This window comes from Zosterops lateralis (assembly GCF_965231275.1).
Source record: "Zosterops lateralis genome assembly, chromosome: 4".
Classification (NCBI taxonomy): Eukaryota; Metazoa; Chordata; class Aves; order Passeriformes; family Zosteropidae; genus Zosterops; species Zosterops lateralis.
Genome location: NC_139765.1, coordinates 39,409,118 through 39,481,206, shown reverse-complemented (window position 1 = coordinate 39,481,206; position 72,089 = coordinate 39,409,118). Strand labels below are relative to the sequence as shown.

The 72,089-nt window shown below is 39.1% G+C and overlaps 1 protein-coding gene across 2 annotated transcripts; it reads left to right on the top strand.

The window, feature by feature from the left end:
- Positions 1–37,052: 37,052 nt before the first annotated feature.
- Positions 37,053–67,488, top strand: RAP1B (RAP1B, member of RAS oncogene family). 2 transcript variants are annotated; one of them, XM_083860557.1, is made up of 8 exons: positions 37,053–37,164; positions 55,371–55,455; positions 56,845–56,913; positions 59,651–59,707; positions 60,765–60,905; positions 62,830–62,973; positions 64,693–64,808; positions 66,246–67,488. In XM_083860557.1, the coding sequence occupies exons 2-7, from the start codon at positions 55,399–55,401 to the stop codon at positions 64,777–64,779; spliced, it is 555 nt and encodes a 184-aa protein (XP_083716683.1). In that variant the 5' UTR covers positions 37,053–37,164; positions 55,371–55,398; the 3' UTR covers positions 64,780–64,808; positions 66,246–67,488. The 2 variants fall into 2 exon arrangements, with proteins under 2 accessions (XP_083716683.1, XP_083716684.1); XM_083860558.1 differs by lacking the exon at positions 37,053–37,164 and adding an exon at positions 44,418–44,530.
- Positions 67,489–72,089: the final 4,601 nt, after the last annotated feature.

Below are 72,089 nucleotides of genomic sequence, written 5' to 3'. Positions count from 1 at the left end.
AGCTGTTATCTGCTAATTTTTCAAACAAATATTTACATTCATGTTTTATTTGTAGTTGATCCTATGGGAAAAAATTAAATGTGCTCTTTTTCCAATTAAATCTGAATGATCCATATTTGGGATTAAGAGTTCATGCTGTGATTTTTACTTGCTTTGCTGTATTTTATTGCTGAATTTGCTGTGTTGAAATATTGTATGTATCAGAAATAGTCAGCAGGCAACTTAATTAGGCAGGAGTATACATTTCTGAATGTCGCATGGATGGTCCAGAAGTGTGGACAGACAGTTCAGAAGAAAATCAGCATCATCAGAAAATGTTCCTCTAAACAACTGGGAACTTTAAGCACAGATAAAGGGGTTTTATATTTAAAAATAACCTCCTCGCTAATCATTCTACCCATATGTTGAAGAGCTGCTGCTTTGTCATTTCCTTATGTTTGTTTAGTTTATATGGTAGTATATTTAATGTGTAGATAGACTGTGGATTATTTTTCTAACTTCAAAACTCTAAAGTTTCACCTAGAATTTAAAAAGAGAATATTAAAGTTCCTGTAAATGGGCTATTCTACTGATTTTGCACAGTACAGTCTTTCACGCTTCTGATCCCAAGTAAGATGATTAGACCAGACACTCTTGATGTTGTGAGTTTATCAATGCTCACAGGGATCCCATGAAGGCAGAAAACCAAAGTACATAATTCATTTGTATAAAGTGACCTACAAGAAAGTGCAGTTCAGGGAACACACACAATCTAGACACCTCAACCATAGTCCTCATGCCAAAATCCTGCTGGGGCAGCAGGAAAATCCTGTGCAAAGAAGTCTAGCAGGTATGGGCCTTATCTTTGTGCCTTCCACACATCACCCCTGGTTTCCCAGATGCAGATGCTTTTGCCTCCCTGACGCTTTTGTATTGAGCTATTAATATTTGTTGGTACATTCTCTATTTGAAAGTGTAGCATTTTGTATTTTCATCTATTTATGGAATTCCCTACTCTTGCTACAAGAAATGTACTTGTAAATGGATATTCCATTGACTGTCTAAGCAATCAGAGCTTTAATTTTGCTTTCAGTGAAGTTTCAGTTTTCCACAGATACAAGAACAGATTTGTATTCATGACTGCTTTTGATAATTAAACCAAAAAGAGAATAGCTGCCATTAATGTAATGCAGTTTTCCAAATCAATATTGTGTCGTTTTCTTCCCTGATCTGCTGAAATACAATTTCAGAAGTGCAGAACACATGGCTGCTTGTGGGGAGCAAGGCACAGAGTTCCTAGTGTTCCCTCACTGTATGGAAAAAGCAAAATCTAAGTTGGTGAGCCATAAAGAAGAGAGGCTGAAGGAACTGGAGTTAGGCAGTTTTATAAAGCAAACAATATCAGCTTAAGCCATAGTAGTGCCTGTAATAGTTCCATGCAGGGGCAAGGTATTATCAACTTCGTCCTTACTTCCTCATTAGTTATTTTTGGTTGCAGACGAGTCCTTCATTCCTCTTTACCAAGAATGCTGAATTTCCATCACCATCATGAGAAGAACAGCAGCAAAACAATGTGCATTTCTGGGAGTGCTCTGAAGAATGAAGCTCAAAGACAGAAATTGTTACACTATTTTAAAGGAATAAAGCGGGTTTCCAATTTAGCAACTGAGTTTATGTCATAAAATGTTATGCTGGCAAAGATATTCCTTGCAAATACATTTTCCAAGCTTTCCCAAAGTCAGCTCATGCTACAGGTATTTCATCTTGTCACTAGGATATCTTTCAAAATTGAAGAAGTAATATGAATGTTTCTGAAACGGTGAGACCTCACATTGCAAAGTACAGTGTTAGAGAAACATACAGGGGCCTATATTCCATCAGAGCACAAAATTCTACCAAACACTGTAAAGCTGCATCAACTTCACCTCTTTGGTTGTTGGGTTTTTTTTTAAAAAGAGACAATTATGATAAAGCAAAAATTTATTAAAATATTTCAATCAAAAATTTCAGAAAATATTTTCAATGATCAGGGCATGGTTTTTTCCACAAAATGAATCTTCCGAATTCTGTGGAAATCATACCATGCATCTGCACTTTTGGACATTTTCAGCATCCTCTAGGTCAAAAATCTCATGCATAGGTGAGATTCTTCTGAACATTCATGTCTACTTTGGGGATGTTTTCATCTGAATTAGTGACCTAAGATTTCTGCATAGCCAATCCCAGTGGGAGAAGAAAAACAAAAAATTAAAAAAAAATTCTTCTAAATTTTTTTTTTAAATTTTATCCCAACCCAGACATCTAAAACAGAGACACTTCAAGCCCTTTTAAAGTGCCTGTCTTGATAGTAAAGATAGCCCAAGGTGCCTAGTTCAGACATAGAGCTTTGTATTGCAGATGACTCAAGTTGGGTGAGATGTATTCTGCCCCATATGTCTTTTTGATTCTACAGGTTGTCTTGGAAGCAGACTAGGCAGTAGACAGTAAAAATACTGAGACATTTTTGTTCTGTATACCAGAAAGTTTGGTATTCCCCCAGCAGGTCTACTCACCATATGTCTTTACATTTGTTCTGTATCACAAAATTGACTTCGTGTTGCATGGTTAAATACAACATTTTTGAGAAACTGACATATGGTGGTACCACGCCACTCTTTAGAACTGGGATTCTATGGAGAGCAATGGGGAATTCTGTTTAAAAACTGGTGTTAAAAGATGTCCTCAAAAAATCTCTGCTAAATGGGGGAAATAAGAAAGAATTTTTTTTTATCAAAAGCATCTCTTCTTAAAATATTGGTAAATTACTTAACTACTATGAGTTATTTGTATCAGAAAATGCTTATAGCAGCTGTTGAGTATGGCACTGAAGTGGATCTGATGCTGTGCATCCAAATGCTTGACAATTCTTTACACATAGACAGATGTTAAAGATGCAAATGTGTTAGAGCTGAACCTGTCAGATCTAAAAAAAATGTTGTTTGCTTGCTGTTTTCTCCCTCTTTCAAGTATCATTCATTTCATTATTATTTTTATGTTCCAGGGTAAGGAGTAAATAATGTAATGGCAACCAGCTGTCTCACTGGCAGCGCTCTCCCTGCCCCCTGAGGCTTTGGTACAGTCAGTAGGTGTCCCACACTGTGAGAGCCAGCAGAAGAGAGATCTGGGGAGGGCACATTTACACAGCTCCAGAAGGCTGAGAATATCTTATAAAAGCTTTCTGGGTGTCGCAGTTTCCCTCTGGACTAAGTAACACAGGTCAAACCATACCTTGTCCAGGGGTAAAGTGGTAAGAAATATCAACAAATTTTCTTGTTTCTGTATCATAATACTCCCTACATCCTAATGGTTCAGATAACGTCATCTTCAGGGCCCTCCACCCACAGCCTTAGCCACCCTTCCTCTGAGCTGAGGAGGTCTCAGCTGCAGGAGTCTCCATCTGCACCATCACACCAGACCTTGGGTTCAGAGTATCTGATCTCATTTCACACAAGCTCCCAAAGCTCTGCTGGCATGCCAGGATTGCTGCTGAATCACCAACGTGTCTTAGTCAGCCTGCTTAAAATGGCACAGCTCTGAATTGTCGGATTGCCTCCTCCAAGCTGCATCTGACTTTGTGCTGGCACTCCTTGCTTGTTTCTAGCTACTGGCTGGTCCTCTTCACTCATTTCTAGCTACTGGCCTCATCTCTGAATTGGCACCCCCACTTCCATCAGACATCTGTGTTCCAAAGGCCGTGCCCCTTCCTCTGGTGAGGTACCAGGGCTCTCCTGCACTTGCACTATCAGGCTACAAACCCTTCAGGGCAAGGGCTTACTATGTGTTAGGCACTGACCTCTTCCTGTACCACAACATGTACATTTACAACATTATCAATTATTTAAAGCAGCACTGCCTTCAGTTCAGCCACATGCTGAGTTAAGCTCCATAGCCTTTGGGTAGTTTGCGGCAATTTTATTTTTCCTCCTCAGCGTTCACAAACCTCTTGCTGCTCTATAGCACTTGTTACTATTTGCTAAGGGAGATTATATGGTGTATTATCACTTGAGAGAAGTGTTTTTGGGGAGATAATGTAAGCTTTCTTCAGAAAAATCCAGCTACACCTTCACAGCAATGGAAGCCAGATCTTTACCCCAGAGAGGCCTTGACTTCATTAGCACTTTCATTTAGTACAGACAAGTAATTATTAATATCAACTACCAATTCTAGCAAATCTAGCTGGATGTGCCACAAGGTGACAAGATGTAATAAACATAAAACAAGATAGACTTAGAAGAAGGGAAAATGTTCCTTTCACTTAACAAAGGAGGCAAGGCAGCAACAACAAATGGCAGTGCATGAGTAGCTGGGTTTGTTTTTTTTTTAATGTAATCTTATTCCCACACACTAAGATATTTTTTAATGCTTTTTCTCTTGAAATGTTTGGGATAATTTTAATTATTTACTCAGGTTAATTGAGAAATTTAGTTCTGCCTCCTGAAATATAAATACCAGGATGTTATATGACACAAATCTATTTTTGTTTAGCTCAGAAATAGCCAGAGATAAACACAATGCCTTTCCCCCTAAAGTCTGCCAGGAGCCAGGGCAGTCTGTTGGTGAACTATCAATTACTCCTTTCTACACATGGTAAACAATGGACTTGGCTAATCATGCCATATATCACATTCAAGGTCACCAAGAGCTTCACCCTCAGCCTGGGAAGGTGACTTCAAGTAAAGACTCACTGCCAGCCTTCAGAGTCACTGCTTCCTCACAAATTCCTCACACTTTCGTAGCTTTCTACACTACTTCCATCCATCACATCCCTGTTGGAGGCACCACAACAATGGGAGGATAGTTATTGCCAATGCTGGTCTGAGGAGCACCTAGCAGCACACACAGAGGATCCTACAGCGCTGGGTGTAGGGAGATGGAGAAAACTCTCAGTCCTACATTTTTACTAGGAACAAACCTTAAAGTCCTGGAGGAGAAATTACAAATGGAGTAAATTTTTACACCTTCATCCCAGGAATCTGACTCTGGGATGCTATGGTTAGAGCAAAAAGAAGAATTAAACCAAAAAACAGAGATTGCAAATGCTGAATGAAAAGAACATAATTCTGATTTTTTTTATTTTTCCACAAAGCATATTAAAAAGCCACAAAAGCACAGACAAAATAAGGCCTCTAAAGGCAACATTATAAATCTACCCTTTTTCTGACCCATGGCTCAGATATAAAGCTTGAGGCTAGAAGTGCATTCTGTTCTTTTCTAAGTTTTAACGAGTCATTGTGGTGCATTTGCCATTTTTCCTATGGCTGATCAAAGAGATCCAGTAACAACTGCCATATATTTAATTTTTTTTAAATTCTTTATTCATTGAAGCTGGTGTTTTACTCATGGTCCAGCAGCTCAAAAAAGGGAATCAATAGAGGAAGAGAAGTATAAACTCATGATCTAGGTAGACTGCTAGTTTTCTATGCATTCTTCAACTCTTTTTAACTTGCATAGTCTGGCTTCTTGCTGGCCTTCTAAAGGGTGTACATTTCAACAAGGGATTTGAGCAAAGGCAACAGTGACCTTAGTGACTCCTGAAGGCAATAGCTGCAATAATCTTCTCAGATGAGCAAAATATACATGCATATAACTTGATTTATATTCTAGAGGATAACATACTGCTTTCAGAATGACCTCTTACGTGATTAGCTGAGCATCCTCTAACATTCAAAGTGGTTTTTTGTTAAAAGCAGCTTTCAAGGCAAATAGCATGACCTTGTAGAGGTGACAGGCCTGCTGCTGTGGAACGCATGCAATATCAACAGTCACCTGAGCAAACCAGCCCCGTGTGGGTAAAGCTGCATGCCTAAAGCATTTGCTGGGTATAGCCCCATAGTGCAGCCATCCTGGAAGTTTTTTATAACCTGTCTTTCCAACAGAGTTTATAAGCTTTTCCATTAATAAGATATTATAAACACTTTTGCCTTTGCTATAAAAGCTGAGGTAACAAAATGATGTTTCTCAGAGGCATAATGAGAGGTTAGCTGTGCACTGGGAGTGCTTTCCTCAAGCACAAACTCATTCTCTGTCCTGATTAGGGGTCCATTAGGAAACAACTGGATTTCAGTGACTCTGAGAACGAGACAATTGCACCCCTCCTATCAAAATATTCTCTTCAGGAGGGTTTCTATGTGTCCCACTCCTCTTTAGGCAGAGTGATTTTACAACATCCAGACTAGTGTTAACATAACAGTAGTGTTAGCAAGTGAAGCAAAAGGTACAAGTGTCCCCAGGATACTTGTACTCCAGTTGCCAGCCTGTGCTGTCATATCTTTACCACTGCATGAAGTATATTAATATTAACACAGGTAGCTCAAAAGTATGCCATATCTGCCTTGAGCAAATATTTATAGTCTGTGTAGACACATCCAGTTCAAAAGCCAAGAAAAATGCGGAACAAATGTCTATAAAGGCATTCTCTTGCTACTCTTTTTTTTTATCTTTTGCATATTAGCAAACTAAGGTTCCTTTGTGGAAATTCTTATTATAGTCTTGCTTAGAATAGACTGGCAAATGATGGGCTGAGTCATACTGGGTCTGATCTCCCTTATATGGCAGCAGCCTAGGAGTCCCTCTATTGAAGTTCCCTGGCATAAAATTAGGCTAAGTGGGATCAGAATTAGGCTCACAAACTTTTGCAAGGGTGTTATAGGTGCTGCTGGTGATGCATGTATTTTGGACTTAACCCCCATCTTATTCTTCACCATCAGGGTGACAATAACAGTTCTCAGAATTGAAGAGGAGACCAAATCCACATGAAAGAGTATACAACAAAATGATCGACAGCCTGGGAAACAGGTTTTGCTTTAATATAGGATGTATGAGAGCCTCTCAAACACACAATTGATGCGTGCAAACCATAATGGCAATGAGACTAAAAGCATGAGGAAAGGTTACAAGATAATTCCTGACATAATTTTACTAATGCCTTACACTCTTTTTATTTTGACCCTCTGGGCTGTCATACAACCATTAAAAACTACTGGGGGATTCCTTGTGATTTCTCTCAGAAGCTGGTTTATGAATCTCATGATCAGACTAGCTTAGAAGGCCAGTTGTTCCCTGACATGTAAGCAACATTATAACAATATTAAATAGCAAATCATCTCATCTTTACACAATTCCTGAGCATTTATAATTGCTTAATTGCTATGAGTTTTGTTGGCAAAGGCTGTACAAACGAGTTTCCAGGGTGTATTCATTTCCAACCATTTTTATGGAGGTCCCTGCTGTTCTTCTTCATTATTTTTATCCTCTCTGGGCCAGGCACCACTTTGCTGAATCCAATGTCTTTTCTTAAAAGCCAGTTTTCCTTGCTAAGTTGTTAATTTTTTTTTCCTGCTGGCTTTGATGTCTTTCTTCAGTTTCTCAGTGCATCCTCAGAACTCCAATTCATTTCAGGCTTTTATTTCTGTTGATGACTGCTCTTTAATTTACGACTACATATGCCAGCAATTTACAACTGTCTGATTTCCTTAATTTGAATTTTTCACGCAATAATAAGTAAGACACTAAGTCGATGTAGTGCTATCAACCTGAGGTGAAAAAAAAAAAAAAGAGGGGGAAGAGGGAAGATACAAACCAACATCTTCAGTTGTTTTATGATTCTAAGTCTTTGTGCCATTTTTGGTCTTCTAATCTAAAGGTAAAGACAAAGATATGCAAATTAGAAACAACAACAAAAATAACACTAAAGAAAAGTCCAGTGTATCTGAAAATACTAATTGGTTTAGCAATAAAGCTAATATTCTCGTATTTTTTCAAAAGAGATTTTAAATTTCAACCCAAAATGCTCAAGGCCATTTGAAACTCATTTTCAAGAACTGTTTGAAGGTGAACCCCAGTCCAACCATGAAGCAGGGCAACTGTGGGAGATCACAAAATGGGGAGAAATTACAGTGAAGGGGAAGGAGGAGAAGGGGAAGGAGGAGAAAAGAGTAGAAGGTGAGGAAGAGAGGAAAAAAGACTTACAGAATTGTCCCCTGGCTTCTTAAGTGCCCCCCAGAATATAGTGTACATCCTACCTTTCCTCTTTGGCTCACTATATGGCACAAAAGCACTCTGCGCTTTGCAGTTTTCCTTCAAGAACTTGTTCCCCTGAAGTTAAACTCCTTGTCAGGCTCTGACATACAGAATTATTCTGCTCAGAGCACAAGGATCAGGCTTATACTTAATGTTGATGTAAACTATAAAAGCGGTGGTTTTAGTATGTGGTTAAAACAAAGAATGGAGAATTTAGCATGCCTAAATTCACAAAGAGAAAACCGGAACATACTTCTAAGGGAAAAAACATGTCGGACACCGTTCTCCTTGTCATGTTCAAAAACCCATCATTTCTATGTGATTCCTTTTAAGTTCAAAGCACTGAGGTTTTTTTAGTAAATGAGACAAGGGAGAAATGGTGAAAACAGTTTCCCTGAGGAGAACTATTCCCTGGCTCTTAAAAAGTTTGAACATTTCAGAACCTTAAGAGGATGAAAGCGTTTTCTATTACATTTGTGCATTTCTTCCTGGTATTTTCTATTTTTTATTATTATTACTGAATGTAATACAGCAAGAAGGAAACAAAGAGCTAATTCAGATTCATAAATGATCCCTTGAGTTGGCTGACACCAGTCTCCTCTCATAATGTTTTGAAAGGTTTCCCACCATTTTCAGTGGTGCGGCATCATACTTCTTGCTGTCCTCACATTGGGCCCCCATTCAAGTGTTTCAGGGCTTTGTAGGTGTTTTGTACCTGTTGTGTGGATTATGGAAGAAAAATCAGCTCAAAAAAGAGCTAAGAAGAGTAGTTTCAATTATGTCCCAGATTTTTTTTTTTAATATGTTTCCATCTGAAGTAGCCTGAAAATGTTTACCTATAGCAATGGGCTCACAAATAGCAAGCAGGAAAGGGAGCTTGGGAGGTCCTCTAATCCATTCTGTTTCCTACAGTAGGATAGACCATACCTATACCACTTCCCACAGACACTTCTCCAGCTTCCTCTTTGAGATCTGCTTCCTAGGACATATAATCTAATACTTCATTATCCTTACCATTAAAAACCTTCACTAATGTCCAAACTGTGCCATGCATGTGCTCTATCCCCCTTAGCACATTTTTTCTGGTCTTATCCGACATGTACACAGAGGCCAGAAAATTTCCTGTCCTCTCCCTGCCAGGCCTCAATATTTCTGAAAAAAAAAACACATTTGAAGGCTGACATCATGTCATTCCTCTTCTCTTCATTTGTCCACAGAAAATAACCTGCCTTTCCTCAGAGTCTATGCTCACATTATTTCTTGAGTACTGATCATTCTTGTCACTCATCTCAAGAAAATCTGCCATTAATTCTGCTTTTTCTGAAGTGGGACACCCCAAAATGGGATTCTGTATGGATGAGAAACAAGATCCCACCCTTGTCAAACCCTTCCTCTCCAACTCAATATGGAATATCTATACGGAAACTCTTTGGCAGCCACAGCAGAAACAAATAGTATTTAAAGATCTATTAAACTCAACTTTCAGGAAATTGCAATTTGGCCTCATTGTGCCATTTCTAAGCATTAAGAGGCATTAAGACTAGTAGCAGATACACTAGTGTAAGTGACTACCCACCCAGAGGGAAGAAAAGTTGTAGGTGCTGTTGGATCCAGATATGTTCCCCTAACTGACATGTAAGGGGCCTCCACTGTAGTGTCCCACCACTAAGGGTCATTTGCCATCCTCACACACACACACACACACAACCTCCCCCCGCCCCAGAAAAAAAAAAAAAAAAAAAAAAAAGAGAGATGGAGAAAATCTGAGATGATAGGGAAAAAGTGCTGAACTGCTGTAACTGAGTCAGTGTTGGTACAAAATGATGCTTGGATAGCAGTGTTCTATCTTCATTCTTTCCATCTTTTACAAATATCAGTTCACACAATTAGTATAAAATTTTCTGGAGACTAACTTTCAGAGTTAATCTCCAGAGAGACTGGTCAGTAGCTTTATAACAGGGCATCTTGTTCTGTGGGCTTCTCTTGTGTAGCATTTAGGATTCCATTCAAGAGCAGTTCCCCTTTGTCTGCTGCCTTCATAAATAATCAATGCATCTTGCATTAGAGATTAGCAAAGATTGTTAAACTTCCTTTTTTTGCATGTGTAAGATTTGGTAGCTTTTGAAATATTGATAAAGTTGTGCAATTTGGTGTACCTATTACTTTTTTAAGAAAGAATTAAAAAAAAATAAAAGAGGAAAATTATGGTAGATCTAAAAAGCAGATACCCTATTCTCATGAACATCGGAAAATGTGATCCTTCCATCTTTAAATCTATGGAAAAATAGTTGTATTACTAACTTTTGTAATATTCTTTTAAGAAGACTCTACAGAGATTGCTGTAGGTTTCAAAGCAATTATGGTAGGAGGTCACGAAAAGCCTTCAGGAAATGCTGCCAAGGTACTGTACCATCTAAAAGGAAGAACACAGTGCTGGAAACTTCTCAAATCTGATTGAGGGTAGATAAAGGAAGACAAATTTTTAAAGTCCTCTTTACTCAGTTCACTGATTTTATTTGTAATGTAATACTTTACAATTACATCTTTTATCTGAAAACACATGTTTAGCCTGGATATCCCTTTTAGGAAAAAATGCCCATTGATAATTCACTGCATGTTTTGGTGGGAACCATCTTTATCAAAACTGGTGACTTCTGTTTTTCATTTTGTGTGCATGCTACAGAGTTTAACTGTCTAAGCAGCAACATTGTGCTTGTTGTTGTGGTTCTCTGTATGCGACGAAGTCCTATTTCCAGCTCTCCAGCCCATCCCTTCCGCGTATTCCACAGACAGGACTTGTAAGTACAGCTTATTACAGGGATGAGTTAACCAGTAATTTCATTGTGCTCCGTGGCTAGGATCCCAAAATGCATTCTGGCTAGCCAAAAAGGGTTGACAAAAATTGAAAGGCTGCGTTAAATAGCCATAAAAGTTACAGGGTCTGATAATATATACAGTTATGGCAAAATCATTGCTTTCATGCTGTGGCCAACTTGCCAGTATCCAGAGCTGCGGGAGGGAAGAACAGGAATAAAGGCCTGAAATAACCTAGCTAATGAAAATTGCAGGCAGTATGGCACAGAGCAACTTGGTGCCAAGGCATTTGAATGGTTTGCTCTGAAGTCAGCCAGGATGGCTGGTGCCACATTAATGCTAATATGCCCTTCTGGAGCATGTTGATTCCTTCAGGACCACACAGCTGGGGCCTTTTGTCCATGTTCCACATTGCAGGGATGCTCAGAGCTGGCTGAGAAGCACAGTGCAGTTGTACTCAGGGCTCTGCAGGAGTTAGCTCAGCTCCAGCTGGACTTAGTACCTCAAACTTAGTGCCAGACTTGCTAAAATGAAGCTGGCTTTGTGCAAAACCACATTGGGCCATGGGGTGCTTGGACACCCATGTTGTCTCTGTTCAGGGCAAGCTTCATTCTGGTGGGATTTAGTAGTTCAGTGTACAGACTGTACAAAATTGGCTGAGCTTCTTCAGTGGTAAACTTACTTTAGATATGGTATAGCTATCTAACTGACCAAACTACTACTAACACTAACCCAACTACTGAGCCTGGTCAGATCCAAACTGCCTCTGTAATCATAATATGATTTATCCTGCATGTCAGTAAGTAGTCAATAGCTGCCAACTAACTCAACTGCTTTCCAAACTTTAACTCTCAGTCCAGGCTACTCTGTGAAAACAAGGCTAGAGTTTCTGTCCTTACTTTCACCAACTGAGGGAACAGCAGGGTGAGGAACTCATAACTCATGAAATAGAACTGAAAAAAATGATTGTTTAGCAGACAAAGAGCAGAAACAACAGGTCTGAGTTAACAGGGACAGAAATATTCAGCTTTCATGATCACACAGGGATACCACAAAAATGATCAAGAAAAGAAAGTTATTTGAAAGTTGGAAGGTGGGGACAGGTACTCTATTCCTAATGGATTAAGTAAAGCATGACTGACTAGAATAACATGTGCCTTTTTAAATTACCCATTTAGCAGCACTAGGGAATGTGAAGAAAGCAAGAGAGATTGACCACATTGTTTTCTTTTGACTGTAAGACAGACTGTTTGGACTGGAAGAGGATCAGAACTTGCAAAAAGATCTTCACTCTTCTAAGATTCATCAGGTTACATAAAATGTATCCAAAAGTGGCTTAGCCTCTCCCCACATCATAGATATGTTATAGAAGGAGAGTGGAGAAGTATGACAATATTTACAACTTTCTTCTCTTTCAATTTTGTGGCCTCTATTCACCTTCCTTTCTGAGTTATCATTTGATTCCTCTCTTCTTCCCACCTTTCCTGTGAAGAAATGTGAAACAATCCACAGAAACATTTCAAACCATAGAAACAGGGACCCCAATTCAAGGAACATCAGCGCAGCCCAGGTTCTAGCAGTGGGCAGCAGTAAATACCTAGAAAAGAATTAGGAACAGAGCAAGTGCATCTTGTTGTTTCCAGAATATCTACTGAGCATACAGCAATTCGTGGTTCAGAGGACTCCTGAACTAGACATGATGATTTTGCATTTAATAGCCCCCAATGGATTCATCTTTCCTTAAGCTGTCTAGTCACTCTGGAATCCATGCTTATTTTACTCATCTACAGTATTTTGTGGTGAGGAGGTTCACATCTTCAGCATTCTCTCCTCCATACTGTTACTTAAGGTTCTTGGCTTTAATATATGAAGAAGATATTTCAGGAAATATTTCAAGAATTGACAAATGAAAGTTGATCTTTGACCTTGAGGGGGAGACAGACATGATTCCCCTTCAGAAGATCAGATAAATGTACCTCTGCCTTTACAGAAACAAAAAACCCACCATAACTAAACCCAACAGTAGCATGTATTTTAACAGTGAAAGTACTTGAATCCGGTTTCAGGTGCAAACTTTTCATCATGCACAGTTGCATCCATAGGAAAAGTTGTCAAGAAGTGATCTAAACTTGGCTGCATAGTGGGTCTGTGCAGATATATTGCTTTTTGATAAGCATTGAACTGAATTTATGCTGCAGCATGGCTAGACAGACTCACTCCTATGGAGTTTCATAATCAGCATTTCCTGTTTTCCACCATTCCTTCTTTCTAAAGGACACAGTTCCCTGTGCCATTCCTCATAATGTTCAACGGAATTCACAACAGAAATGTGAATTCTGTTGCATACTGAAAAAACAAATCCTTTGTGCCTTAAGGTAATGGAGAATATCTACAATAATACAGCACTAGCTTTAAGCTCAGCAAGAAAAATTCTTTTACCACTACCTTACTGACAGAAAATGAAGCTGAAAAATTTGGCCAAGCATACTTCTGTATTTTCTTTAGGCCTGATTGTTGTGTTCAAACAAAGGCCTTCTCTTTTCTACTTAATATAAAGTAGTTCCTTGTCTAAATCCAGAGTTCATAACTTTAATTTTTTTCCTAGGGAAATTGGTCTTACTAATGCTGCTGAGAAGACCAAAAGAAAAAAAAAAAAGTTTTCTAAAGCATTTAGGATTCTGTATTACATTAATATAGACTGAAACAGGGGAAACACTAAAGCACTGAGCTGGCTTTGGACAGCCTAACTGGCAATAGCCACTGCACTCTGCTGGCATACGCAGTTTTACTTGACATCGTCCAAGAATTGCTACAGAACAAGATGCTGAGATTTGGACAGAAAGCTCTAGTAAAGGGATGGAAGTCCAGGATACTCACAGGGATATCACTCGATTTTGTGTAGGAGGATGAGATTATGTTGGGTCAAAGGCAGACAGGAAGAAGGGAATACCAGGGAGAATTTTCCTACGGAATCTGTAGAGGAGCCTGGAAGAGGGAAAGGAAGACCTTCAACAAAAAATGCTAGAAGAGGAAGTGGAAGGAGCAGAAAGAGAAATTAGTTTGATGGCAGACATTCAATATTATATGACCCAGCATGGGACTAACTGGGATCAGAAAGTGGCTGGAAACAATCCAAAATCATTTATAAATTTCAAAATGTTTTCTCTGAAGATCTGGGTCAAGAAATACAATAATAAATGAAAGGGTCAAAAACTCATACTTTTGACTTTGCACTCGTATGTACAAGTATTTTCCCCTATACAAAAGTCCATGTCTCCAGTATATTTCTTTTTGCTGCAGGAAGCAGCAATACACTGGTTAAGAGATTCTGGTTTTGCAGTCCAAGGAGGGCAAGATCTGCTTTCTGTTTCCTTCCAAGGACATGAAAACTTCAGAAGCAGTGGGACGGTGAACAGCACGGGTATAAGCAGGAGAGGGGGCAGAATGGCTCCATACATTACTAGCCCAGCAAGCAGGATTTTGCAGGGGCAGAGTGGGCGATCAGACCATAGGGCTGTTGTTCCAATGACTGACTGCTTCTCGGCAAGACAACGAGAGGTGGGAGCTGCCAGCAGGCATAGAGCCACAGCTGTCCAGAGGAAGAACCAGAACATCCCATGTGTCTATGTAGAAGAGAAAATGCCTTCAATTGCACACCCCCACATATCTCACCTGGATTCCTGCACCCTCAGGTTGAGTGGTTAAAGATTTTGCACCGAGGAACAGACATGGGTTGTTCTTCAGCCACTACGTCATGCTGTGCTGTTTGCTCTAAACTTACATTCAAAACAGAGATGGACTTTTGAACTGCAGGCCCCTGGGGAGGCAGAGCTATGCACCATTACTAAATTTAGACACTTCTGAAGTGGAAAATGGTAAAATGTTTTGCAAATAGCTTACTTTTCAGGATGTAACACATAAGAGTTGTTCCACATAGACGGGCCGTTACAAACAAATTATTGGAAAACAGGCAATTATTAATCTCTTTCTGGAAAGATATACAGATTCCTGAACTGTTCACACATTACTTCAGATATATCCAGAAAGAAAGGCTGGATTTTTTCATCCTGGCTCCAGTCGCACTGAGCATTTCACACTGGCACTTCTGCCTAGGAATTGTTGTTCCCTGAGGAGGTATTCAACCCTCTACAGAAACAGATGAGTCTATGTAAACCCTCCTGCATTTCTTTACAAAATTCTTGAAGGGGTTTCTTACACTAAATTGTGATTTTTTTTTTTCTTTTTCAAAGCTATATAGGTATAATCAAAATTGATAATCGACTATGTCAGATAATTATGTTATTTATGGCCTTTATCACCTTCCGTTCAGTTCAGAGCATTTAATTATATTTTGAATATGACTTTTCTGTACAATCTTCAAAGTCATCATTCCAACAGCCAAATATTTATTATTTCTTAATATTGGGATACCCAGGTTTAATTAGGGTATCTTACTACTTTATGTATCTTGTTGTGGCTTGTTTATAAAGATCTGTAAGAAATCTGGCTTTGGATTTCTTATGAGATTTTTTTTTTCTTTGGATTTCTGTGAGAGCTCATCCGCTGCATTGCATCACAACATCTGCTTCACGTAAACTTGTTGAAGGTCACTGGGACTCAGCATAGCAAGCAGTAACTAGGAGTTAGCTTGGCCGGTGGCAGCAAGCAAAAGTTCCTCTGCAGAACCTTTCAGACCAGGACTGCAGTCACTACAAGTGATCTGTGTATTACCATGGATATTCAAAACAGTAAATCCAAATTACTCTTGGGATCTACAAACTGGAATACATAAAGAGGAACAGCAAAAGCCCAGAGCTACGCTTCCTCCTTTAATTTTCATTCATTAACAATGGAGAAATCAGACATAATGAAATCAAATGTATGTGCCTAGCCCAGATTGCTTTACTATTTAAGTGTCAGAGTTATTTAATAACAAGAGATAAAATCCTATAAAAATTAGCATTTTGCCTCTCTGATGCAGATTGATGGTTCTGAGTAAAACTTGGATAATGCAGCTTCATGAATTATGAGACAGTATAATTTAAGATTAAATGTAACTATGTTGCAACACCATCTCTTGGTTTAAGTTGCACAGCAGGACAAGGGTTTCCTAAGCCAAATTTGATAACCACCTGAGAGGTTTTTTCTTTTTTTAGTTGCCTAGTTACAGAGTTTGTAAGTATCTATTACAAGGTTAGCCCATTTGAGAGGCATCCTAAATATGTTACATCTGAAACTACAGCCTTGGCAATGTACGAGAGACCCAAAGGTTTCTTACAGTAGTCTCCGATATGCATCAGGTTCCAACAAAACCTACAGATTAAGATAATTTTTGGCATGCAAAAAGGTCCAGGCTAGGCCCAGACAAACAAAGACACAGTGTTTCTCCATGAGTTAGTCATTAAGCTTCTTTGTGATTCAATCCCCTTGATATCTGTAATATGCAAAACAAAATTTCCCTCATTTCTATAAAGAATTTTAAAATCTACAAATAAAAGAGTTCAAAACTGTGTTCAGCAGTTAAGCACTATTATCCTAAGTAACTGAATTGCTGTACATCAAATCTATCTATCTATCTATCTTCTATGATCCTCTCTTTTTACAAGTACTTTATATTGGTTTTGTATTTTTTGAAAACATGTTCAATATTTTCTGCTGACATGCTCCAGAATTTGCAAGGATTCCCTTTTTGGGACTCTGGTTTAGAGCCTGAATTGCCCTGATACCTGCTCCTCTCCTGGTGGTCACAAAGGTAACCTTGAAGCTGATGGAATCATCAACCTGTGCAGCAATGCCTTCTGTGGCTGCAAATAGTCTGTGTTTAGCACAATGGCCTGGTCATTCTCTAGGTGACCAGAAATCCACGTGAGCACGGGGCAGAACCAGGCAGACCAAGGGCCAGACCAGTCCCAGTATGCAGCTGTTGAAGCTGCCTAAAAGTGATCTCTTTCCTTAGAAAAAACTGAAGAGAAAGAAGGTACTGAATAAACATCAGTCAAGCCAAGTCCCTGAGAAGCAGATCCTGACCAAAGGAGAGGTGTAATGTAATAAACTCTTCCTCTAATATAATCTTTGTTGAGAAAAATCAGTTACTTCCACTGTAAACTTCAACAAGAGTCAGGTGTCAATTTGCCATCACTAATTATTATCATTATTCATCCTGCTCTTGGTAATTCATAAGACAGCTCTGCACAAGTCCAGTTCAGGTCTAGAGGCAGTGTGGGCCCTTTAGGGGGAACGGTGCCCACCTGTAAGCATAATGCTAGCTCACAGTTTTCTCTTATTTTATGCCTTTAAACCATAATTTAGATGCTATATTGCACTTTCTATTTTTCCTCAAGCCAAGCATTGACCTCTGTCTTCCCTGCCTGCATTTTGCTAGATAATTAGCAACTGTATGAACCATACTGATGGGATGAAGGTGGACATGGAGAACTGGGAGCAAATATTAAAGCCCCATTCTTTCACCTTAGAAACAGTAGTTTGTTTCAGAAGAGCCTGTAAGAGTTGCCATGGAACTCAGGGATTGTTTTTGTGTGTTGGGTTCCACTGTGTGGTGACTTACATAGAGCTTCTTTTAATTTCCTGACATTTTCACTGATGGGGCTAAACTATGAATTCTTAGATCCTTGAACTTTGCTCCTATTTTGTGGTTTGAGCTCACTTTATTGACTGATAATGATTTTATACTAAGAGAATTGTTTCTCATTAGCAGTCCAGTAACTGCTGAAGGTCTGTGTCTAGCGTAGATTACTTACTCCAGCACAGCCAGGTACTTAAATCGACTGAGTATTTCAGCTGTTTAAATGAAGGCTGTTTTACTGAACTAGTTTCCATTAATTTTCACTGCTCTCTGACAGCTGCTGCATCAGTTTCCTTTCTGTAATTAATTACTGCAAATTTGTATATATGAGCAGTGTTTAAATATGAAAGGTAGCTGACATTGGTGGTCTTCATACTGGTGCTGCCAAAGTGATTAGCTCAGTAGGAAAATGAGCAGGGAGGAATATGGAAGACTCACAGACGTGAACTCCTGCAATATGAAATGCCATGTAATGATTTTGATCAGAGCCATGCAGCAATCATGTGGTGTGCAACACCTCCCAGGTGAGTAACACCATGGTCCACCACAACCAACCAACACTCCTTGGGAGCAGCTCCCTCACACTCCTCTGGCCCCCTCTGTCACAAGGCTAACTTTGCTGCCATACACATAGCAGTCCAGATATACCACTATTGCAATAAGAAATTGATCTCAAGTGCCATTTGCAGAGTAAGGCTGTGTAGAAGTGAGGCTGCCAGGCCAGTCTAGCCTTTAGAGCTCTCCCTATTGACACACCTCCAGTGGACAAGTCATCATTGTCAGCAGGTGGCCAGCTTTTCCACTGGTAGTGATACCTTAACCAGGTCTCACTATTTCTTTTAGGCACTCATTTGTGGCTCCACAAGACTCTCCCAGCAGTTCAGCGAAACTCCATGTGGCTGCTCTGTGACCACCAGATTGAACAACCAACATGGACAAACAGGAGTTCTCCTTGATTTCTGAACATAATTCACTGTGTCACTCAACAACAGCTTCACCAGAACCAGTCATACAGCAGTGCAAGGAAGGAGAAGGCAGGAAGACAAAAGAGCTGCAATTTAATTAAAGCCATAGCTGACAGCAAAGAAAACATCTGTGGAGCCACCATGTCCACACTGACTGCAGAACAACTGAACCTCCCCTGGTACTTGTTTCTGTCTGCAAACTACTTGACAGAGCCTAGAAAACCTCTTCAGGCTGAACATCTAACTTTGAGATGGTTAAAGTCAGATTAAAAAGCCCTATCCAAAACATCTCTGAGACTTTGGTGTGAAGGTACCACATCCTGGCATTTTGTTTGCTAACCAGGTTATCAGACACTTCATTTATGATCATGCATCTTTCTTGGTGCCCCCTCACTACCTACTTTTTTTCCCCTACCCTTTCAAAATTTACTTTGACCTTTTCATTTGCTCTTGCTTCTATTGTACTTCTTCTTTCTTTTATGTTTTTTCTCTTCTTTTTTCCCCTCCCCGGTTTCAGCTTTACATTTCCGTACTTTGTTTTCAGAGTGCTGCTGCCTCCTGGGTTGTCACAGTAACACCTCATAATTAGCTGGCGTACTCCTCATCATCTTGTGGGGTAGAGATCTAATTGACCTCTCAGTTTCGCTGCTACAACTCCATGGCCAGACCAATGACAAAGCCTTGGTTGTCCCTTCCCCTTCATGCTAGCAGTCACCATTGTCTTCCTTTCTTCTCCTTTACATCCACATGTCTTCAGTGAAGAAGACTGAAAAGCAGCTGATGTAGCCTCAGAGCCAGCCAGCTTCCTGCTTTGGTAACTTGTCAAAAATTTGCATTCCTCAAAACCTAATTTGGAGCTGGCAAGTCTGAAGCCGAGCTTCAGCAGTTGTGTGCCCATGTGATTTCAGGCTGGTGCCCCTGACTTCAGGGAGTTGCACACACCAGAACTACCCTTGGGCCCACAGGACCAAGACCTCTGAAAGATGGAAACAGAAATAATTCTGAGAAGTGAAATAAGCGGTGGCTGGAAAGGAGGCAGGAGGAGAAACAGACATGGTCCTCAGTGTTTGCCAAGAGACAGCTTGCAGTTCAATCTGGTTTCTAACCATTAGCCTATAAAGAGGTATTTCCCAGCTCTGCTGTGCAGTAACACTGGGGATTCAGGGCTCTCCAAGTTGCAAAGGGTCTATGCACAGCCTGTTGTAACCAAACAGTGTGTTAGGTTGATGATATGTTTCCTGCAGGTACTACCACACGTAAAAAATATTCCAGATTATTTAACCCCATTAAAGAAAGTAATTACTGTCTTCATTCAGCTGCACTGGCAGGCCAGAACCACTGTAAAGGAAATTCATCTCCAGGATGTCTAAATGACAGAGCTGGCCCCTGTACAATACAGCTTACTGCAGCAGCATTAGCCGCAGTACCTTCTGCTTACACCATACAATATTGGGTAACTTGATATTTCTCCAAGTGGCATTTAGATTTAAGTCCAAAAAAAGCTTTGATTTTCATCTTTTGTGAAAACATTACGTGAGAATTTTAGGCCTCTATGTCACTTGATGTAAATCAGCTCTGTATATAAAGAGCTACTAAACTACCCTCAGACCTTGTAAGGGCTACCATCATATTCAGCATCTTTTGGTGTGATTATTGTTCAGCCATTTATGTGTGACTATGATAAACATACTTCTTTGAAATTAGTCCACTTAAAAACACATTGCCATGATCAGCTTGCCCTTTTTAGCCATTCTCAACCCCCACTTGGTAATTTCTCCCTAGTTATTTTAATAATGTTTATCATTACAAGGATTCTTAATAGGATGGTCTAGCTTTCCCTTCTCACTGCATGAAACACTGCTGCTGGAGTTTGATTTGCATGACCTAAATGATTTCTGCAATCACTGCTCTCCAGTTGTTTGTCCTGGAGGGACAGTGAAGGATTATACTCTTTTAAAAGCATTTCTATTTAGCAAATGCCTCATTTGCAATAAGACATCAGCATTTACCACATTCATAAAGCAGCTAATAAATTTCATTTCTGCTTCAATTTTCTTGCTTCACAGAAGAACAGAGAAAAAGATTGCATAATTGAGATCCAAGAGCAGGTAATAATTCCTTACCATTAGCCGTCCAACTGCAGACACGTAAGCCTGAATCAGCAGCCTTCACTATCCATCCTATCACAAGGACCCCTCATGAAGACCTCCACATACAACTACATAAAAATGAAGGGAAGACCTCTCTACTGAAGCCTTGACCTCCTGTCCCTCATGATACCATTTCTTTCTGCCTCAGTTTCCCTTCATTTAAAAATAAAATAAAAATAAAACTCAGGAATTTAGCACCAAAAATTTAAATTTGAAGATGATATTTCTTCTATTTGAGAGATTGATCCAATCAATAGGTATCTCATTACAGAATTAAATTGCTCCTAGTTCAAGCTCATATTTTGGGAATGAGGAACAGAAAAAAGATGGGGTGAGGTGAAAGGGTGTTGTTCAACCTTTTCCAGTTGATCTCCCAGATGGGCAATTCTCTGTACCACCAACTAATGGAGGTAACACTCTCTGGGCCAGGAGCTATTAAGCCACTCCACAGAGGCACTGAGGAGGAGTTTGCTGAAAGGAGGAAGGGTCTGAAGTTCCCCATCAAGCTGAAGCTATGTTAATACAAGAGGCATATTCTCCTCATAACAGTAAGCTAAATGAGACTTTGAGTTGATTAATGATCATGGCAGAAAAAGAAACAGCAGTGAAAGCATTTCTAAGTCACTGTATACCTTCCAGTCTGGCAAAGGATTCTGAAATAAACTACTTCATGCAGTAGTTGATGTTAAAGGGAGGCATTCACATTGCATTGTTGATGGTTTATTCATACAGGTCTTCACAATAACCACTAATGTCATGTCAAAAGCAGTAATAATGGATTTCCACATCTTCTTGAAACAGTCAGTGTCTTTCTTAAAACAGGGTATGTCTCTTTCCCTTTTCTGTAATACCTAGGACATTGATATTGGACCTATTAGACCTCATCATAGTAGAAGGAGTAATTGTTTTATAATCCTTATAAGTAAAATATAACTGTATAAAAATTATTTCCTTATCTCGGCTTCCATATCTGGTGATGCAACAGCATCCAGCTCCACAGTTCATTCATTAAACAGATTTGTTTCTGCAAAGAGAAGGAACTTCTTTGGGAGGATATTTTTTTTTTAATCTGTCATTGCACCCAAGAGAATCTCTCCCTCAACACCACCAGCAGCCTAGAATATTGTTCCTTGGAGCACAGCACACTTTCCTCCACACTGCCAGCCTGCTTTTGCCATGGATAAAAAACCAGCTGAGCCAGCGAACACTTGTTGCATTCTGAGCATTCCCCATCACCCACCACAAGCAGTGAGGGCAGCTTGGCTGCTGGCTGCAGCAGGAGCAGCACAGAAGGCCTATTAAGAGAACAGACTTTAGGGCGTCTCAGCAGTTACCAACACACACAAGTACATACACAGACGCTCACACACAAGTGCACACAGGAAAAGTAATGCTGGCCCAAGAGAGATAAAAGTATTTTATGTTTCCACCTTGCAGTGTCGCAGCAAATTCAAAGACAGACAGCTTCCTAAAATGTGGCAAATAACCACAACTGGAAGTCTCACCACTAGCAGACTGTTTCTCTGCTAAATTTGTATAAAAGAGGAAATCACAGAATCTGTTGTCAAAAAAAGAAGAATCATAGAGCCAACACTCTCAGAGCAGGTGAGGTTCACAGTAAATTGACACGGCTCATGCAACATCAGGCAATATGAGGTGTCATTTACCAAAAAAAAAAAAAAAAAATTGGCAGATAACTTCGGGTCTGTTGGCTGAAGCAGGAAAAGCAATCAATACATGTTGGCAATATTTACCCACTTAGAGTGCTGCCAAATGTGAATTTGCTAGAATGTATCAGCTGCTTTGAACTCATCTTTGACTTTGTCTCTTCATGGACAAATGTGAATTGAAACTAGAGTGATCCACATTACAGAGAAAGAGATACGGCAGGAATGCACAGGGTCACCCTTATTATTTGTTCTTGCCGTAAGAGTCACTACAGAAAAAATTAGGTCAGATACAGTTTCCAAAGGGATTAAGTGAGGTAAATCAAATTGATAAGAGAAATGGAGTCTGAATAAACTCAGTATGTCAGACTAGATCACCCTCTACCTGGAATAAAACATATTCTTTTTTTTTTTTAATTGGAATTGAAATTTTGAATTTTACAAGGAAGAGCCCACATCTGGTACATTATCTGTCTCCTGCTCTCTCACTCTCCCTTCTTCTCCATCAAGCTGTGGCTTTTAGATGCACCGCTGCCCCAAAATACAGAGTGAGGCTTCTGCAGCTGTTAGATGACATGCTGTAAATGAAGAGTAAAAAACACCTACCAGACAGAAACACATCCTGTGGCAATAAAAACTAGGACAAACGTGACTATTGGTTATTTAATTTGATTCCTGATGTTTATTACACTCCAAGTTCTATGAAAATTTCAATGAAAAACAATAATTATTTCAAATATCTGGTCCTAATTAAAAGCACCAAAAATGTCCCACTAAGTCAAACTAATGATACATCCTATTCAGTATTTTGTCTCCAAAGGAAGATGTCTTCAGTGGAAGATGTTGTTCATGGCGAGCATGTGAGTCCAGACACTTTCTGCATTCCATTCTTTTACACCTCCCAACAAGAGAATTGCTGTTGTAGCATGTCTGATGGTGCATTGCCTGGTGCTGTTAGCATGTTTACTGACATTTTATCTGCAAATCTGCCTCATCTCTTTTTGTCCTGCTGATATATTCCACCTTCCCAACCTCTCATATCCCTTGTGTAACACAACAAAGCCTTCCCACTCTCCATCATTTTTGCAAGGAAGGCCCAGCTAACCAGAGACTGACCTCAGGCCATGAATGACAGCATGTGAGTCCCTTCCCAGAAAAATGTCTTCCTTCTTGTTCTGCAACATTTCTTCTTCCAGGAAATAGTTTGAAACTGAAGAATTGGTTTCTGTGGAAGAGCAAAGGCAGGAGAGGAAAATTAGCCATTTGCAAGTTGCCAACAGAAACGGGGTTCTCCTACAGTCATACAGAATTATTTAAAAATTAAGCAACAAGCTTGAGACATGGAATAAATCAAAGGAAAACCAAAGATGTTCTAGGGCTTTTGCAAGCATTTCTAATTGTGGAAAGAGATGAGAAAACTGTCAAATGTAATCTCTTTGATAGGACTGCATTAAAAGATAATTTCCACTCCCCAGATGCATGATCTAACTCCTAATGAAAGGTGTGTCCTGAAGAACAGAATTTGGCCTTGTGAATCTAATGAACCCAACATCTTTAGGAGACCTCTCAAATACTCCTTTGTTCTGCAAAGTGTTTGCTGTACTGTTTACATGAAAGAATCTGTACAAAAAAAATGAGTCAGATTAAATGCTGTAGGGCCAGATTTCATCTGACCTTCCCGTGATACTCTAGTAAAAAATTAAAGGAAGTTCTTGCGCAGGGAGTATTTCTTTTTACTGCATGAAGCAGCAGGTATGCTCCCTCAGTGGGGAGGAAACAAGGACTCAGGTCTAACTTCCCTCTGCAATGGAGGGGATACTGAAAAGTTGAGACCATTGGCATTTCCCCCACACAGCAAAACTAGGAAGAGCCCTGCCCAAGGTATAGGCTTACCTTTCAGTAATATACAGCTTATAAATGGATTGTGGCTTTCCCTGAAACTGTGCCTGCAGGGCAGAGCTGCATGCAGTGTGGGGCTGAAAGGCCTATAGGGTGGTTGGTATAATTGTTTAATTAATTGAAAACAAAATTCAAAATAAAATTAACCTTTTAATAAATCACAAAGCTCTACTGTCCAACACAGGTGATGAATTCTAAATCATTAAAAGCTTCATTTCTTTTACAATGCAGATTTATTTTTTTTTTCCTGCAGTTGTGTTGATATCACCTTCTACTGCATTTACTCTTAATGGCAAATCTGTTTATGTCCCTGGAGCACTAAGTTCAAGGCAAACAAAACAACAGGAGACCCTATAGGTGTCACGTAGCATTCTGGAAGAACTGCTCCTAGGTATGAGCTCCATTCAACAGAAGTGCAAAACAGATTGGGAGAATGACAGTAAAACAGATTTTGGAGGTGCTATATGATCCCTAGGGAATGGAAAGTATTTTGCATGTGATTTTTTTATTTGTTGCCAGAACCCTTTAAATGTGCATAGTAGAGAAGGATGTATGTTTTCAGTGGCTCTGTTAATAAAATAAGGTTCCAATTTACATGAACATTCATTATGAAGCACAGTTAACCCGTAAGTATGGCCAGACTCTACTTAGTGGCAAACCAGAAAGAGACTGAAGTCAGACCTCTTTAGCTCCCCTCTTCCTGATGATTAACAGCCAGATTTAAAGCAGCTTTAAAACTACTGATTCTATCCCAGCAGCAGAGCAGTCTAACCACAAGGCAGGGCAGAAGGGACTGCTGTTGCACAGACACTGTAGCTGTTAGATCTGATCTGGCTGATCTGGCTGGGCTGGCTGAGCTGGCTTGGCGGTCCACACTGGGAAACTCTGCTGTGCTTTTCGCTTCTGGAGACATGGAGGAAGTGTGGATGGACCCCAGTGAGATGGACCATCCAGTCACACGGACCTCACAGCAACATCTCTGGACACACACCTCATACATTTCCCTGACCCTCCCAAGAGAGGTCCTGCTCTGATCTCTATCAGGACAGCAGGTGCAAGGCTCCCAACAGCCTGTGAGATCTCACAGAGAGCATAACTTTTCTACAAGTGAGTGATGAACATATGGCACTAATGCTATAAATGTACTGAAGGAATTCAGAAAAGCTTCTGTTACACTTAGACAAAAGATTTGCAGGATGACCATAATGGGGCATAGTATCAAATTGTCTTCTGGTCCAGAGGAATCCTTTCAGCAGATCAACACCTCTGAATCCAAGAGAAAACCTTGTGAACACAATATAGAATACATGGACTGAAGAAACACAGAAAACCTATTAGATTACTGCAACATGGCAGGAGAAAGGGATAAAGTTTTCAGTACTTAAAATCCAACAGCCAGTTTCTTGCACCCATTTTGACTATCAATTTAAATATGAACATTCCTGCTCTGCTCCAAAGAGTTGCTGGTTAATGTATGTACAGTTTTCATATAGGGCTTTTTCCTTAGCATTGCTGCATATCTGTTATTCTCATACTTTATCAGCCAGTAGGAATGAAGTCAGCACCATTTTACACTTGGCCCACAGGTTCCTGTGAGTAAAGACTACTCATCATCTTCTACCATTGCACCCAGTAATTATCTTCAAGATAATTAGCATCTGTATCTTGGAGATCTCCATCAAGAATCTTCTTTCTATTGTGGACTATAACTATTAGGTTGAATCTCAGCCTGGTATGAACTGGCATAGCACCCTTAATTAATATCTTTTCCTTGCCATCTGAGCGGGGAGGAAGCCTTAGGAATATAGGTTGTTAAGGGATACTCAAGGCAGCTGTGAGCTGTAGAACTGAGTCTCCCAAAATCTGAATATACATTCCTTGTGCTCTGAGCTCATACTTTGAGCTCTGAAAGGTATACCTTGGTTGTAAATATGTGATCAGACCCGTGACTTGTCTAAATAGAGTTGCATAGAATGGAGGTATCATTAAACTGCTAAACTTTGCACTAATAGAAATTCTTTTATAAAGAGAGAAGAAATTATTTTCAAACCTTAAAACTTTGCAGACAGCATCTATGATGCAAGAGTGCATGGTCTATATCCTTCCCATTTTAATCAGTATAATTATATGTGATTACATTATATCATTCTTACAATGATACGAAGTTCATGTATCATCACCTCGCGACCAAAATTCCAGCAGCGCTTCATGGATCTATGTCAGCTTGAGAACAGATGAGGTTGTTATTTTTCCTCTGTCTCTGTTGCAGCTATGGCCTGTTCATGCTTGCTGCTGAAACATGACTACAGCCTACTGTAGCAGCAGATCTGTATGAAACGAAGAGCTGGCAGTGAGAACAGGGAAATCAAGTCCCCACATCCTTTCAGCAATAAAAGCATCAGGATAAAATGTCTGTAAGCTGAGTGCTACTGAATAAGCCATTCGGAGGAGTGGAAGCAGGCTAGGATTGAAGTCTAGCTATTTATCTCTTATACCAGATTTGTGAGTGTTTGCCCTGGAAAGAGAAGAGGCTTCAGAAGCCATCAGTGTTCACGAACCACAGCGTTAGAGCTGAAGTGTTAACGCCTTTCTGTGGTTCTGTGTTGTCTTCGTAAAAAGTACAGTAACTTCTGTCTGCACATAAATGTTCACTACATCAATCTCACAACTTGTTGGGAAGCTATTAGTAATAACAAGGATGTTTCTGTACCTCATAACATTTCTCTGGAATAAAGTAAAGTATACCAATTCCAGGACTACATTTTCAGACACACATAGTCCACTTCAGTTATTTTAGTTAATTTTCTCCTTGGAAATAAGTACCACTAGCAATAGCTAGGATGTTGATATGATCCTTTTATAGTCTTTCTCATCATATACCATTTTTACACAATTGTAATTAATATTATTGCATGGCCTTGTACAATAATTGCATATGGAATACATATGTGTTAGTATATGTATGATGTTGCAATAATGTATTATGTAACAATGTATATAAAGTGTCGCATAAATAAATAGTAAATGTTAGTGGCTCTATATATATTATTTGATACATATATGCACAAGGCAGTGATGGGTACTTTGACACAGAGTATCACAGTTTGAGGCAGATATGAATAAAAATTTGAGAAATAAGAAAAAGAAGCTATAGGAAAGATATTCTATCAATATCCAAAGAGTTTATAAAGATAAAGCATTTTTGAGGACAAGTTAGGATAAAATTACCCCCCCCCAAAAAATAGTAATCAACAATCAAGCTATATTTTCTTTTCTTTCCCCCTTAGAATGACTTTGATTTTTACTGTATTCAGATAGATTCCAACATATTCAGGAACTGTCACCAGACCACTTATCATTCATGGAGAAATATAACAGAACTTGTATATCAGTAAATGAAACAGGACCATCTGATATTGCCAGCATAATATCAGCACCTTCTATTTAATTTGGATGCAATTAATCTGGAAAGACAGCAAGGTCCCAAGAAACCAAATTTCCCTAGTTTTACACAGCAGAAATAGATGCAATTTACTGGAATAGTGGCCTCATTTATGTGGGACAGACTTTCCAGTTGGAGTTTCCAAGCACCCCAACATTCATTTCACCAAGTTTCCTATAGGGTATATATATCTATTTTCTTGCTGGAGTTACATGATCTGTAAACTGCAGGTGTGTTGACACAGGGTGCACAGCCTCTGCACTTGAGCAAGGAGAATTGCAGGACATTTATGAGAAGATTGGGGTGACATATGCAGGAGGACAAGACAGTGGATATGTAAAAAGGAACAAACACACTGAAGATACAAGGGGCAAAGAAGGTCATTTTCAAAACACTCCTTGTCAGCAACACGCAGAAAGGCCGAGCACAAGGTCCCCAGCTCCAGTGGAGTTATTGTCCAGTTTTGAATCCATGTGGTGGCTCTGAATGGCTTAGAAATTCCTCACTCCCTGGATTTGTTCGCTGTAATAACTGCAAGCACAGGGATGGTGGCTTTGAAAAGCTGCTCAACTGAGAAGTGACAATACCTACCAGGATGCCTCTGTTGAGTGTTGCAACTTCCTAGTGCCACCCTCAGCTGCTGGCACTAGCCAATACTTGGGCATAAATAAATGTCTTTTACTGTCTCTGCATGAGGTATGCAAACACAAAAAAGACAGGCAAATCCCTAGCCTATAAAGCTGCTATGAATATATTGACATTTCACTATTGTGACTTAATCAAGATTTGTAAATACATTAGAATGAGCAAGTGATACACTCAGTGTCAATTAAAACAAGAGGATGACACAGCACTGAGCTGATACTAGCCAAAGATATTTCTTGATGATCTGAAAACCACACCTATCTACTGCTGATGCTTGGGGCACATTATTTCCATAGGCACAAACAATTAGAGATACCCTTCTGAATGATGTTTATCTAACACTACTTTCTTCACAGTAAAGACTGTTAATGCAGCAGTTGAGCAACTCCAGGAAGGCACAGTTATCCTGAGATAATCAGGAGCCTGAGGGCTCAGAGGCAGTCATCTGTGTTCTCTGCCCCAATTTCATCGGTATATTAAATTAAAAAAGAAACCCTCTGTGTTAATGCATCATGAAGGTCAAACCTTGCATTGCAAAGAAGGGTGGAAATTCAAAAGTAGGATTCCCAGAGCAATCCTAACTAAATGTTTACATGCATATAGGTACAGTGCATTATCCCAAATATTATTATGTTGTCACTGAAAACCCATTAGACTGCAGAAAAATTATTAGGAAACTGATGTGTCAAAATTGTGCATTTGATTTTTTTGCCTACATGTTTATGAAGTGTGCGGGTAAGTGAATAACCAAATCAATTTCATTTTAGAGATGTATTTTAAAATATTCTTTGCTTAATTTTGTAATTCATTTAAATATTATGCTATTGCTTATATGGGAGGGCAGAACTAAGGTTCATCTGTCATTTAAAAAAATCCATGTAACTACATGGAACCTGTTTTATGTGATACTGGTACCAAACCACAGGACTCTGAATATGTAATATGTTTTAATTGTCTTTTAGGGAAATTGTAGTTTCTACATAGGTTCAGCAGGCAAGCTTTTTGACACTGATACACACTGAAAGGAAATGGGGCTGAGATTTATTAATTGTGTTTAGGATTCCTAATTATGGACTAAGCTGCCTTGGACATATACTAGCAAACCTGGAACAAGTTGTAACAAGCTGACAGACATCTATATGACAGAATAGTTCATTACTCTGTTGTGCACAGGTAGCTTAATTTAGAGCATTAAAAATACATCTCCAGAGTGTAACTTGGACAAGTACACACTCAGCTTTTTATCATGGGTGTCATGTATGTGGCAAGGAGTCATGACTGACTGCCCTCCCTACATCATCATCTGAGAGAGCCATCTAATCACACTTTGGCTAGATGAGCAAAAATCCTGTGTATAAAAAATTCTGAGAATTACTTGTCTTGTGACTCGTTGACACTCAGTGTTCTCTTTTCCTTAAAGTACTGTGGGCAGTTGTGTTCACTTTCTAGAGTCCATATGCCTTCATGAACACCCTAAACCATGCACAGAATGTTTCTGGGAACTAAAATACAATATTATGCCCAGAACAGGGCAGATATAAGGAGAGTAGGAAATGGGCTTACTTGGGAAAACATGAAGCACCTCAAAATTTCTTCTATAAAATGAAGGATTACCCCCTGAGGACTTTTCCTCCATTACTGAACACCAGAGACAGAGAAAAAAAAATCACTTAAACAATAAAAAGCCATTCACAAGAACTGGATATAAAATGACGGTTTTTATAAAATGACAAGGTACTGCTCTTACTCTGAATCTACTGTTATGTATCAGAATTGTTAAACAAAGTACTAATATAGGAGTGTTTTCAGGCCAAAAAAATCTACAGTCCTTTCTTTATAACACTGAGGAGCATAAAAAATACAGAGTATTTTACAGAGTAAATGCTGATCTCTGAGTATAAATTTCAGTATTGTAGTGGATGAAAGGAAATTTAAATACCATTTTGAAGTTGATTGTATCACACAACTCCACCCTAGAACTAAGTCTTTAAACTACCGTGTTAAAGCAAAAAGAGACAAGATAAAAGATAAGAGAAGAAGGAGGAAAGGAAAATTTGCTGTTTTATAAAATAATGGGATTATGTAGAAGAAAGGAGGCAGAGAAAGACAGCATGAAACCCATTACTTTAATTCATTGTGGCCTCTTTGGGGAAGGAAGAATGGAAAAGGAAAATTGTAGAAAACAACAAAAATTAGGAAGAGCAGGGAGGAAAACTAACAATTCAGGTGGCAATGTCATTAAAACAAATCAGAATTTTTATTTTATGTCACATAAATAAAATCATGGCCCTGTGCCTTCTTTAATTCGAATTGAATATGGAAATGCCACACGGGGCACACAAACTGGCTACAAAACTAGCATAGCCTGTGGAGTATCACCTTAGCATGTGAAACAGAGCACCAGGGCAACGAGAGTATCATTTTCATGGAAGGAAATGCAACACCAGGGCAACAGCTTCCATTCTGTCCCTATCTTTGGTAGTGATTCACAGGCCTCCTCTTCACCAACCTCTGAATGTTCAAATCCTGTCTGGAGTTCAAATTTAATGCTGCTTGAGGTTGAAACAGAAGATTCTGTGTAGTTCAGAGGTAATTAAAAGTCTTGGGACTTCTGAATTTCTAAGAAAGGGAGAGGACAGCATTTTCATTTCAAATGCATGTCTTTACTGATAAAAAGTAAGTATAAACAACAAAGATACCCCATATGAATAGGATATTATGAAATCCTCAATTTGAAGTTCATCAGAACTGCATAATACAGCAGAAGTAAAATGAAAGTATTCATAAAATAAATGTATTGCACAGATCTTCTATTCAGACTTCCAGGACAGTTAAGGAACAAGAAGGGATTTGATCCCTGAGTCCTTCTAAAGGTGACAGCAGAAAGGGCCAAACAGATCATAGGCCTACTAGGTGATAAACCACCCTGAAAGTCGGGCTGAAGTGAAGCAAACAAGCTGCAGAGAATGATGAGAGGGAGAGAGCAAGAGGAGGCAGAGTGGGGAATACCACGTCTTTGCACAGGTCTGATGCCATTGATTATCACTGCACCCATACAACACAAAAAAACATCCAAACTTTTCCAGATCTATGAACCATGGCCTGTGCCAGATGTAATATCTCATCTGGAAATGGTTTGAATATATGCAGTTACTCAAAATCAACGTTTTCCTGTTTTACACTGCTTATTTAGAGGATACAAAATTTCACTAAAATGTTTTCCTCTAACTATATTACATACTGTTGGATTAGTGGTAAACTAATGAAATTACTGTTTAAGGTTTGCAATTTATGGACTTTCTAAGAAAGAACTAAAACAAAGAAATTTTTATCAGCTAAAAAACACATTCATTCGGAATAAAAAGGAAAAAAAGGGAAAAAAAAAAAAAAAAGAAGAAATTAACCTGCTTTTTTTCCATGGCCAGAGGAAAGATTTGGCAGAACAAGGCCATATGTATAGACAAAGCTAAGAAAAAACGATCTAGCAAAGTTATGAAATAAATTCTCCTTCCTGTGCTATACATTTTGTTTTTTCTAACCAAATTGAGTAGCAACACTAATGAACAACTAATGTAAATAATTATTTTCCCATGAATGCTTTCAGCCCATTGTGTTAATTAAAGCTTGATTCTGAAGTGGACGGAAACAAAAAAGAAGCAATGAAAAGTCACTTCCACATGAATATGTCAGTGTAAATTGCTGTATTAATCGGGATATAATTCAGCTGCTAGGGAAAGCAGGACACAAACAGTGAGTATTTTTAGGCCTGTCATTGTTAAATATATTTGTTCCTTTCTTAATATTGACACGAAGCAGAAGTGAATATATATTTTAAATGCAAGTACTACTAAATGTTGCACACCCTTCAAGGGCTGAATTTAGGTCCTGGTATAAAGCTTATTAAAATCAACAGGAACATTTCTTTCGTCTCCAGTAGTCAGAATCTGGATATAAAGGAGTATGCTAAAAACAAATAGCAATGAAAAAGGAAAAAAAAAATAAAGAACAAAACAAGGGTATGATAGTTAAAATGTTTCTACTAACATTCAGTTATAATTATAAACATGTTTTTACCAAGTAAAAATTCTGTATTTTCATGTTCTCATAGAGCAGAGTGAAAAGTACCCACTTTCCCCGTACTTGATAGCACTACCACTATGGTGCTATCTTTGATCAGGCTCCTCTCTTTTGCTATCTGGTAATGGGGTGAAGAAGGACATTCTTGGGAATAGTGCAGTATTTTAAATGAGGAAACTGTTCGTTTACAACTTTATACTGACACATTGTAATCAGTCATCATCATCAGTTAACTGCTATTGCACACAGCCCTTTTATGGAAGACTTTGAAGAGCTATCCAGGTATCACAGCAGCTGGTGATTCAGAAAGTAGTAACCCTCTTTCTGCATCACGCGCTGCTAGGAGTGTTCTCCTGGAAAAGCAGGGAAGTAAAACTTCTGAAGCTTTGAAATTGTGAAAATGTATGTCTTTCTTTCGGCGCTTTTTTTTTTTTTTTTTTTTTTTTTTTTTTTTTTTTTTTTTTTTTTGTTTGAGGGAGAGAGAGACAGAGAAATAGTCACCCATACAGATTTTCCTCCAGGTAATTACATTCCTTCTTAGTTTCAAGTAGATACATTATTCTTCATTTACACTTTTAAAGCACTTATGTTGCTGTGACAATCTTGTTCCTTATCTGATGAGCTGGTTGTCCAAAGCAATTTGAAAGCTCTTTTCCACAGAGGGTAAAATAAAGTAGGCTTTTCCTTTTACCAAATGAATTCTTATTTTTAAGAGTTTCAATTCCAGAGCTGGGGACATTTTCTTGAATCCCTCTGCAATTCAGAGTATTGTGCTTTCATCACAGCTAGGTTGTGAAATAGCTATTCCTTGCTTTATCTGAAGTAACTGCGGTGATATAAAAGTAGTCTCTCAAAGACAGAAGAAAATAGATTAAAAAATTAGACCCCTGTAAATAAATGCTGACATTTACAATTTAAATTGCAGTACTGTCCATTGCCTGTTGTTCCCAAGCTTAAAAAAACAAAGGCAAATTTTGCTCCTCAAAGCAGTTATCACAGGGTAGGGAAGGAGACAAATCACAAGATAAAGGGAGAACTGTATTGTATGAACAAATAATAGGATTCTGGCCAAGGATAAGGAAAAGGGTTAGTTCAGTAAGAGATTTTGGCAGATAAATTGAAGAGTCATGGAACATCACTTAGAGATAAGAAAAAACATTAACTCAAGATAGTTTGGAGGAGGAAGAGGAGCAAAGTGACAGAATTTTCCTCAACAATGAGGTAAACGTATGGAAAGTGAAAAAAAAAAGTTGAGAAAAAAATCTTCATATCAAGTTTCAGTCAAGCTTGTGATTAAACCAATGTTTAAACAACTTTGATTAGCAAACAGCAATACATCAAGAAGATGCAATGAAGAAGCAGAACTGCATAATGGAAGCTATGTCTGAAGGGAAGATGTCGAAGGAGTAGAACTGATAATTATCAGGTGAAAAAACTCAGGCTGAAGCTGTATCAACAGATACAAAGACACAGAGAAATTGCATTGAGTCTGGAGGGGAAGACACATCCCTGAAACAAGGTTCCATCCAGACAGGTATTCCCACTCTGCATGACTAAATCTTCTGAGTATGGAGAAAGAGCAAATGAAAATCATGTTGAAGGATATGGAATGAAAAAAAAAAAATCTCACATACCTATGTCTCAAAAATATGTTACTTTTTTAGTGTTGAAGAAGTTTTCTCTTTATTGCTCTCATGATCCAAAGCGCATTCTGATCCAGTAACCATTCTCTTGCTGGAACAGCTGAGTTGTAGGGCTAAGAATTGATCCCTTCCAGTCCATTTACCTTAAAAGATGAAAAATTTGCTTCCCCTCCCAAAGCAAAGCATCTTCTTAGGATTTACCAAATGGCATTTCTTTTCCCTTCAGGACAAATTTCTAGAAAAGCTCACAGCTAGCTGGCATGCAGCCAGCACTGTATTCCCTGGCACCACATACCCATTTAACTTTAGAGTTTGCTGGCACGAGCCAGCTCTGCATTCTGTCCCAGAGATGGCTGTGTTTCAGCAGTAATGAAACTGCAATACACATAGTGCCACATTCTTCACTCCAACACCCATGCAGCCCCAGTGAAAACAATGCAGACAAAGTCAGGAAAATTACATGGAGGTGACCAAAGGCTGCCCTGCCAAGCTTTTATTAAAGAATCATTTAAAAAGTATTACTTTGTTTTCCCCAAATAATCTACTGACCTCCACCTTACTCCCCCACTAATTCCACAGAACTTTTTAGCAAGACTTGTATTTTCCTCCTCATCTTCCATCAGAGGGGATCTTCTATGTTCTCTTGTTCCTCACAAGAGCCATGACATTATCAGATGGCTCACTGTGTTAGTGATGAGCAGACTGAACTACCTCCAGCTAATCACTGGTCATTGAAATAAAAGGGTTTTGAAGTACATGCAGGCAACTGGTAATCTGGGAGACAGAGATCACAGCATAAAGGACAAGTGCTACAGTGTTTTGAAAGGTTTATTTGACGTTAAGATCCATATGCATAAGCAGGTCTCTACTGCTTTTTGTTCAGTAAACAGGCGGCTGAGTATTTGACCTTCCTCTTTTAAAAATTCCAGATCAATGCTGGGCACAGGCAGGCCCACTAAAGCAAGCTGATGTATCCGTGTTGTTCCTATTCAACACTACAGCACTGTGGCCATATCCTCCTCATTTCACCCATATTCCTGGTTCTCTGGGGAGTTGCTCTATCATGGGGAAACCTTCAGCACTCGTTCAGCTGCTCGAGTGACCGCCAGTGATTAGGCATCTATGAAACTCGGAGCAAGCTGAGCAGAGCAAGGCCTGTGAAGTACCGGGTGAGTGTGCTTAACAAGCACACCAATTGCTATTTGCCAGTCACACTGATATGAGTAAAGCTGGTTTAAGAATTGTGCTGAGGATTAGCTAGATGATTCATAGGAAAATCCAAAATTAAGGGCCCAATTTACATTCAAACTATGTGGCTGAGAGAGCTGGGGAGAGGGAACACTTGGTCTCTTGCTTAGAATGAATCCTAATTGCCTATTTCTTCTGGTTACAGTGATCAGTCTCCAAACGTGTCTATATTAAGCAAGCCATATGTTTATAATATGTGTATATACACTTCTTCTAAAATACTAAGTTCCAGATACCCCCAAATGAAACTCAAAACACCAAGATCTGCTCACAGAGATTTACTCAAGACTCCCAAAGGCCACCTTCCTCTTTTGTTATTGTTAAGCAAAAAGGAGGATTTGCCCCAGAGACTATAAAACACAGAACAATTAAAGGCACACTGTAAAATACTATGACATTAATGAAATGTATGTGTTCCTGGAACAGTGCAAGTTATTTGTGATTAACCCAGTTCATTGAAGAAAGTTGTGAGGGCTGAGGATATATATCTTTGTTCTTTTTCTCTGAATATTTCTGGGTGCTGATAATCGTATCTAGTGACAGAAAAAAAAATAAGAACACATGTATTTTTCTCTCTGGTGAGCTAATATGCTACACAGCTAATAATTGCACGAAATGTTCTTCTGATTTTCACTTGAAAGGCTGTACTTCACCTATTCATCTCATTAATGATTTTTGTCCTGCATAGGATGCCTTGCTGAGAAAAGACTGGTTTCTATGGACTTGATTTCTCACAACCAGAGCTCTCTTGCATTATCCATCTTTTACAGGGATTCATTATCAAAGGACTGCACACCAGTTTAAGCTGCAAAACACCAAGAGATTTGTCTGGACTTTGGAAGAGATTTTATGACGTTCAGGACTTGGGAGCAACACTCTAAAAGAAAAATCTTTTTTAAAGCGTGTCACTTTCTGGATGCCGTGTATCCCGATGAAGTCTTCCCTACCAAGGGCAGCTCATCTCACTGGTCATCCTCTGACCCCGCTGTGAGCTCCAGCATGTCCCACAGATTAACTTGAAGTCACAACACCTCCCTTTTCTATGTCTGTGCTAGAAACAGAAAGCCTCTGCTTCCTCCACACCCACTCTCCCTGCCAGAAGCCTCAGCCTCACTGCAACTTCCTGTCGGTTTTGTACACTCTTGTGTAAGTGTGGAAGTGCGGTGGACTTCCTCAGAACACAAGTGTTATCTGAAAGCACCACCTTAACTATTTGCTTACTAAGTGTTTCCCAGAAATATAAATGCTCATTTATTTTTAATCTTTATCAGCTAAACCCTTTGTAACTGTAAAATATGAGTGACACTTGGGGGGGGGGGGGGGGAGAGACTGATTTACATATTTTTGGACTAAAGTAACAGAAAAGCCAATACGGTAATTATTTGCAAGCATTGGGAATCCTGCTTTGTACCAGCAAGACTGTTCACATCCAGAGGCAAAACCATCCACATAAAACCAGCAGTGTGCGGCATCTCTGGGACACCCTTCACCAGTGGATCTCAACACCCTTTTAGAAACGCAAGGACTACCGCACTGGCATTTACTTTTCCAGCTCTTTACGTTGTTAATTAACTCTAATCCACCACCCCTCGCTCCTGGCGCCCCTTTGAGCGGCGCCTCCCCTCAGCCCGCCCGGAGCCCCGGAGCACGCGGCCCGCGGGGGGGCGCTATCCCAGGGCGGGGCGGGCCGAGCCCGGTCCCGCGCGCCCCCGCGCCCCTCGCGCCGGGCCGGGGTGGGGCGGGGCGGCCGCGCGCCTGCGCAGGGGGCGGCGCGCGGGGTCAGCCCTCCCCGTGCCCGCCCCTCCCTCCGCCCCCGCCGCGCCAGAGCGAGGCTGGGCGTGCGGCGTCACGGCGACGGCCCCGAGCCGCGCCCCGGCACAGGCGGCGAGCGGAGCCGAGCCCAGCGGAGCCAGCGGAGCGCAGCGGGCGCGGCGCAGCGGGATCGGCCGGCGAGGCGGCGGCGGGCGGTCGGCGGGGAGCGGAGGCGCTGTCCGGTGGGTAGCAGCGGGCAGCGCGGGCCGGGCCGGGCCCCCGTGGCGGGGAGCGGCGCGGCGTCTCTGGTACAGGTGGCGAGGCGCGGCGGGGCGGGGCGGGGTGGGGGCGGCGGCGAGAGGGGGGTGGCGGCGGCGGCGGCGGCGGCGGTGGCGGTGGGGAGCGGCGCGCTCTGAGGGAAGGGGCACCAGCCTGGAACATGGCGGAAGTGGAACCGGGAGCCGCCGCCTCGTCCGGCCTCAGGCGTGGTGGGACCCCGAGGGGTGGGGGAGCGGGGCGCTGGGGGACAGCCGCCGCCGTCGGGCCCGGGGCCCGGCCCTGCCTTGCGCCGCCGCCCCCCGCCCGGCGGTCCCCGGAGCAGAAGTTGGAGCGGAAGCGGAAAGTTGTAACCCCGCGGGTCGGGGCCGCGACGTGGGGCCCGGCCGGGCGCGGGGAGGGGCGGGTGACGCCCGGGTCGGCCCCGCCGCGGGCGGGGAAGGGGACGGGGCCCGGCCGCCGCCGGCGCTGTCAGCGGGAAGTCCGAGCCGGGCCCCACCTAGTCCGGCCGCCGGAGAGAAGCCGCTTGCTCTTCCGGCCGGTGTGTGGGGGGGCCGGAGCCGCCCGCCGGGGCTGGTGCCGGGCCGGCCGCGGAGCGGGACAGGCAGACAGCGCGGGGCCTGCGCCTTCGCTTCCTGCTTAGCGCTAAATGAAAAGGAAATGACAGGGACGTTCGCCTCGTCTGAACACCCCACCGTCACCCGTGTCAAAGCAAATGGAAGAATTTGACTGACGTTTCCTGCGCCAAACCCGTCTAATAAGCCTGAGATCCTTGTACCCTTCTGCGTGCGTTGGTGAAGAAGTGGTGGAAGGAAAACAAAGTTTGCTGAGGGGAGAATAAAACCAAATCTGACCTCGCACTGGCCCTAGATTATAAAAGAGAGTGAGAAACCAAGGTTTCCTGCAAAAAAAGAACAGCGAGTTTTTATTCCCATTTCTATCTTGAAGGCGTGGGTTATGCTGCTCAGGGTAAATGAAACAAAAAAAGGAAGGTCTTTTTCTCTACTGCTTTGGCGTGCAATAGGAGGGTAGTACAGTTCTGAGACAGAGGGTATGTCAGAGATGCCCAGCTTGAAAATCATACAGGTTGTGTATATGTTCTTTCATTTAGGTATTTTGATTAGTGTAATTGTAATTTTTCACATATAACAGCTACATCTTACCCCAGGATGAGATGAGTAGACAGTGTCTGACAGAGACTTTTCAGTACTCTTTCACAGTGAAGTGTATGTTGAAATTACTGTTATAAGAAAAGGAGACAAGAAACACTTTTCCCATGAGTTATAATTAAAAGGCAATGAAGCAATCACATTGCCTTAAGAAAAAAACATTCAAAAACAAGTGTATTTCCCTTTGGAAAGACTCTCTTCTCTCTAAGAAAAACTTTGAGCATTATTGAAGTTGCTACCTTTTGGATAACTTGCCTCTGTATTAAAATCAGAAGCTTCTGGGAGGGAAAAAATCCAATCCAACTTGGTAGAGTTGGGTATTTTAATTTTTATTATTCATTGCACCTTTTTTTACTCTTGCTCAAAATCTATCCTGTAGACTTCTTTCTAGATAAAAGTTAACTGAGTGACTAGTGGAGGATACTTGTACTATTCATATTAAAGGCTCTGCAGAAATAAACTGATTAGATAGGATGTTTTATTCTTTTAGTGCCTGTATGTTTTCAGAGATGCTTCTTGTAGTGATATGAGCTGCTTCAGGTTTAACTTAAGGCCGTAGTGTAAAACTGTATTACTTATCTGTACCAAGTAACTGAGTTTGGAATTACTCTGTGCAATTTAAGTACCATGTATCTTTTGCAGCAAAGATGATCATACTTGGAGCACCTGTCTGCCTGGGGGTGAAATAATCTGCAAAACAGAGTTGAAAGACCAAAAAAAAGTTTCTTCCCTTATATGGGGGAAGAAAAAAACAATAGTCTTTTTACTGTTGGTACCTGTGCTTCTATTACTATATATATGCACTATGTAAGTTTTCTGAGTGGAATTAAAATTGTGCTATTTTGTTCCAAACCACTCCTGTAGGACAGTTAATCAAAAATAAATCTGAAGTGAGCCATGACAGTTCTTTTTGTGCTGTGCCAGTTTTTGCAGAGTAAAACTGACTGTCTCGTTAATTGAGAGCCTTTCTGGAGCAGAGGCAAACAGATGGGAATCTAGGTGAGAGCCTACAGAAGGAGAAAGAAATTGCTTCTGTGGCTGAGGAAGGAAGTGTGCTGAAGGCTACACTGTAGCTTGTGATCTCACAGTTAGTAAATGTGACAGGGAACCAAAATAAACAGTTGTCCACCTATCATCTGGGATGTGGGAAGTGCAAGAGTCACAGAAGTACTTGAGTACTTGATGCTTACTGCTGCCGTGCCAATCCTGTCATCCGCAGAGCTCTGCTGCCTGCTCGGGGTTAGGTGCAGAGAGGGGCTCTTAAGGATAAGAATATCTTACCCATTAAAACATGCACTCTTGTCCTTGCGTGTATGCTGAGAGGGTGGGAGGATCCTTTATGAATTGGCCTAAGTGATGCTTAGATGACTTTCAGATACCTGGCTGACATTTGAGAGTGTTTGTCAGGTTAGCCTCAAGTTGTGAGTTTTAATCAAAATTCCTCTCTTAGTAAAACATCACTCAGCATAAGCTGAGCGCCAGAAGTCTGTGTTTAGCTTGTAGTTGTGAATGCTGCCACTCCTTTACCTCAGAACAAATCCAAGAGCAGACTGAAGTGCACTGTGTGGTGTCAGTGTGCTGAATCCCTGCTGAGTTGGGGCGGGCTTCTGCTGTGTTCTGTTGCATCTAGGTCAGGTAGAGGGGTATTTTAGGCAACCTCCTTGTTCAAAGAGATGAAAGGAGTATCTACAGTAACTACACCTTCATATTTCAAGGTAAACTTTGTTTTCCTACTCAGATGTAGTTATGATGGTCTGTTTCTATTCTTCTCTTGTAAAGCAGAGGGAAAAAATTAGTGGTTTTGTACTTGATTACCATTAATGGACCTGTTTTCAAGTTGACTGAGTTTTCAAAGTTGTTTGACAGTTGACTGTAGTAGATCTTAGGACCTTAGAGCATTTAATGTATGGCTTTTTCCATAAGTCCTCTTATCCATGAGGCAGCTGGGTGAGACAGGCATAGAAGAAGTAATATTTTGATGAAGTCATGGCAGATTGCTTGTAGTAGGCAAATGCTATTTGGAGAAAGTCAAAGACCTTGTCTACTGGTACAGACTGTTTCTTCCTGAAGCAGTTGAATGAGGTTACCTTCAAAAGCAGCAGTAGGTTATGGCTTGAAACTCATCTCTCAAGCTTTAGAATATGTAAAGAAAGACTGGACAACCAAAAGTTTTTATTTTTATGTGTGCCTGCTCATGCATGCTGTTGTGAGCTCCTGACATACTGCGTGTTCCTCTCTTCTAGCAGCAAGGAAAGGGAGGAAGGCTGCAAACACCAGGTTGGAAATCTGCCCATTAGGCAACTTTTGAAATATAAAATTATTTGGAGGCCCTCTTGCTATTCAGGATGCTTTTTTTTTTTTTTTTTTTTTTCAAGAACAGTGTTTTAATAGTGATTTTTACTAATGAAGCAGTAGAGTGAAAGTCACTATAAGACCCTAGAGGAATGTGCATTATAGAAATACAGAAACTTTTTAGAGATGAACCAGGATGAAGAGGAGGCATTTGACAAATCTTGTACACTGTCCCAGTCAGTACTCTATAGTTATTAATCTAAGGGTTTGATGTTATTTGAAGTAAATCCCTGCTATGCAACTATGAAAAGAGACTGCCAAGTAAGTCCACATGGTTAGTTCATTCCTGACCAAGGGAGGACGGCTAGACCATATTGTAGGAGTAGGACAGCCTAGCCCTTCTCCTGGATTGGTGTTTGCATCCTGTGGCAGACAAGCAACATCTCATGTTTCTTCCCAGCTTGAAATTCTCTTCAGGAAATCTGTACTTTCTTAGATCACTTGGTATCATTCCTGCAGCTGTTGCAACACAGGAAGCTGGCCTAGATCTGAATGACTTGACCAGGTCTTCTGTGAAAAGGATATTGTGTGCCCCTGTTACTCATTCATGAAATAATTTTCAATGTAACCCTAATAGTAGACCTGTAAGAAACCTTACAGCATTTAAATTTTTGGGCAGTATTGAAGACCTGGAACAGGAGAACAGTTTATTTTCATAACTGAAGACAAAGCAAGGCTCTGCAGTTATTATTATCTAATTTCAGTAGGTAATCTGGATTAAAGGAAAATATGTACTTCAGCATTTCCATTAGTATGGCTTACTCTACTTTTTGTGACATTAGATGGCAAATGTTTTTTCTTAAATTAATGTCTTAACTATTGCCCAGATAATGTGTGTTGTCTAACATCATCTTCAGTTAATCTGAAGTAATTTGTAGACACAGATAGTCCCTGCAACCGTTTCTTTTTGTTTCTCTGCATTAGTTGTCTCAGCTTTTGAAGTCTTGTCCTATTTTTCCCACTGACAGTCTCTCTTTCTGAAACCTAACCTATTGGGCCTTCACTTTTTTTTATGTCTGCAGTGAAGAAAAGTTTCTTAAAAGCATGCTTTGTATATCAGGAGGAAGCAAAAAAACAGTACCACCATGTCTCTGTCAAGGATGAGCTGCAGACACTTGTGAGTTATCTCTGTGGAGCTGTAGAGGGGAGGTACAACAGATAGAAGGAGGACCTGTTACTAGGAGTAGCACTTCAGCACTGCAGAAGTGCAAGTGGTTTTGGTAATTGCAGAGTCAGACCAGCTACTTTAATTTTTTTTTTTTTTTTTTTTTTTAGAGATTTCATGTATGGTCAGTATTTTTTATATGAAGCTAACATGCTGAACAGTAGTTGGACTGCATCAGAACACAGATTACAGTGATAGTTTAGTTGTAAAATTGTACAGTCCTTGTTTGCAGTTCATCAGACTTCTGTAACATCTGGTCTAATATTCCTCCCCTAGAAGTGATTTGTTAGAAGACTAGTGGAAAGTTGCAAACTCTTTCAGAAGGGTAAACTGGAATGTGGAGTGGAAGAAATCTCCATTGAAGTGGAAGTTACCTAAAAATCTTAATCTCTGCAACACAGTGTTTAGGACTAGATTGGTTTATTTATCAGCAGATATTTAATGTTGATACTGAGTTGTGAATGCCTTATTGCTGGAATTGTTCAAAGCCAGGCTGGATGAGGCCCTGAGCAACCTGATCAAGGGGGTGGTATCCCTGTCTGTGGTTGGCAGAACTACATCATCTTTTAGGTCCCTTTCTATTCAAGCCATTCTGTGTTTGTGGCTGTGCCCAGGTGTGTGTGGGAGCAGCCCAACAACATACAGGAACTTCTTTTATTAATCTTGTAAATGTGCAGCAGTTATGGGGGATTGGTAGAGTTTGTAAGATGTGGTCAGTAACCCCCCCCGTGATCTTTTACTGTGAAGCCACCTACAAGGTAACATTCTGAAAGCTTGATGCACAGGTTGACCCATAAATGTAGCCTGCTTGGCTTCATATCATTGCTTCTTGCATAAAATATTGCTGAAGGATTTTCTTTTGGTTAGGAGAGTGTATAAATTAATACAGCTTGCAAAATCTTGACTCTCGCACTTCTGGAGTTATATTTATATAGTTAGTATGAATGAGGATATATCAGCTGTCTTTTTGTGACCCTTCTGACTTGTTTAAAATAGAGGTTTGATGGGCAGTAGACATTCTGTGAGTGTGGTGATTTTATTCCCATTCAGGGAATGGTCCTTTTGTTATTTACTGTCTGTTGTTCATATTGGTAGAAGCATAGAGAAAATGCAATGTGTTTTCATGGGTTTTATGACGAGGAGCATCAAAACTGACTTTGTGGCAAGTGTGAACTCACATTCAGAATTCTTGCAAATATAAAACCAATCCATAGATGAATTTCCGAGGTAGTTTTATATCAACAAGTGTACAGTTCGAGATGCCTTGAACTTGTTCTTTGTGAGCTGTGAAATGTTATGTTCAAAAATCCAACCTCTACCAAGATAAGTTATTTCAGAATGTGCTATGCTTCTAGAAACTGATGCCAAATTGTCATCAAATTGTCACTTGGTGGAATCAAAGAGACTGTAGTAGTCCTGTGGCATCAAGGAGCACTGAAGAGGCAAGTATAGCTGACTGTCATGCTGGAGAATATCACTCTTCCATTTTTCTGATACATCTTTTCTGACTTGGTAGCAGATTAGATGGGATTTCACCAAAGAAGAGACACCCTGGCACTTAATCTCTGTGGACATTGAGTAAGTTTGGAGACAAATAGAGAGAAGCGGTAATGCTACAATAATCAAGGACACATAACTAGTTTTTTATCTGAATGCTTGGTCTTCAAATGCTCTTACTTTTGGTGTACAATTTTCTACTTACTTTTAAGTCTGAATACTAGAGAGGGAAACAAACATTTCTTAATTATATCTATGTATACCGGTAGTTATTGTTGTCCTTATTTTATTGTTACCTTTTCACCCTTCTTTATATTTGAGCCTAAATTTTTATGTTTGCTTATATTTTTAATGATCCTCTAGTTTTTTGTCCTGATTTCCCTAAACCTTGTATTTCAGGAATTGCCCAAAGCTAAACTGAGGTTCAGCCAGAGATCTTGCATAGAAAACTTAAGTGTAGTAGCTGAAATTCTGCAAAGACTGAGGAGTTGAAAATGAGGTTTTACAATTAAGTGCTTTAGGCCTCTGTGTGTGCTTGTGTTTGGCATTCTTTTGATCTATGTGTTGCTTTTCATCAAACTCCTTAAGAGTAGTCTCAGAAGAAGAATGCTGTATCAATGTAAGTAGAAATTAGAGTGAGAAAATAGGAATATTTTGTGTGCACCCTGGAACAGAAAGATCTAGTAAGTTGTCTGGTTTTATGTTTGAAGAACAAAAAAGTCCTAAAGTCTTTCTTTTTTCGTAGAAATCTGGGTCCTGTTTAGCCAGGAAACTGGTGAAGAGGGAACATTAAGTGCACGTTAGTTTGAACATAATTAAACTACAGTAACCAATATTTTGAGCAATATGCAGTCTTGCTAACTAGCCAGAGGCAAGATTTTAAGATGCAGTTTGCAAAAATGTTTTTCAAAGACAAATATGTCAATATGAAAATATTTGTATTTACAGGTAATGCAATTCTCTCATTATTTAATCTTATTGTGAGAGTGCTTTTTAAATTAAACTTGGTGCTATAAGTTTCACAGAGGAAAGCTGAAGCCTCTTTTCTGAGCTGAATGCTGAATCTGCTGTGGTAGAAGTGAAAATAAGGAGCTGTCACACACTTGCCTTCAGAAGATTGAAGTCGTGGATCACAAGAATCTAAACAGAGTAAGCATTCAGTAAACTGCAGGCACTTTAAGCAACGTGGAAATGAAAGACTGGTTACCTGAAGGATAAACTTATTTCACTGGGACAGTCAGGGTGGACTGAAAAGTCATTCTGCTCGGGCTTTGCCCAAAATACAGATTGTTTTGAGGTGCTTATGTTTAATTTGCTAAAAGTAAAACTCTTCAGCGAAAGATTAAGGATGTAGTGGTGATGCTCATTCAAATGCTGTGGTGATGTGACTGTCATAGCCTAAATAATAGATGACTCTTAGAAGACATTTATACAGATTTTATTTAGAAAGGTCTGCCCATCCAAAACCCTAGAGTCAATTTAACATTTCAATAATCTTTGGACATCTTCTGTTACCTTATCAATATGTTTGATTTGTTGTGGGTTGACCCTGAGTGGACAGCAGGTGTCCACCAAAGCTGCTTTATCACTCCCCTCCCCAACTCTATGGGGTAGTGTGTTGAGTTTGTTTGCATTGCCAAGGTTTGGTAGTGTGTAGGCTATAGGGCCTTATCTTCTGTCAGAAGCTGCTGGAAGCTTCTTCCGTGTCTGGCAGAGCCAATCACTGGCAGCTCCAAAGATAAATGTGCCACTAGTCAAAGCTTGGCCAACTAGAGATGGTGGTAATGCCTCTGTGATAACAGATTTAGGAAGAAAAAGGAAAAAGAAGTTACTGCACAGTCATAACTGCAGCCAGAGGAGAGCAGGGTAGAAACATGTTAGAGGAACAACTCTGCAAACACCAAGGTCAGTAGAGAAGGAGGAGCAGGAGCACCAAAGCTGGGATTCCTCTGCAGCCCACTGAGGAGACCCACGCTGGAGCAAGTGAATTCCTGAGAGGAGCCTGTGGGAGGACTGCACTGGAGCAGGCTCCTGGCAGGATCCTGCGGACTGATGGAGAAAGGAGCCCACACTGGAAAAGTGTCCTGATAGGACTTGTGATCCCGTGGGGGACCAGTGTTGGAGCAGCCTGTCCTTGAAGGACTTTACGCCATGGAAGAGTGATCCATGCTGCAGCAGTTTGAGGGGTTCTGTTGCCCATGGGATGGACTCATATTGCAGCCATTTGTGGAGAACTTGTTGTTTGTGAGATGGACCCGCACTGGATAAATTCATGGTAAACTATCTGCTGTGGGAGGGATCCCACAGTGGAGCTGGGGAAGGGCTCCTCTCCCTGAGCAATGGGAAAAACAACCTGTGGTGAACTGACCATAACCCCCATTCCCTTCTAGCTGTGCTGGTGGGGAAGGAGGGAGGGGTGGGGGAAGATGTTTTGAGGTCTTACTTTACTTCTCATTATCCTGCTCTGATTTTGTTTGTAATAAATTCCGTTAACATCTCTAATTCCAGCCTGTTTTGCCTCTGATTGCACTTGGTGACTAATGTCTTCTGGTCCTTACCTCAACTTATGAACCTTTCATTGTATTTTCTCTCTCTTGTCCAGCGTGGATGGTAGTGATAATGAGTCTTTGGTGAGTGCCTGGCATCCAGCCAGGGTCAACTCACTACAGATAGAAAAAATACAGCACAAGGCTTGTGGGTCAAGATAAGGACAGGGAAGACCACTTGCCAGGTGTTGTCATGGGGATAAAATAGACTTAGCTTGGGGAAATCAGTTTAATTTATTGCAAATCATACCAGAATAGGATAATGAGAAATAAGCCCAAATGTTATTAACACCTTCTTCCCAAGCTTGACTTTACTCCTACATTTTCTGCCACCTCTCCTTTAAAGGCACAATGGGGTAGGGAATGGGGGCTACATTCAGTAGCATGTACATGTTGTCTCTACTGCTCCTCCTTCATCAGTAGAAGGACTCCACACACTCTTCTGCTCCAGTGTGGGGTCTCTCCCATGGAAGATAATTGTTCACAAACTTCTCGAGTGGCAGTCCCTTCTGGGGGTGCAGTCCTTTGGGAACAATCTACTCCAGCATGTCATTCCTATAGTGTTACAGCCTCCTCCTGGCATTTATCTCCTCTGGCCTGGGGTCCTCCCTGGGCTGCAGTGGAGCAGCCTGTCGCACCATGGGCTGCAGGGGAATCTGCACCGACACCTGTAGCATCTCCACACCCTCCTTCTTCACTTCACTCTGGTGTCTGCAGAGTTGCTCTTGCAACAACTCTTTTCTCTGCTGCTGCTGTTCCCCCAGCAGTTGACTCCTCCAACTCCCTTCTTAAATATGTTGTCCCAGAGGTGCTGCTGTTACTGATGGACTCAGCCTTGGCCTGCAGTCTGTCCTGGAGCCCATCTGGTGCTGGACATGAAGGAAGCTTCTGGCAGCTTCTCACAGAAGCCACCTAGCTAACAAAACATTGCCATGCAAACCAAATAAAATTTGACTTCTAGCAAGGTGAGTCTGGAGGTATGACAGGTTTCTCCAGAAAATGGCAAGCTTTGAAGATGCAAAAGAACCAAGGATTATGGTCTAAACGTGAACTAGAGTATTCTTAAGAAGATTCAAATAGAATCTTGTGAAGACTTGATTAAACAAGTTTAACCCTCATTAATTTGGTAACTCTGTACTAAAGATCTAGTCCATGTAATTGAAAGTGGTATGGGGATGAGTATGATTCAAAGTCATTTGGTTAAAATTAATCAGCTTTTTGTGTAGGTGTCCTCATGGAAGAGGACATGAGCTCAGGCTTGCAAGTGTGAATTGCTTACCTTTGAGGTTATGCTCCTAACTCACAGATCTTTCACCTCTTGAAAATTTGTGACCCATTAAATGAGAGTTCTGGGTGGGCTAAGGTGCATCAGCTGCTCACAGAGCAGATGCAGAGCAATGACAGTTCAAGCTTTGCATGCAAATATCAGCTAGAATTTGTTTTTGTGGGGGCTGTTGGTTTGGTTTTGGGTTGGGTTTTTTTGTTGGTTGGGTTTTTTTGGGGGGAGAATATGGATATGGGGAATTGTTTTAGTGGGTGGATTTTTTTGTGGGATTTAGTTTTAATTGTTGAGGGTTTTTTGTGTTTGGGGTTTTCCTTGAATACACTCTTCTAAAGCTCGTGGCAACTTAACAGTTGCCTAAGGAGCAATCAGGTTGTCTGTTCATCTCCATATGGACAGAGGTGTGAAGGTCAGTGTCTGCAGTTGTCATCTTCTAGTTAAGGTTTGCCTGTGGGTTGGACACTGTCTGCAGAGCAACCGTTCCTAGGTTCAAAGTGCTACTGCCTTGCTGTCAGAAACAGAGCAGGACGTTTTGCCCAAGGTTCACCCTCTTCAGTTAAGCATGTCAGACCTTTTAGAAACTCAGGTTCATCAGTGGATTCATCTCATGGAGTTAATTGTGCGAAGAAGCAGTTAAGGTTGCCCCTTCATTGCACAAGTAGCAAAACCATGTGGCAGAAAATGGTGGTTGTTGCTGGGTGTCAGTGTATGCCTTTTTCAGGTTATCCTCAGGACAGATGTCTGAAGCTTTAACAAAAGATCTTTTGGTGAAATTAGCTATAATTTGAGTGAGGTTTGTTGCTCGTGTTCAAATACTGTGTTTCTATTAGGGAAGTATCAATTGAGAGTCAAAACAGACATGAGTGACAATTACTCCGGACGATGCTGGTGTGGTTCAGTTATCATGAAAGAGCTAATTTTATTCCTGATAATGACTGCTTGTAGAGAGAAGTCTCAATTTGCATAGAATCAGTGTCTTTTCAACAGATAAAACTTCTAATCTTAATTAAAATGACGTATGGGAATTTGTAAAACTTCTCTCTGGCTACCAACCTGATTTGTAATAGAATTACTGTAAATTGCACTGTGGAAGGATACCTTGTACATAAAGGCCCTACATAGTTGGGTTTAAATGGCCAGTAACAAAGCATCATATAATGAGGAAAGAAATCTTTATATCTGTGCCTTGATGATGTGTTAGTAATCTAAACAAACCTGAATAAAACCCAAACTTCTTACAATGAAGACAGTACAAGTAATGATACATTGGCATGCAAGCTCTGGCGTTGCCAGGGTGTATATGATGTGTGGGTTATGGCGAAAAATAAACAGGAGAGAAAAAAGGTGGTCCTGGAATTGCAATTGAACCCAGCATTGGCTTAGGTCTGTAGAAGGAAACCCGATACAAGGCTTTACCAGTTCAGCAGCCAGTGGCACAATCAAAGTAGAGCTAGGATTGCCAGATATTAAGCAGATACCAGATGGAATTTGAGACTAGATCTTGCTTCTGAAAGAGAAATTAAGATGCCTTTTTCCAAAAAAGAGTATTTTAAGCCAGCTGGCAAGCTTAAGGTAACTTTCAAACTGCACTTAGAAAAGAAATATCTTAACTCAGAAAGCTTCCATGCCTTACTTGTAGTCCTGCTGGCTTTTACATTGTTTTGTAGCTTGAAAGATAAAATTTAGTGTAACAATTATGGGGACAAATACTTACATCTGCTTTTAATCAGAAGCATGCATATCAGGTGAAGCATTTTGTGTATACTATGATGTGGCAATCCATTAACTTGGAAAAATTAGTGCTAAATACTGATCCAGCTCTGTAATGACAGTAGAGACAAAATCGCAGCATCAAATTGCTGGCTCAATTCTCAGAACTTGCTTTATGGTTGAATATCTAGCTTATGCATAGCAAGATATTGTAATGTGGTAATTATGCATTCTCTGAATTTAATATACTTGCAGTATATTTTAAAATGTGTGTTGTTTCTGTTTATTGCCTGCCTGAATTTTCTTTGAAAGCATAAAAACTATTTGCAAATGAGTTTCTTCAGGAATTCCAAGGTCATAATTTTAACTGTAAGTCTGACTGGTAGGACATTCACAAACAGCTTTCCTGGAGGATGGTGACTATTTGATAGAAATAGGGAGAAAATGCAAAATCATGGCAAACAGACACAAAAATATAAGGATGATAAATGTTACAAATTCCATTTGGAGCTTAAATAGATTCTATTGCATGGGCTTTAGAAGATAGTCCTCATTTGAATTGACACATTAGAATTTTTGCACAAAGTTGAAACTTGAACTCAGTAAGTGTTGAAGCATAGCGTATTCTTAGTAGCATAGAAATGTTCATTACATCACTTGCTTTGAAAATGCTTTTTGTATTTTGTGTGAATCTACTGCAAGTTGCACATGATTTTTAGTCTCTCACATCAGGAATCTTTCATCCTGAGCTATCAGTCTTGACTTTAAGCAGGCAGGTTTTACCCTTACAACATCCATTAAATTTATGTTCAAATTAAAGACCTAGCTGGGAGTTAACTTTGGCTTAAGAAAAAAAACCACCAGATTTTATTCAGCTATTCTAATTATAGACAGTGGAACTAGTCTCACAAGGTCAGATGCAGTTAGCTGCTTTGCAGAAATGGTGCCTGTGTGCAGTATTAATCAAGGTAGCTCCCTTCAGTGGAAGGAGGAAAACTTGGTTAAGCTTTCTCTGTGTAAGTGTCCCTGTGGGCTGTTCAAGCAGCAGGTTAAACCTTGGTGCTCTGTTTGTGCTGCAGTAGCTTGTTCGCAGGTCTCTGGCTGTTTCTCAGGTGATTAGTATGATTTCATGTCACTGAATAAGCTTAGCCACCTAGACAGCTTCTTGAAAATCCTCTGAAGATTGTCTGACATCAGTTAAAATGTTTGGACATAATTGAAGAGCTATTTTTGCCCAAGAAAAATTACAATATTCGTGCCCAGAAGAATTAGCTGCTCAACTGACAAAATACATGTTTGTCAAGACCAGAAACTATCAAAAACAGGTAAAAAGTAGAAAAAAAATTGCTCCTAGCTTTGGTTACTGAACAGTTGATTTGCTTCCAGAGAGTCTGCATTAGTAATGAAATAGCTGTACTTACAGGAATCTTGAGTATGAAAGTCTTTATTAGACCCTGATCAGCCTTTCAGAATTGATTTCTGAATAATATTTTTTATAAATTTTTACAAATGTGTGAAAATCAGCTCTAGAGTATTTTAACTTCTCTTTCATAAGAGGTACACTTACCCTGTTGAGTAAGGGTTAACTAAATTGCTTTAACTTATAAAGCCTCTAAAAGTTCGTGAAAATGAACAGGCTTCCACTTTGGGCTATGTTGTCAAAGTTCTGCTCACGGGCTGAACGTTTTCAGGGAGGGGGGGAACCCTCCTCAGAGTTGAGAGATAAGAATTTAGGGCATCACACATGTAAGTATTTGGGGAATATTAAGAACAGCACACATCATCTTTTAATTAGTTGTTTACGTGAAGAAAAGGTTCTAAACCAAGAGATTGAAATTGTAGTGGAATCTTGATGGTGTGGCCATTTGAGACTACTCCGGTATCAGAAATGGGAAACATCTCTGGAAAGACATAATCCTCTGAGCTTGGCCGGTCCCGTGACTGAACTAGTGCTGTTTTTCCAAAGTCTGACCATTGTTGTCTTGTTTCATCTCAGGGCTAGTATCTGCTTTCTGAGAAAAAGATTGGATTTTTTTCCCGTGGCTTTTTTTCCCACCACTGCTAATTGTAAGCAGGTAAACCAGTCAGTTAATCTGTTTCATCCGTCAATCTAGTAGTGTTTGAATCTTTTTTTTCTCATGCAAATAGTTTGGGATTAATTTAGGAGTGCTGTTCTCAAGGCGGTTCTAACAAAGTCTCTTCCAGAGAGGTAAATGTTCTGAGGCAAAATTATTGGGAAAATTTTAGTGAATACAGTGCAACCAAAATGTCAAAGTCTGAACAAGAATCCTGTTGTCTGTGAAGTGCTAAATAATCATGATCCCTTCTGAAAATGATATGACTTCTGGGGGGGGCAGTTTATTTAATTCCATACCTGAACAACGAGTTCATAAAAGCAAGTCTTGGGAATATCTTCAAGTAAGTGACTGTACCTGGTTCATGTCTTCAGCCTGGGGCTGAGCTCCAGTTACAGCTTCTTAAGGCTTAATATCACTTGAAAAAATAGGAATGTTAGCTTTCTTATCTCTTAGATAACAAAGTTCAATCAGAACTCAAAATTTGAAACTCTGAAGGAATTGAAAGAAAACTAAATAAAAAATAAAAAACCCACCTCACTTTCACAACTATCGCATCAATCCCAATTACCAATGGTATATGACTTTCCTTGAATTCTTCATTGTGTGGTTGCTTTTTAGAAAAGCTGTACTAGCAATAAGTGTGCAGTTTTTTTCATTCAACTCTATAGAAAGGTTACTCATTCCTCAACTTCCTTAAAACAAGTTATTGGGTATATTTGCTAGGAATAAGTTTAAACTTACTTGTACCTAATTGTTGGATGTTTAGATAGATACTTCTCAAGTGTCCAATAAACCTGGGGATGTCTTGCTTATCTTGCTCACATATCTCAGTATCTTTATTTCTGTTGTGCCTGTTTGAGAATACTCATTTTGTATCCCTGAGGTGATCTGGGGACTAGAGACAGATACTGTTGTTGGACTTGACCCTAATTTATTCTAGACATGCCAGCCCAATACAGTGTTTTATGGCTTAAACCTCCTCTTTTAAACCTCTGCTTTTTCCCCCCACTCATTTGTCACTAATGAGCAAAAAGGAAATCCTGTTGGCACTAGATGAATCTGGATACATTATTACTTCCAGAGTCAAGCATTGTGTCAACTGAAAAATAAAGTAAGGGCATGGTTGGGGTTTAGGATGCCAGCCTGTCGCTGTTGTATTAGGGACGGCGTTAATAACAATACATGACTCTCTTCGGTCTCAGAAGGCAAAGAGGGAAATCTTTATTTTTGACCATCCTTTTTATAGACAATTTTGAGGGACTGAACATGATTGGCTAGTAAGAAACAACACCCCTCAAACATTTTTACAAGTAAACAACAAGTTGAACAAACACCTGTGAAGACTGTTTTTCACCTTCAAGGACTGTTTTGATTCCTCCTCACAATTTCTCAGGCCAGTTTGAGAAAGTTATGTGACTTAATTTCAACAGACTCTGCTGCTGCTGCCCAATCTCTCACATTCAGCATCCACACCAGCCGTTTCTACAAGATCTGATATGGAAAACCAGGTTTGATCAAGAGCAGAGCCAGGTCAGGTGAGCTGGGAATCACGGGAAAGTCAAGTTCAGGAGAGATCAGAGTCAAAGCTCAGTCCTGGGGCATGCTTGCAGCCATCAGGCACACTGGTCAGTGAGAAGGCGTGTGCTGGGCTTTAACAACCTCAGATATTTGATAGACTGCAGTGTCCTACATGATCCAGTGGTTTCTTGGATGAGGAGGCAAAGATCTGCAAGCAGGAGCATTTTGTTAGGAAGGCTCTTTTAGCTAGGAATGGAAGTTTTCTTTTCTGTTAGAAAACAGTAAGAGAAAGGTGAAGTGACATTAGTACTGTTGCTCAAAGGCAGTGAGGTAGTAGATGTAAGTGGCAGCAGGCTATAGATGGTGCCTCTGCTGCCTGCTGTGTTAGGGATGTCCAGGTTAGAGTTCTTAAAGTGTTAGAGAGGGTGTGTTTGTGTTCCATTCCAAGGTGTAATGGCCAGATGATAACATCTGCAGGGACGCCAAGCTACCTATATGCTATATGGGGGTGTGCATATATAAAGCATTACTGTGTGCTCTCGGTGAGTTAAAAAGTAACTGTACAAATGACAAAAAATTGTCACAGTAATAGAAGTTAGTACTTGTATTGTCCATTGCCTGAGTTTGGAGGGAAGGTCAGAGAAATGTTTAACCTCTACAGCAGTCTTGCTTTGTCCTCAAAGATCTTAAAAAGCTTTTTGCTTAGGTGTTTATTGATTAAGAAGATTGCCTAACCAAGCTGTAATACTCTGTGTGTGTACATATATATATATATATATGTGCTTTAACAGTGTGTCACCACTTAAAGTAGGAAAATCAGCTCCAGAATGTTGTACAGTGATTGGATATTTAGGGTTGAACTTCCAAATCTGAAGGATGCTGAAAGAAGCTTCAGCTTGCATTAAATTCCTGAATTGTTGTTTCTGACCCAAAAATTAAATCTACAGTCTCTCACTAAAACCAAGTTAGTTTATTTCAGGATTTGGAATTTTTTTTGGAATTGTAGATCACCAAGTAAGAAAATGTTAGAAATAACTTAAAGCAGATATGTGGTACCTGCTGCTGAAGTTCTGTTACTTACAAACAAACTACTGTCAGCCTTCATTATTGATATCTCCATATCTAGGTGCTAACTCCAGTCTGAGGAGTGAAAAATTCAGCTTAAACTTTTCTTTTAAAGACAGTGAAATTGCTGCCAGTCACCAGTTTACTGTACTGGGATTTCCACTACACTCACTATGTTTATGTCATTCTAGTGATACCCTTCTAAAAATAAAAGGATAACTGAATGTTTGTTTTAAAGAAATGACAGTAATGTAATTATAGGCTTAACTTGTCATGAGTTTGAGAGATGCCTTTCAGTACAGTTAGAAACAATCCTGTTTACAGAAAGACTGGACAGTTTACAGATTTGTGGATCTAGCAGATTTACAGTGGTGCCAACTAGATAAAACTTGTGGTGTGTATGGTTCTTGTGACCTGTGTTTGCAAAAAATTTTGTAGGGAGAGAAGAGTTTTTAAGTCAGGAGTGAAAAGATGTCCTATTAGGTGTGAAAATCACCAGAGTCTCAAAATGTATTGTTAATGGAAGCCTGTGGAGACATCTCTTTTGCCGGACATCAGGTCAATTATTTTTCCTTAAGGCTTTCTCCTTTTGTGAGGGACAGTTTAGATCAATTGAAAGATTATGCATTTGCAGGAAGAAATAGGACCTGGTCTCTTGATTTCTCCATCTTCTGACACATAGATTTAATCAGTGATGGTAAAGGCAGGGCTCTACCATGGTGGTTAAATTTCTGCATAAATTCTCTTAGCATTTGGTTTTCAACACCCAACAGATGGTGTTTCAGATATTTCAGAGATGCTGTCCAATTACTGATGAGAAGGGTCTTTTTTACCTTATTTTCCTCCCTCCTTACGTTTTACAAGCACCTGTGTTGGATCCTTGCACTTTCCCTTTTCCCTGGCCTGTAGATTATTCATTAGTTGGGGATGGTTTCATCTTTCTTTGGGAGTGGAGAGGAGAGAAAACAGGTAATTCAATCTGATAAGTGCTAGAGTCCCTGCAGGAAAGGAACTGAGACCTTCCTCGGGGAAGCAGTAACAGTGCTGCCAGCTCAGTTGCCAGCAGGACTGTAAGGGGTGGTGTGGGTTTTTGAGCATGACCCAAAGATGTGTCCCAAAATCTGTGGCCTTGTTTTGGTTTGATGGGTCAGTTTTCAACAAAGATGAGCAAGCAGATCTCATGGTTGGCTGTTGGTAGCCACACCAGCTAGTGTGGAACAGGGAAGTAGATCTAGTTTGTAGAAGAGGTATAGTCTCAAAATACTATTTTGGTTGCTTCCACTTACTCATGAAATGAGTCATAATAGATCTAGTGGAACATTAAACAGTTTTCAGACGAGGGAAGGAATTTTTTTTGGAAAATGATTTCTGGGCTCCTGCTGTTCTTTTTAAGAAATGTTTGTTTGCTGGGAAAGGGGAGGTTTTAATTTTCTTGGAAAGGTCTCTGTGATTCTTTGTTTAGTGCTTAAGTGTTTCAGAATGATAAAATTAATGCTCTGTCCTCTTGGATAACTATTTCTTATGAATAGTAACTGTTAGCTTTAGTATAGTAGAGTTTGTTTGATATTTATGAGAGAAGCAGTAATGAGGTAGAGCAAATACTATATCTGATGGTTTGCAGCATTTTATTGTAGCTGCGTTAAGAGTTGATAGAAAATATCTGCTGTATTAAAGAAGTTAACTAAGGATTTTTTATCAAACCCTACTTAGTGAGCTGGATTGTGGTGTCATTGTTGTACTTCCTGCATATAGAACAAGTTTTAATCAGACTGGTGTTTTGTGTGTTTCAGGTATCGAGGGTGATTTATCTCTTGCATCATGCGTGAATACAAGCTAGTGGTTCTTGGTTCTGGAGGTGTTGGCAAGTCTGCTCTGGTAAGTATGAGGCAGTTCAAATATGGGTTTTTTGAAACTTACTGTATTTTTTTTTTTCTCTAATACACACTCTAGTAAAGTATATTTCTTTACATAAGCACAAATAAATATAAGTGTTAGTAATGCCCAGTGAGGCATTGTGGCTAGTAGATAGATCCTTTACTGGGTGTATCTGCATCCATTGGTGCATTCTCCCATGCTGCTGTTTTTGTGTGGCTTTGGTTGATGGTGGTTGATCAGCCTCGTGCAGTGAGCTGCAGAGCTACAGCCTTATGGGGGTGTCTGACTTTGACAGATAAACCAGCTATCAGTCTGGGAAATCAAGCTCCTCTGTGAATCTCTCAAAGGATGTAAACTAGCTTGCCCCTGTAAGTCCTGTCTCTAGAAAGGTCTTCAGGGTGCTGTTTGCTTAATGTTTGACAGCAGCGTCTTTAGCGCTAATGTTTTTGTGCAGATGGAAATACAGATTTGTATGTTGGTGGGAAGTTGAATGTGTTTGATGCATCCTTTCTGTGAGAGTAGGTATATAACTGTGGCAAGTAGATTATTAAAATGCATGAGCTCTTTTATTTACAACATTACATTTAAATGATTACAGAACAGTTTAGTCTGACCTAGACTAGAATTGAAAAAAGTTCACAAAATATGATGTTCTCAGCCTGCCTAAGAACTTTACATCTTTCTGTTTAATTGTGCACCTTACCATAAAGCAAGTTCAGAGCATACCCACTCCCCTGAGTAAGAAGTATTTTCTTAGGCAGCAGTTCATGAAGAAAAACTTAAATGACAAATCATGTTAGATTGTGAGAGGACAATTCACCTTTGAATTCTTTATATCACTGCAGCATTTCTGGATTTGAATGTGCCTGCCCTGACTTGGCCATTGAGTCTTAAGTTCTATTTGACTTGTGCTAAAAACATCCTTCTTGCTAGGTACACAGGAACAGCCTACTGAGTGTAGTTAAGGCTAGTAAAAGCTGGCAGTTGTCTTTTGACTAATTCCTGCGCTGGCAGATGAGTAGCAGAAGATGAAGTAGTTCTAAATACAAATGTAAAAGCTGGGCAGCTGTATAGTATCCTGGTCAACTAGAAACTAATACTGATTCTAAGAGTTAGGCAAACCTTAAATCAATGCATGCTTTAATTCTTACCTTCCATGTGACGGTGGATAAAGGAAAGTGTAGCATTGCTTCATCTCACAGTTAAATAGTTAAATAGGCATACACATCTAACTTTCTGTTGTTTCTTTAAATTATAGTTATGACGAGCATTTGATTTGCTTGAAAAATGTTATGGATAACAGAGCATATACCTAGAACAGTGATTTGTGTACAATGTTTACAAAATGTTGCTAAGCAAGAGGATCTTACAAGAATTTTTGTGTTGCAGACTGTACAGTTTGTTCAAGGAATATTTGTTGAAAAATACGATCCTACGATAGAAGACTCCTACAGAAAGGTATAAACAAAAAACCTCTAGTGTTACAGAAACTTAAAGCTGTAGTACATATTGTCAAATATTTGAGTCATTGCTTGAAAGTGGGTATGCCTCATGATGCCATGTTAAACCAGATAACAAGTTTGAAATACAGATGTTCTCCTAAAGGAGTCATTCAAGACCAGCTTTTTAACGTTTAGGCATAATACCTTGTTGGCTAGTCAGTAAAAAAATGGTTATTTCATTGTCAGAGTTGGGAACATGGGTTGAAAAAAAAATACAAAAAACATTCCCACTTTTCAATTTTGTATTATTTATTATTAGGTTATTTGTGTGTTAGTATTTGCTGATAGATTGGAGATACTAAGCTGCTTTGCTACTAGAAAAATAGCTGAAAACAACTTCACACCTTTAGAACACTGGCATCTATCATACTGTACTCATAATTTAAATGATAGCTAGATATGCTTCCATTAGATGGATTGTTGTTTTATTAGTAAGTTAACACAAACCTGTCATAAATGAACAGGCGTTTACGGCAAGTGGCCTGTTAGTTTCTCTCTTCCTGTCTTCAGCATGACAAGCTGAAAGGTCTGATTCTGCTTGCATCATCTTGAATCTCCATATTGCTCACTCTTCAGTTTCACCTGACACCATGATTAAGATTCCAGACTAAGATAATTTATATCCAAACTGCTACCATTAACCATTTGGTGCAAGAGATAAGTTTTTGGCTGTGTCATTTTCTTAAGGTATCTTTCTTTTTTAGCTGAATTACTTTTCATATGCATTGATACTCTGATGTTGCTTATCATGTGGCCACAAAAATGTTGGTGTCTATAGAAGGGAGGCAAGATGCACAAACCCTAGCTGGGTATGGACAAACTGCAAGACCTCCTCTTTCAGCACTGAGCTGCATTTTTATTGGAACAAGGGTGGTGCATTTAGAACTGTTGCAGCCTACAGTCACCAGAATCTCTTCTGAACAGAAGAGAAATTCGTGAGAGCAAAAAAATAATTTCATAACTCTGTTCATTGACCTCATATAAACTGTATGTTGGAAAAACCCAAGTCTGTCCTGAGTATGTGGGCTTCCAGCCAAAGGTAGAACTCTTATTAAAGACACAATAGCAGAACAAAATTCTATGTTTTCACTTTTTCTATGTTAGAGAAGCGAGATTTTTTTGGCAGTATCTCAGTGTTTGGTGTAGGACTTTGCTGGGTAATGTAAATTACCAATATATACTCCAGTATATGGAGTAGTTTACCCAGTAAATGACTCCAAAAACATTCAGAGGCTGATCTAAAGTGAAATGCTTCCTTTATTATATATTTGCATTCTTTAGATCATAGTAGAATAATGATGTTTGCTGGGTGAATTTATCCAAAGACTGTGTCCATGGAGCCTAAAAAAGTAATGCCATCTTAAGAAATTTTGCTGTTTGTTAACTAGATTTTTTTTTGTTGTTGCTGCTAATAAAGATTTATTATATGCCTTTCTGGTTTGTTCCTGAAATAACTAGCAATAACTCTGGGTATCCTTCTTTTCAAATCAGCCAGATTGTTCAAGTCTTGCTAAAGTATGGACAACACTTTATGTAATAGTAATTTTCACCTTCTCACTGTTAGTTACAATTCTAACTTGCTTCTTGACTTCAAAATGTTGAATTGGTTTGGCAGTTGAAATTCTATATTATTTACATTAAATGTAATGTTATAATATTTAAAGTTGAGAGGATGTGACTTGTTTAAATATTTGAGCTTGAAGTCTTGAAACTTTATTGGTTTATTCCCCAAATATTTCTTCATGAAGTGAATAAATGCTGCTTAATTAGCTGAAGAACTTTAGCAACAATACCTGTTAAAATAGTCTTTATTTTTAAGGAATCTCAATCCATAGGAGACATGGGGGAGGTGTGAGAGGAAGGGAAATAGTCCCCTTCCCTATCCCCAGCTCAAATCTAGTTACAGAAGATCAGCTGCAAATGAAACTAGTGACAGTGCATAAATGGAGAGGAGGTAATCTGTTAACTAGGAATTTTACATGCAGATGGAAACAAGGGAAGCTCGAAAGAAAAAAAAAAATGTGGGTAGTCCACTTGAAACAGCTTGAGGGCGCTTCCATGTGCTTTGCTGCTCTCAGGGCCATTTCTTTGAGGTGTTTTCACTAGATAGAGGAACTCTGGAATGAGCACAGAAATTGTTCTTTCTTCTTAAGCCTTCCATTTTTTTCAAACTTTGCTAAGCTGGGTCAGTTTTCTAGTTAGTGTTCCTAAAGGCTTGTTTTGAGGATGCCACTTTTAGTGATGGCTGTTTAATTGTTTGCTATGTACTATTAACTCTCTTGTAGATGTAAATTACCATTAAATGGGCCTTAGTATGCCAATCCAGTTTTCTGGCTTTCACTTGTACCTTTCTTTCAATCTGTGATGATCCCTAAAACAAGTGGAAATTAGTTGTGCTAGCCACTGATAACCATCATTACAAATTTAGCAGCCTCCTTTTAAATAATCAAAAATCCCTAATCACTTTGCAAAGCAGTACTTGGCTGCTGACACTGCATTTGAAAATGTCACTGGGGCTCTTTGAAAGGCTTCTTCCTGCTGTTTTCAAAGTGTATATCCATACAATCTTCTTAAGCCATTATGTAGCTTTATGCATTATGAATTTGCTTATTAAAAATCACACAATTTCTGATGTCTTTGGAGGGGAGAGTTGCAAGGGGAAAAATTCTAACCACATCTTTCTCTCCTGGCAGCAAGTTGAAGTAGATGCACAACAGTGTATGCTTGAAATCTTAGATACTGCAGGAACGGTACGTAGAAAGCAACTTTCCTAAATACTGATATACAGTGTATTTAAAAAAAACCTTGAGTATTGCAGAAAATAATTGCAAGTTTCCCATGAGGTTATATTCTGTAAGAGGGGAAAGAAATAAAGCATTTAAAAAGAGATGATGCTCTTGATTTAAGTTTGTTGCCCAGAAAAAAAATTAGGACCCACTGGGCACTGAGATTTGATTTCTGTTGCTGTTTAGAATACGTGCTTTCTTCTGATGTCCTTTTTCTTTTGTGTGTGAGATGTGCTGTGACATTGGGATAAAAATAGTATTGCTTCCGTCAGCTTATAGGAGCTCAAAGCAAAAGGGTTATGCTGACCCTTTGCATACTGGTCAGGTTTTTTTCTCATTCATTCCAAAATTACTGAAACCAGTAATTTCCTTTATTGATTCCAGTGAGTTTAAGCTCAAGACTCTTGGAGTTTAACGTGTTCTCTGAAGTCCAGTAGTAACTTATTTAAATTCCCTGTTAGATTAATGTTCTGTAAATACATAGTAAGATAGTGGCTTTTTTCTAGAAATAAATTGCACTTTTCATCTGACATACAGCAAGGGACAGGCAGTGATTGATCAGGCACCAGATAGCCAAGTCACCAATGCGAAAGAGGCACATGCCATTCTACAGTTGTACTGGTAAGAGTGCACAAGTGAGTCTTTATATGCAATATCGTGGTTGTTACTGAAGTCAAGGAAATGTGACAAGTCTAGACTATCTCCATCCTCTAGTCCATCTCCTTGAAAATTAATGTAGAATTAAGCATAGGAAATTGGCTAGACTACAAAATTGGGTGTGAAAAGAGATGCATTTACTTTATGATCCGTTTTAAGGAATTATCAGGACATGGAGAAAATGTTGGTGTTAGAGATTCAGGAGGAGTTTAGCTTCTGTAATCTACAGATTACAGTGTACCTTCTACTATACTTCTCTCCAATTAAATTACTCTAGTTTCTCTAAACTAGACTCACAGTTTACAGCAGTATACAAGTAAAATGCAAATTGAATGCAACGTCTGTATCTTTTTTTTAATTACAGGAACAGTTTACAGCGATGAGAGATCTGTACATGAAAAATGGACAAGGTTTTGCATTAGTATATTCCATCACAGCTCAGTCCACATTTAATGATTTACAGGATCTAAGAGAACAGATTCTTCGAGTCAAAGACACTGACGATGTAAGATCTCTAAAAATTCTTAATTCTTGAAGTTTTCATTAGCCTGTTGCAGTGTACACACTGTTGTCAGGTGGTCTCCAAGTTTTAAGTTAAGATATATGAACCAGTAGATGCATAGTACAGAAATGCAACTCTTAAGGGAAACTGAAGAAATATAACTTGTTGTGTTATATGGAGAATTGTTTAATCTCTTTCTTTAAAATACATTAATTGAAACCGGGTATAACTTTATTATTCATTAGACTGCAGCAAACATTTCTAAAACAACTATGGTTGCTTTAATTACTATCAGTGAAGTTTTCTGCTCAATATCCCTACTGTTTATGGTATTTTAAAAGCATAAAATTTTAAGTTGTAACCTTTAAACTTGCAGGGCATGTAACACTTATATTTTGTCTGTCTGCTCGCAATTAAGTTTGGTCTTGCTATTTCCACACAATTTCTATTATGCATCCCTTAGCATTATTAAAGCTGTAAAGTGAAGCTAAAACATTGTATTCTATAAATGAGGAAAAGAACCTTATGGCAATTGGAAGAAGTGAATGCTTAGTCCCCTAATAAAGAAAAGTATTTTCACTGTGAAAACAGCAATAAGAGTGTGTTTTTAACAGAAAAACCTTGTAGCTTGTAACCTTAAGGCAGAAAAACTACCTTCTCGAAGAAAAAAAAATGAACAGTTTTTAAGTGTGATCATCCTATTTAAACCATGTTTATGAAAACTTTCATAACTTTGATACATTCCTTACTACGTGTATTTGCATATGCTTCTGGTGTCAGCAGACACAGATATTAACCATTTCAGTTTCAGGGAAGTGTATTAAGACTTTTTTAATACAAACCACCTTGCACTTCCTTGACCATAAGCACTTGCAGGTCTTACCTATGTTCAGCAGATTTCTTCTTGAAGCAATTTATTGCCCATTATCACAAATGTATCTCAAAAGGTTAATATTTAAGTTGCATGGACCTTCCCATCCACAACCTACCAAGTTAAAACCTTGGTTACCATGAAATTAGTTTTGTACAATAAACCAAGATAAATGTAATGATATTTAAAATCTTACTTTGTGTGTTATATTTATGCTGATTAGTATAATTTTGAAGGTATTTCCTTAGAACTATTTTTAGAAGACACCTCTGAGTCCTGAAAGGCTTTCCATAGCATTAGGAGAAAGATAGTAAGCTTCAAGTTGCAACTTTAGTTTCCATCAGAATTCACAGAAAAGGTTTTTCGTATGCCAAAGCTTAGGCATGGCTTGCTTGCTTGGTGGGGGGAAATTAAATGGTCAAAATATCATAAAACTTTTGTCAACACTTGAATCTCTGAGGACTTTAGCTATGTCCTTATATTAGTAAAAGAAAGGAATGGGGGAAAAATAGATGATGGTGTTTTCTTGCTACAAAGCTCAATTCAGCATTTTCTGTAGTTGGGAATGCTGGTAAGGTAGCATGTTCCTTTTCTCTGTGAGCTGTAGCTTGCTGATAAGAACTGTGTGATATGCTGAGAGTAGAGGAATGGTGAAAGGAGCTTTAGCATGCTACCCAGTGTAGGACAGTTTCCAGGATTTTGGAATTTGTAAGAATCATTTGGTAAATTCTTCAGTAGACTTCTTGATGCCTCAAACATCTAAAAATGAAATCTCATTAAGTCCTCTAAAAAACCATGAAATTTGCTCAATTGGCAGTGCACTGAATCCTCAGACCATCCCCCCTGTTACCATGCCAAAAGCCAGCCAAAATGCAGTCACTTTAATTTGAAGACTGAACTATCACACAGCTGTAAACTTAAGTTTAATTTATACTAAAGCTTGATTATTCTGAAAATCAGGGTCCTCTGAGGAATCAGATGGCTTTTAGGTGTGCATTTACATTGTGCCATTAAAAAATTTCAATTGTTTTTCGTTGGCATTGAATTGTTTTTTAGGTGCCTATGATTCTGGTTGGCAATAAGTGTGACTTGGAAGATGAAAGAGTTGTGGGAAAGGAACAAGGTCAGAACCTAGCAAGGCAATGGAATAACTGTGCATTCTTAGAGTCTTCTGCAAAATCAAAGATAAATGTTAACGAGGTAAGGCATTTTATCTGTGGTGGGGAGAGGTGTTGGAGTGGAAGAATGGGGACGCTGTCCTGATAACCATTTACTGTTTGTCAAGGAAGAACTAAAAATACCATGAATAATATTCACTGTAATGGACAAAACTGTAACCTGCTGTTGTGAGATGTTTATGTTAAGGGGTGTATTTAGCTTTGACATGGGATCTTTGCAAATTATATTGATTTTTGTGTAATTAGTGTAATTTTAAAATTATCTTTATATGAATTTGGGATAAATATTTCTCCCATGTTCCATTCCTTAGTTGATACAATCTCTATCAATTGAGACTGTACTGCTAGACTTCTTTTTTTAAAGAATTTAAGATATTAAGTCACTAAAATTATTTGATTTAAGTTATTTGTTGTTAACACTGTTTGAGATGGTAAGTACAAAAACTATTAAAATTTTTGTTTAAACTAGCTGCTTTGTAAAGTAAAAGGGATACAAAAGCCTCTCTACTGTATATCTACTTGTTTATTTAACAGGAGCTAGACAATTAATCAAATGCATGCATTTTGGGGATTTGCCAGCATAAAGAAAGGGATACAAAAATTTTAGAAAAAGACGCTGTGTTACTATTTACATTTCTGGAACAGCTTGAATTTTATGATAAATCGTACAGTTCATTAGGTCATCTGGAAAACATTGGCAGCATCACTCAAGTTGAAAGGGCCTCTCTGCAAGACTTGCAAGTAATCAAAACAGTATGATGGTTTTAACAACAGATGATTTTTAAAATAAGTAATGTGTGTTTAATTAGTTGGGAATTTCTGGAAGCCATTGACTTTTTTAAAAATTCAAATTAATCACTGTAACAGTATAAAAGTCATACGTTCAATAAACTAGAACTTGCAGCAAATACTGTAAGCCCTTGTTAGAACATTTGCTACTTTGCAGCCAATGCTTAGGACAGTTTTAGCATGAGGGCTTACTTAGTTTATGAGATGCAGAAGTAATTGGAGCAATGTCAATTATGAATGAAACAGATGCTGTTGAAATGTTGTATGTTGATTTGTTTTAAATTAGCCTTTCAAAAAAATCATGTTCTTGTTAGAATTCTAGGAGACTTAAAGTGTGAGAGTTGCATAAATGAGTTACTTTTCTAGGAAATTTTATGCTTCTGTCATGCTGTAGGCCTAGAGAGGTGGAATTAGTTTTTTAGACTTCAGTATTTTTAATGTATCTGTAAAACCATGATCTCATTCAAGTACAAGAGACTATTACTGAATTTGTTGTGTACGTGAGTTATTACCATGAAAAATGTGTCATTAAAACTTACTAGAATTTTCTTTAACAGAATATCTTAAGAGTGATTTGAGTTAGAAGAAAGCTGTGACCTGTTTCTTGACCTTACTGCTAAACTGCAAAGTAATACCATAGAGTAGTTGATCACTGTGGCATTTTTCATGTGAGTTCAGATGAGTTTGAACCAGAGATTAAATAGCTGTGGGTTGTAGGTGTCTTTCCAGTTTGCTTCATTGAAACTGTAGAACCCTTTGCAGACAATTATCTTAAGCAAGAAAAGAGCCCCCAACCAGTTACTAAGCATACAATTTAACTTTACAGCTTTGTGGAACTAAATATTTTCAAGGGTTCTTGAGTATGTGAGTGCATTATGTGTCAAGATTCAAGGCTTAAGGTTATAAGAGAAGCCTCCTCATACCCATAATCAACTGATTTCTGTCTTTTCAGATCTTTTATGACCTTGTGCGACAAATTAACAGAAAAACTCCGGTGCCTGGAAAAGCACGCAAAAAGTCATCGTGTCAGCTACTTTAATGCATAGCTGTACTGTAGCTCTGAGCCAGGTAAACATTTTAAATTTTTCTGTGCATTATAGCTATTCAAAACAAACAAAACAACAACTGAAAAAACCTAAACAGCTGTGGTAGCTGTTGATGCAGAATAGATTTGAAAATTATTGATTTACATTATCATAGAAATGTCTATGGTCTTTATTTTGCCATTTCAAAGTCAGAACTACAAATATGTGCAAGATACCGCTCTTCACACTAGTCTGGGTTTTGGTGTTTTGGTGGTTTTTTTCAAGCTTTAAGGTGTTGGTAGAGTTCAAATTAACAGTGTTTCCTCTGATACTTCAAAGCTTTTGGAAATGTGGTTTTCTCTTTTAAAGCCTGATAGAATATACAGAATATACTGGAATGCACACAGTACAATATTGTAGTTTGCATGCTGGTGTCTCTTTCTGCTTTGAACTCCTGCATATGCTTGTGTGATGTCATAGGAATTTAGCTTCCTTTCTTGAGACTGTGTGGATATTTTGGAGGCCAAATTGTAATTATTAAATTGTAGTGTTTGGATGAGAAAGGTGAGATGATCATTGTAACACTCCAAATATTTGACCTGAAGCTATTGGTTACTAGATCAATTTCTTACTTGTTTGCAGTTGGCTAAATTTCTACATGACTTAATATGTGCACAAAGAATGGTGCTGAAGGATAAAGCAAGCTCCAGCCTGCTCTTTAGGCAAGCCTTTCCAGAAAGTTAGTCAGGAGGCATGGATTGTTACCTGAAAAATTTTTTGAGGGGTTTCTGGGCAGGTTGTTTCCCTCTTTCCATCTGCAAGCCTTAGTATGGGCAGTGGTCTGTCTTGATTGACCTGACATCATCAAAGTTGCCTCCCTTTTCTTCAGTGTTATTGAACATACAGTGCTGCAGTTACTTCAGTACTGAGATCTGCAGACCTATTGGAGGTACTGAAGGATCCTATTAGGACATCTCACTGCCAGAAATCATAGGCTTTTATTAATAATCAGATAGTGCCATATGTAACTCTTCTTTTGGTACATTACCACCTCCTCAGTGTGAACACCTTAGATCAGTTAAAAGTAGAACTAAGATGGTTCAAAAAGCATTAGCTGAGGGTGGCAGAAATGGTTGCTCTATTTCCTGAACGGGACTTTTGATTCAGGAGCTTTCATCCTTCAGTTGTGCTTGTTTTTAAAGCCATGGGAACTGTCATGCTGTAAGCAAAACTAGTCTCATCAATCAAATATTACTTCCACAGTGCAGCCTGGATTCCTCTATGTATCCTAATCCAGTTAAGATAATAATTGAGATAGTCTGTTTTTTGTATGTGTGAGGTAGGAAGTGTATGATTAGAGAACTGTTAAGGTTGTTTTCTCTTTGCCAAGAACTTTGCTAGTTCCTGCTGTAGCTGTTTTAAGCAAAGAGCAAGGACAAATAGTTGTTACTAATACTAATAATCCCTTGTTTTGTTACAGGTCTGAAGAACTGTTGCCCAATTCAACAGTGCCAGCATTCCAACTTTATTAAACCTACCAACATCTTAAATGGACTTTCCTGTGGTGGTACCCTTTAAGAAATGGATGAAAGCTACATCAGTTTGCACATTCTATCACTTTCCAGTGTCATGAGAGATTTTTACTTCTAAATATTCTGTGTATGCAACTGGTAAAACCAGAGCCTACATCCAGTATTACTGATAAGAGACATTGTTCATCCACCAATGTTGTACATGTATGAAAACTGTGTACTGTATACTTCAACAATCCCCACTTTCTATTGGAGAGTACAATAATGTAAATCCTAAAAGCACCACTATTTTAGCATAATAAAAGAAAGTCCAAAGAGCTCCTATATAGACTACTCCAGATAACTTTGCTTCATCGGTATTTGTAGCTTATTGTAACTTTTTTAAAGAAATACAGGATCATCATCATCATCATCGTATTGTACAAAAGCGCTTTGATTAACACAACGGCTATATAGTTTTTTAATTTTAGGAAAAACCTGTGGAGACAGTGAACTAGTCTTTAAGAGTCCTTTCAGTATAACGTCTGACTAAAGACATGGCCTTTAATATCTGTTGGGAAGGAAATGTCCAGACTTTTCAACCTTTTATTGTATGTTTCCTTTTCCTTGTTTACATAGGGAACAATGTTTATAGTTGTGTGTACAGTGGGGGTCTACAACAAGAAGTGTATATTTTAAAACAATTTTTTAATGATTTAACAATTTTTTGTAAATCATTTTCGGGCTTCTGCAGCTGTAGATTCTCACTGTGAATTCCCTTGCTTGCTCATGCATAAGTGTATTTGCAATACCAAATATACAGGTTTAGTACTTTTGCCTGTTAGTGATTGTTTTACATGTGTAACGTTTTGGTTGAGATGTTAAATGGTGGAAGAGTACTGTGGATGTGAATGTGGGAAGTAATTTTAATCATGTGTAATTGGTCACAGGGCCTAAGTTGCAGTAATTAACTTTTGCTGATTTATTTAACAATGCCTTGTTGCTTTGTATGCATTAACGTTTGGGTGTAAAGATTGTGTGTATATCCAACAGGGAGCCACAGTATTTAAATTGACCAACCTAATGTTACAACTGCTTTGAGGTGGCCAAATGTAAACTAAAAGCCTTAATTAAAGTGGTGCAATTTTGTATGACTTAGCATCAGTAGTTCAATAAATTTGGATTGCCATGCAAGGGCTTGCATTACAGTTATACTACTTGAATGTTTTGTGTTTTAGTAGTGCTAGTAAATATTGATTTTTAAATCTCTTGCACAGTGCAGATTCATACATCTTAGGATGAAGAAGAACCCCTATGTCTTTGTTTTCTGACAAATACATGCCATAGCTATTTCTTCTAATAGTATCCCATGTGTTAGTATGAATGAATTTCTGACTGAATGAAATTCCATTTATTTCTGGACTTGGAATATTCCAAGCTCTAACAAAAGGAAAAGTTTAACAGAAAAATACCTGTCTTCAAAGGTTACACCATCAGTGGCTGTTTTGGAAACTTGAAAATATGTTGCCTGCTATTTTCCTTCTTTCCAGGGAGAATTAATTGTAGTAGTTTACTTAGTCTGGTAAAAAAAAAAAAAAAATCTTGGGAGACAGAATGATTTTTCTGCATGAACCAAACCTTATTTGTTTCGTTTTAAGGAAATCTGCAGAAGAGCATTCTTGCAGTATTGAGTGTAGAATTTTTCAGACTTGAAATACCTGTTAATAGTGTTGGACTGAGAAGTGGAATGCATGGACTGTAGATGATTTCCTGATCTTGACTGTGCTGGTGAAAATTAACGTCACACCCAGATACTTGGTACCTCCTGTTTCTCTGGCACAGAATTGTCAGAGAGCTTGTTCTAATTCATTCCTGCAAATTCAATCAGATTAGGTTAGCTAATACTGGTAGGCTTTTAGATAGTTTATGTTGCTCCAAGTGAATTAAGGAGCCCAGCTGATCCTTGGTAGTTTCATCAGTCATCATCATTGTTTAATGGAAGTAATACACTTCTGCTGTGCAGAGCCAGATTTAAGACTGAAATTCCTTTTCATTTATCATTAGAAACCGTGAGATGTGATGATCCTCATCCTGCTTGGTCCCCAGAGTAGAGGAGACTGGAGCACTAGATGCCCTAGTTCTTTTTTCACTAGGTACCCACCTTCTTCAGTGAGCTAATCAGAATTTTTCTTCCCTTCATTTCCAACGTCTTTTTATTCAGGTCTTGTAATACTTTTATGTCCTGGCTGTCCTTTTATTGGTCTTTTTAATGTGTTTCTTTTCCAGGCAGCTGTACAGATGGCATTGGGTGGGAGTGAGAGAAAATTCTTTTAAAAAATCATAGAAGGGGCCTTGGTCTGATCTTGGTGTCCAGCCAAAGAATACTATTGACAGGGAAGATCAGGCTTCGTCCTAAAAAGCTCTGTACTGAAGGATTCTTGGTGTTTCTGTTCCTCAGCATTAGAGGTATTCAGTTGGATCAAAACCCTAAGGAAGTAAAATTTTCAGAATTTCTAGGCTTTAACATCTAAAGATCGTGCTAAAGAAGGGAAATATGTTCCCTCCTCCCTGAATTTAGAACTTATGTCAGATGTGTAAAGCCTGCACATTGTAACCTAGGTAACATCTAAACCCTGGTAGTCTTGAAAATTTAGGCGAGCTTCAAGGGAGCAGTGTCCCAGTTGTTAAAGGGAAGATGCTTCACAAAATGTTGCTAATGAAATGATGAAGTGTAAAGAAAAACACATAAGAATTCTCTTTGTGTCTAAATAATTGTGGTGGAAAAAGCTGTTCCCACTGAGGAAGTGAGCACCCAGTTCCCCATGGGAATTGGAACTATGTAAGCAGTTATCAATTCTAGAAAAGAATCCTGTCTGCCGAGATTTTTGAACAAACTCTTACGTATCTCAAGGACAATTCCGTTCCGTACCAATGCTTAAGAAGTTCATGCTAGAACTACTTGTACAGAAACGGAACACTTCTCCTAAAGCTTTGGATGAAAACATGCATAACTCACATTTTGAGAACTAATGCAGGCATTTTTGCAAATTTGGTGTTAATAGACATGTTACTGCTTGTAAAGTTAGCTTATGCTTACAGTGTACACTGTTTTATTTCCTCTCTAATCTGAAACTGATATATGTCAGTATTTGAAGTCTGAGCCTTCTATGGAAAAAATAGTACAAAAGTATTATTTAATGGAATTGCACTCTTCATATTAAGACTCTTTCCTTGCAATGTAAATTTCTGTTATATCTTACCTTATCCTAGTTCCTATATCTTACCTTATCCTTTTTCATTCTCAAGTTATTCTGTGAAATGAATGTTACTTGCTTAACTTAGAAGACTATTTTGACACATTGCAAGATGTTTTCAGATGTCCAAATGAACTAAGTGTAAGCTCAAACTACTATTGCTCTCCTGCATAAGAGACTTAAAATTCTGGAAAAGTATTGTGGAGTTAGATATTACAGTTCTTTCATAAGACATATTGGTTCTGTGATGCTAGAAATGAAAGGTGGCAGGAGTTTGAAATTTGGATTAAAATGTTGTAAGTAGAATTGCAGTTTTCTTACGGGTGTAAGTAGCAAAGTAAAGATGATAGTTTTTCTTCTTTTAAAATACTGTCAACAAACTGGATGAATCAAACATGATTTTTTTTCCTAATTTTTCTAATCTTTGCCAGTTTTGAAAATAGGTTAGTTGGGAAGAAGTTTGGCTACAATACTGTACTAGTTCTAGATAGACTTCAGTTTAGACATATCAACAGTAAAAAGTTATACTAGATGTGAATGGTCAAAAATATTCTTTGTTACAGCTGTGTAGCACTTTTTAAATTCTAATCTGATGATGCAGCCAAGTGTAGACAAAAAGCTTTTTGTTCAGTTTTAAAGTGCTGTCCCAACAGCATTAGGCTATATTTCAATTTATTGCTTTTATTTTGCCTGTGTGTGGGGAGGAGAATAAAGACAAATAAAAAGTTGATTTTAAATATATAACAAAAAAGCAGTTGTGAGTTGTTCTCTAAGGTAGCATTAGAGTACCAGAGTTACTAAATAAGGTTTTTATTTCTGAATCTCAAGCACATTATGCTTTTCTTTCAAAGGCTTATGAACAACTTTCTAAAACCTTATCTACCTTTTCCATTTTATAAAGTAAACTCTGGAATGATACTTATATTTGTAGAAAACTTTACATTCTTAGTCTTGAACTAAAAGACAAGCAAAGTTGTTTTGTAGTCTTGATTTTGTTCACAGTGTTTCAATATCTGGGCTTCAAACAACATATATATGTGGATTTTGCTGTATTTTCTGTGTTTGGGGTTTTGGGGGAGGGTGTCTGTTTGTTTGTTTGTTTTAAATAACCTCCAAAACCATTTATTTTCAGAAGTTTGAGTTATCAAGCAGAGAGTGAGTTCCTGTTTTCAAAGAGTTGTTCTTTAGGGAGAGATTTGTGAACGGATAAAAGAATGTCTTTACAGTTCCACCGTACTCACTTCAGTCTCGAGAGATCCTAATTCTGCCAAACAACAAGCTCTACAGCTTCATTGTTTTAGGAAAGTTTACTATTACCAGGATTTTTTTTCTTTGAAGTTGTGACTGGGGTGAACTTCATTTGCGAATCATTGTCATTTCTAATTAATTAATGTAATGTCTTTTGTTTACCATGAACTTAGAGGCATGGGGCATTCTGCAATCTTGAATACTGAGTGAAAGCCGAGTGGATGTTACAGTTCCTTCTTTGTCAGTATACTTTACCTTTTCATACTATGTGGCATTTTAACCTTCCAAATCTAGTAGGAAGGACTCAGTAGCTTCATTCCCATACTAAGTACAAGAAAATCTCTACATGTGAAATCCCAGCTCTCATCAGCTGAGTTTACTGCTTGTAATGCACCCAATAGCAACAAAGACCCTTGGCAGTACTGTCATGATTTTCAGACACAAATAAAATGAGTTACAAATTTGTCTCTTTCTTTTTCCTGTTTAATTTTAAAAAGTGGTTTTAGCTGAGCTGCCTCAATAGAAAGAACATGAGAATCAATTTGTTTTGTTAAGAACCTGAGCAAACATTTTGAGTGTCAACATGTATCTAAATACTAAGCAATCACATAAACACTTTACTTAAATTCTTGAGATTAGTTTTTAAAAAGTTTCCATGCATTTAAATTTAAAAAAATAAATTTACACACTTCCAGGAATGTGTTTCAGCTAAGAAAAGATGGGCTAAAGCATGAACCTTTTTGCTTCTCTTGCAAAAAGGCAAGGCATAGTGTAGTTTCCAGTTTTCTTTGTACTGAGTGCAATTGTGCTACTGTCACACGTTGCACGTGAATTTTGTTGAGCTCTTGGTTTTGGTAATTACAAATTAACAATTTTGTATATGCAGATGGCATGTATGCAGCTTAGCAGGGCATTACGAAAATTTATTTAATTCTTGAGGTGTCTTAAAACGTACTTTGTAAAGGGTAACTGGAGTTTTGAGTTAGTTTATGTGTTTAAAGTTCAGGATATACTAAGTTAAAATTAACCTAGTACATCCTGTAGGCTGTTAACTTTGCAGAAAGGTAGGAGGGAGCAGAGGAACCTTAGGCATCGGCAATAAATACGCCAGGTTTCTGTGTTAGTTGTGCTGCCTGCAGGGTCATCTTAGGGTGTCCTGCCTCTAAGTAAGGAGCATTGCTACTTCCCCTGATATTATGGTAACAACTGGAATTAAGATCAATGTATCTGATGGAAATATGTGAACCTTTAGGACAGATTTAGGAATTTGAATTTAGAGTCCTTTATATCACTGACTGAAAAAAAAAAAAA

Coding starts and splice junctions, on each gene's coding strand:
- RAP1B (XM_083860557.1), top strand. CDS start 55,399: ATGCGTGAATACAAGCTAGTGGTTCTTGGTTCTGGAGGTGTTGGCAAG. Junction 55,456..56,844: donor GTGTTGGCAAGTCTGCTCTG/GTAAGTATGAGG, acceptor TTTGTGTTGCAG/ACTGTACAGTTTGTTCAAGG. Junction 60,906..62,829: donor GAGTCAAAGACACTGACGAT/GTAAGATCTCTA, acceptor ATTGTTTTTTAG/GTGCCTATGATTCTGGTTGG.